At 32.6% G+C, this 72,089-nt stretch overlaps 4 protein-coding genes and 1 long non-coding RNA gene across 10 annotated transcripts; all 5 read right to left on the reverse strand.

Moving 5' to 3' along the window:
* Nucleotides 1-4,513: 4,513 nt before the first annotated feature.
* LOC120087810 (U-box domain-containing protein 4) lies at nucleotides 4,514-18,012 on the reverse strand. 4 transcript variants are annotated; one of them, XM_039044715.2, is made up of 8 exons: nucleotides 17,702-18,012; nucleotides 17,519-17,584; nucleotides 17,380-17,432; nucleotides 16,597-16,687; nucleotides 9,803-10,083; nucleotides 8,069-8,185; nucleotides 5,777-7,843; nucleotides 4,514-4,895 (listed from the first exon to the last, which is right to left on the reverse strand). In XM_039044715.2, exons 5-8 carry the CDS (start codon nucleotides 10,076-10,078, stop codon nucleotides 4,836-4,838), a joined length of 2,520 nt encoding a protein of 839 aa, XP_038900643.1. In that variant the 5' UTR covers nucleotides 10,079-10,083; nucleotides 16,597-16,687; nucleotides 17,380-17,432; nucleotides 17,519-17,584; nucleotides 17,702-18,012; the 3' UTR covers nucleotides 4,514-4,835. The 4 variants fall into 4 exon arrangements, with proteins under 4 accessions (XP_038900643.1, XP_038900645.1, XP_038900646.1 ...); XM_039044717.2 differs by having other exon boundaries at nucleotides 17,691-18,006; XM_039044718.2 differs by lacking the exon at nucleotides 17,380-17,432 and having other exon boundaries at nucleotides 17,702-17,988.
* Nucleotides 18,013-28,401: 10,389 nt separating this feature from the next.
* On the reverse strand, nucleotides 28,402-35,151 carry LOC120089457 (aspartic proteinase CDR1-like). Of its 3 annotated transcripts, none has more exons than XM_039046934.2 (12): nucleotides 34,716-35,151; nucleotides 34,494-34,614; nucleotides 33,294-33,721; nucleotides 33,031-33,187; nucleotides 32,272-32,354; nucleotides 32,103-32,199; nucleotides 31,737-31,809; nucleotides 31,450-31,653; nucleotides 30,484-30,608; nucleotides 29,878-29,979; nucleotides 29,678-29,775; nucleotides 28,402-28,804 (listed from the first exon to the last, which is right to left on the reverse strand). In XM_039046934.2, exons 1-12 carry the CDS (start codon nucleotides 34,955-34,957, stop codon nucleotides 28,633-28,635), a joined length of 1,902 nt encoding a protein of 633 aa, XP_038902862.1. In that variant the 5' UTR covers nucleotides 34,958-35,151; the 3' UTR covers nucleotides 28,402-28,632. The 3 variants fall into 3 exon arrangements, with proteins under 3 accessions (XP_038902862.1, XP_038902863.1, XP_038902864.1); XM_039046935.2 differs by having other exon boundaries at nucleotides 29,674-29,775; nucleotides 34,716-35,128; XM_039046936.2 differs by having other exon boundaries at nucleotides 33,294-33,770; nucleotides 34,716-35,126.
* Nucleotides 35,152-44,772: 9,621 nt separating this feature from the next.
* Nucleotides 44,773-45,595, reverse strand: LOC120089356 (agamous-like MADS-box protein AGL62). The gene has a single exon (XM_039046794.2). The coding sequence runs from the start codon at nucleotides 45,517-45,519 to the stop codon at nucleotides 44,896-44,898; it is 624 nt and encodes a 207-aa protein (XP_038902722.1). The 5' UTR covers nucleotides 45,520-45,595; the 3' UTR covers nucleotides 44,773-44,895.
* A 23,372-nt stretch (nucleotides 45,596-68,967) lies between these two features.
* Nucleotides 68,968-69,968, reverse strand: LOC150033471 (uncharacterized). The gene is made up of 4 exons (XM_090306418.1): nucleotides 69,711-69,968; nucleotides 69,332-69,557; nucleotides 69,155-69,214; nucleotides 68,968-69,113 (listed from the first exon to the last, which is right to left on the reverse strand). The coding sequence occupies exons 1-4, from the start codon at nucleotides 69,966-69,968 to the stop codon at nucleotides 68,968-68,970; spliced, it is 690 nt and encodes a 229-aa protein (XP_090162544.1).
* A 1,167-nt stretch (nucleotides 69,969-71,135) lies between these two features.
* On the reverse strand, nucleotides 71,136-72,037 carry LOC120089465 (uncharacterized). The gene is made up of 3 exons (XR_005485184.2): nucleotides 72,009-72,037; nucleotides 71,455-71,514; nucleotides 71,136-71,335 (listed from the first exon to the last, which is right to left on the reverse strand). It is a non-coding gene; the product is annotated as an uncharacterized LOC120089465 (long non-coding RNA).
* Nucleotides 72,038-72,089: the final 52 nt, after the last annotated feature.

Below are 72,089 nucleotides of genomic sequence, written 5' to 3' on the forward strand. Positions count from 1 at the left end.
TCGTGAGGATGTAATCAATCTCCAACTGCTCGAAGAAAGTCAATAATTTCTGAGACCAACGGCGATAATTTGTTCCATCAAGTGGTTCAAGCTTGGACAGATAAGGGAAAACCTTACTATTCTTGATCGACATCTATGATGTTTACTTTCAAATTGTTGAAATAGATGTCACGAATTTTGTTGCGCCGTGGAAGAACCACTGTCCTAAAAGCAAATACGGCACGACCTCGGTGCTAATCACTTATGTCGGTTGCTCCCCAAGGTTAACACAGCCTCCAAATTCAGGCGTGTAGTTGCCAGAAAAGGGACTAGAACTGATAAGAAGATTGCTCAGAACAATAGAAATCAAGTGGAGAGGAAGGAATGAAATTCAGTTCTGTGTCCTCCCTCATAGATCTGAACAAAATTATATAGTGTGTGAGAGGAGAACACCAACGAACGAAAAAGAAAGGTTCGTTAACGGACGAAAACCAACAGTTAGAAACTCAACGGAAAAAATCCAAAATCTCCAATGGACATAAATTCCAATGGTCAGAATACCAAATGGTTCGGACGATTAAGTAATAAAAATTTAATTTATAAATAAAATAAAAAAAATTTATAAATAAAAGGATAAGTAATAAAAATTTAATTCTTTTTCACGCAAGCACGGTTACCTGAACTCACTCGAACAAATGGCAATAACATCCACGTATGTGGTGAAATGGTTATACTTCCACCACCAACTCACTTTGGATTTTCATCCAGAATACCTTGGTATTCATACCCTCTAGGCAATTCTAAACCTATCCATGTGCGACAAAACTTCTCACTCTCTTAACTTTTCCTATAGGCCTAAACCCAAAAGTCATTTTCATTAGATGTAATGTGAAAGTTTCTAGAATCTCTCACGGGTGGGGTTTTCAAGATGGGAATTGACACAAACATCCAAAACCCATGTTTGTTTCATATTTTTCTACACTTTGCTTCAAAATAAGCTCAGACATCCTATTTTCCCCCACAAACAAGGGTTTTTGTTTCCCTTCCAAAATTGTAGGTTTTCTCTTTTCCCCCTTCTTCTATATTTAATATATATCAATTTCATTTTGAATATAGTTAGTTAGTTAGTTAATTAATTAATATTAATTTAACATCATCAATATAAATATTTTTTAATAAATCGATAATATTCTATTAAAATATTTATATAATTTATTTTTACAATAAAAATTTTATTAAATGAATATAATTACTTATTTACATAAATTATTAATTATTGATTAACAATATCTAGTAAACTAGGATTAGTTAAGTTTAGTTTCTACAAAAATTCATTTTAAAATAATAATGATTGATTACGCCTTGTTTTTTTTTAATAATCATACAATTATTTTATTGAGACTAATTTTAATTTAATCATTCATTGTGAACATATGACTAGTATCGATTATCGATTATGATTAATTTTTATTACTACATTTGTTATTAACCTATCATATTTGTAGAACTTTTTTTAATTATTTTTTTTTTTTTTACAAATACATGTCATTTTTTTTAGTATTCTCTAGTAATATTCTTCATCAACATATGATATTTTTATCTATTTTTTCACTTTTTATATAATATATTGTTTATTAAAATATATTTTCTTATATTATTCAATATGACATTTATTAAATATATGAATTCTTTAATTTTAATTATAAAGTACTAAATTTCCAAATATTTAAAATTAAGATTATTTTTAATTGGGCTGGTTTTAAATATAGAAAAATGAATCAAAATATTTACAAAAGATAGCAAAATTTTAGAACTATCAATAGTAGACGTTGATAGATACTGATAGACTTTTATCGGTGTCTATTAGTGACATTGATAGACACTGATAGAAGTCTATCAGCGTCTATTATTGATAGTTCTAAATTTTTGTTATATCATGTAAATATTTTCAACAGTCTTACCATTTGAAATAATTTCCCTTTTTAACTTATAGTTAAAATTATTATTAATTCTTAGTTAGTTCATTTTTATCAATATATTAAATTATATTTATTATTTAATTAATTAGTATGTTAAATATATTTAAGATTATCGTGCTTAATTTCATAAATTAAATACTAACATAATATTTCTTCATAAAATTCCGATAACATTTCCCATTCATAATCAAACACAGTTATTTTTTATTTTTAAATATTTTATTCTAGACATTTTATTCTTAAACATCTATAAAACCTTAAATTAAATGACCATCTATTCTTCCTTGTCTTACTTCTTATAATAGTTCTTCGGTAACATTCAATGAATCACTTTGATACGTTTATTATTTGATTTTAAAGCATCTATTTGATATTTTATTACTTCATTTTGATACCTTTATTGTTTGATTTCACTCTTATAATTGGTATCAAGCCTTTGTTAATTTCAAAATATCTGAGTTACTTTTTTAATGTTTATCGAGCTTGAATGATTTCATTTATTTACTTAGAGCATATATGTTTCGATGATATAGTTTTAAGAAGTTATTACGGAAATAGTCAAAAATAACACTCTCAACTTTTCATCTTTCAAAACTAGTACGTTTTCTAAAATGTTATTAAATTAGTTTTTCTTGATGGATCTCAGGCGAGATTGAGATCGAGATTTAGTTAAAAAGTTTACTTTTTTCTAACTTATCATTGTTTTGACCCTTTTGCACATCTAGAAAGATTAAATGCCGAGATTCTAGTAATTAATATATCCAAATCTATCTTATACCAAATCTTATATATTTTCAAATTATCTTCAAATTCGGTTATCTTTACCAAATATTAGATTAAGTTCTTATGTAATTTTAAGCCAATTTCAGTTTCCACAATTTCTAAATTTTCAAATGAATTTACCAATTAGATTTTTTCTAATGAATGATTCCGTTTTGATTTTTAAATTATGGGACAGATTAAATTTTGCAAAAAAAATAAAACATGAAAAATATATAAAATCTCAATATTAATCTACCTGAGAATTCACCTATCTCGATATTAATCTGCTCGAGATTCATACTAAATATTTTTATATTTTTCATATTTTATCTTTTTTATAAAAAATAATCTTTTCAAAAATTTATAAATCAAAATCAATCATCTAAGATCCATCTAAAAAAGATTCATTTGAATAATTGGTAAACTGATTTGGAAATTAAAAATTAGGCTAAGTATTTTAAAATTTACATAACATTTTGATATAGTGTTTAGTAAAAATAATTGAAATTAGAGAAAATTTGAAAATATCTCAGAATTAGTATAAGATTTAGGAAGCATAAAATATTTTAGAAAAATTACTAAAATCTCAATATAATCTCTTTTAGATGTGCCAAGAAAGACCCAAAAGGAATGCTAGTTTTGTAATATAAAAACTTAAAAGGTGTATTTCTAACAATTTCCCAAATTATTATGTGGTTTGTTATAGAATGGTTATATTACAATAAGTGCTTTCATATTATTATTATTATTATTATTATTATTATTATTATTTAAGAAAATGCCTATTTTGAGTCTAATTTTCATTTGATGTTTAAACCTGCAAGGACTAGTACATAACATTTTAAAACCACTAAAAATAGACATTAAAAGTTTATTACCTAATAAGTTCGAAATATAGATTTTAACCAAAATTTTAAATAACACATTTTAGGTTCATTAATCCTACTTTGGACCCATTTCATTTTAAATAACATATATTTTAGGTTGAACCATCTTGATCCTACTTTGGACTCCATTTCTACTCTGGATAAATCATAAATTTGGTCCTTTAAAGTTAATTTTTTTAAATCAAAATTATTAAACTAATAATAACAATTACATGCTATAAAATATAGTGTGAATATAATTTCACAATTATAAACAGAGTGACAATGAAAACCAATCTTTTTTCTAGAAACAATCAATGATAAACTAATTGCATAAACTAATTTTAAGATTTCGAGCCAATAGAACAAAACTCAAAATACATAGTATTTAAAACTAAATTGTACCTAAGTTAAAAATCAATACCTCAAAAACATGAAACATGAAATAGGATGCAATGACAACATTATGGTTCAAGTCTCATTAGACAATATCATTGGCAGACCTGAGAAAGGATAATAATTAATAAACATATGAAACTTTATAAATAGACTTCTTGAAGCAAGTTCATATAAATGAACATGAGAATAACATGCAACTCCTGCACGACAGACATTAAATGTTAAAAGTTCTAAACGTCATGTATGTAGTAAGAGATTTACACGTAACAATACTGATCACAACCTACAAGCAGATTACTTTTTCAAAAAAAATAAGAATAAGAATAAGAAACCGAACTTTATGGAGAGAAATGAAACAAAATATAAAGGCATACGAAAAACAAGGCCACAAAAGAAGCCCTCAAAATGCCCAACCTATAAGAAGATGTTCGAAGTGCATTGCTCGTAGATCCTAGTGTGTAGAGGGGGATTGATATGAAATATTTCCATTCGAAGAAGTAAGAAGAAAACAACCAAAAGAGGAGGTCAGACAAAATACAAAAGTATATACATCATATTAACTTTTTTTTTTCCAAGAAAGAAGTTAAAGATCAGACTTACAAATAATAATCGATTCACAAACTAGAATGGAATATTTTACAGAACCTAATCCAATCTTAAGTAAACTTTTTTTTCCTTTTTCAATGTTTCACTCTGCCTTCCAACTTTTGGGAAACGAACAGTGCAAAAAATCAAGGAACGAGAAAAACCTTCACATGCATTATTTGTTACATTAGATGTACATGAAATTCTCATACATCTCCTCTTCAAAGAACCTCAGATGGCATTTAAGATTTTCAGATAAAAGAATTTACCCTCTTCCTGAATTCCCATGTCTCTGGCTTCTGAAATGGCTTAGAAGTGCTTGGGCCTGTGATTAGCCATATAGTTAGGTCTGAAAAAGGTTTCTAATAATTCACTAATCATTTCTTATGTAATCCCTACCCTCTAAAAAGATTCTAATCCGCCCCTAAGCCTTTACTATTGTTTCAAGGATAATTCACTAATCATTTCTTATGTAATCCCTACCCTCTAAAAAGATTCTAATCCGCCCCTAAGCCTTTACTATTGTTTCAAGGAGGTCCTGCCATTTACTCTGTTAACAAGTTTAATGCTTGCGCTACAAAATGCTCGAATTGGTCCACAATGGCCCTACTAGATAATCCTTAAATAATACAGTCAACATGCCAGGTAAACGCTAAACTAATAGCATTGATAGCAAAGGATCTATAGAGCACATAATGAAATCTTCTTGAGAACTTCTTGAAAGTTCAGAAGTATAGGAAATAGCTAAATATAAAACAAAAATTTGAAAGTTTAGGTCCTATTTGGTAACCATTTGATTTTTGGTTTTTAGTTTCTGAAAATTAAGCCTAAACATCGATCCCACCTCTAAATTTCTTATTTTATTATTTACTTTTTACCAATGTTTTTAAAAACCAAGTCAAATTTTGAAAATTAAAAAAAGTTCTTAAGAACTTGTTTTTGCTTTTGGAATTTGACTAAGAATTTGACTTTTTTACTTGAGAAAGATGGAAACCATTGTAAGACACTAGAGAATAATTGAGAGTAAATAAACTTAGTTTTCAAAAACTAAAAATTAAAAAGTTACCAAATGGGCCCTTGTAAGTCCATGAGAATCTTTTTAAAATAACGTGATTAAATGTATATAGCCTTGAAAGTTCAAGACTAACTGATAATTTCATAGGATATCAAACAGAAGACTAAGCAATAAGGACAGATGTGATGTACCTTTTCTTTGGCTCTAGCGGTGCCAGATTGAGACAATGCCACTAATGGTGGCACGGCTCCTTCTTGGAGCACCATACTGCAATGTCTATTGCTTGTTGTGCAAAGCTGCAACAATGCTGCTGCCGCATTTTCCTTTCCTCTCGCAGAACCCAACTCGACGACCTCAACCAGAACGGGAATTCCACCTTCCTGGCCAATTGCAGACCTACCCTCGGGAATAGTGGCAAGATTTGCCAACACAGCAACAGCCTTGTCAACCATTCCTGCTGCTGGGTCCATCAACTCCACAAGATGCCTCACAGCTCCAGCTTGTACAATTCTAGCTTTGTTCTCATGGAATATTGACAAATTAAACAGAGCTGTAGCTGCATCCTTTTTCCCCCTCGGAGTTCCGTTGCCCAATAATTCAACCAGAGGTCCTATTGCTCCAGACCTTCCAATTTTGACCTTGTTCTCTTCAATCACTGAGAGGCTAAAAAGAGTTGCTGCTGAGTTCTCCTTTGCTTCTGGGCTCCCAGTTTTAAGAACATGAATCAAAGGTTCAATGGAATTAGCCTGGGCTATGGCGGTTTTGTTATTATCATTGATGGATAAGTTTAGAAGTGCTGTCACAGCATTCTCCTGAATCTTCGAGTCTGCAGAGAGGAGCAAATCAACCAAATATTCAATGGCCCCACATTGAGCAATCACTATCCGGTTATCCATATTATGTTTGGCCAGCAGCCGCAATTCAGCTGTAGCACCTCTTAAAGTGTCAAGTGAACTGCTTTTTAATTCCTCTACCACCTTCTGAACTTGTGCTTCAATAGCAGAAAGATCCGGCCTTGTCTCATTAGCAGATGATGTAATTATTCTAGAGGCAAACCTCTCTGATGGCCGGAGCCACATCGTATTACCTCGAGACCTTGGGTCAGATAGTCTGGGTGGATGCTCTCGCTCTGGTTCTCTGTGGTTGGTAGTCAAGGTAGCAGAAGCCGAGGGCTCTGATTTACTCTCACCAGCAGCATCACTGCCATAACCTGTCAGATTCGTTGACAAATGTGTAGCTTCGTTGGCCTCCCCTGAAGTTCCTCGAGAGTGATTAGCATTTGAGACAGCACTAGAGGTGGAGGAAGTCCTGTTATGACTATGAGGTGCTTCGTCCTCACCACTGGTATTTGGAACATTGGTTCCAGATGGTGACGTAGATGGTTTAGCAACTGAATCGCAACCATTTTCTTCCAATTTGGCCATTTGATCTTCTGAACTTGAAAGCAATAGTCTACTAACATCAATCCCTCGTTCATCTCCAGCATTATTTGACAAGGAATCGTCAGAGAGAGAGTGGGAGAGCAAAGAACTTCCATCTCGATGGGTTCCAACAAGTGAGTTCAAGTTCTTTCCTGAACCTGCAGACCTGGTTGACTGAGGAGACATCGGTTGGTAGCCAGGAGAATGAGGAAAAAGGGGTTCTCGGTGGGTATCAGACTCAAAGCTCCCAACCAGGAGGGGCGAAAGTTGGTTTAAGTTCACTGACTTTGAGGGATCAGACAATTTCACGTTGTTTGTGTCACACCAGTTTGCAATCAGAGCCTTAACAGTGTAATTAGGTATAAGATTCGTGTGAACCAATGTCTGTCTAGTCTTCGGGCAAACATTGAGCCCTTGATCAATCCAATTTTTAATAAATACACGCTCATAGGTCTGCCCTGATGCTACAATAACTGGATCTGTCATTAATTCGAGAGAAAGAGGACAGCAGAAATCAGCAGGTATTGGTACAGGACTAGAACTTTGGGACTGCTTTATCATAATAAGTCGTTCATGCATACGGGTTACTAGAGCAATCATTTGATCAATGTCCTCGGCTTCTCCAGTATTTTCAGCTTGTTCTGCACTCTCTTTCAACTTTTCAAGGGCCACAGCCTCAATTAAGATCTCCTGATTTGATCTCAAGCTTAGGGAATCCGCAAGTTTCACCAAAACATCTGAGCTGGGAGCAATACCATCTACTTGATTCCTTATGGCATCTTTAATAACGGAAGATATTTCCTCCTTTCCAATATGCTTAATTTTTTGGACACAGTGCTGTAATAATTAGTCATGCAAATTATTTGTCATTGATGCTCAGTATTACACCTAAAACATAAATCCAACAGAAAAGAGGAAAAATAGAGGTTGTCCGTTTGTTGATTTTCACCTTCACAACATTTATACTCCATTGTAAAACGCAAGGGGAAAATGGTGAATGAAAAAGCTCTATCAATATCATGGAAAAAAAGTTGAAACCATAAATCTTAAATCAGTTGTTACCTCGAGAGATGTTGAACTCAATTCCTCCAGAAGATTTTCATTTGAAGACTGAAGAAGCTGGACTATATCCAAGCTAAATTTCCCAATCTTCAATATCAATGCTTCACTTTGCAATACCTTGGATCATACACCGAAAAGGGAAGGAGAAAGGGAGACAGACAGATTAGTGAAAAGATGCCAACGAATAATTATTTTTTTTTAAAGAATAGCCATACTACTATTGAGGAAAAAATTGAAAAATACAAAAAAAAGCCTACAAAAGGGAGTTGAACTACAAAAAAAAAAAGGGCTCGGAATCAGCAACCCATGTTCCTATTTGTGAGCATGATGTCAAACCATATAATAGTCCAAGGAGGTGCAAAACTGACAAAGCCATGGTAATGCTTCAAAATGTACCGTCAAGAATAAAAATCTTTTGGATTAATATGAATAAGTGTACTTGATAACCATTTTGCTTTCAATTTTTTAAATTGGTAAAAAAGGTGATTTGCACTACTTTTGTTTGTAGTAACAAAAAAAAACTACTATTTTTGTTTGTCTTTTAGTTTTAGAAATTGATATTAAATGTCAAAACCAAATAACAAGTTTATGACAAAAGTATGGGCCATCTCACCCATTCGCCTGGTTGAGTTGACCAAACAACACACATAAAAGAACTGTTTGATCTCCGTGTGATGGTTCAAGCCAAGTTTTCATCCAATCCTATCGAGGAAATCTTTGCTCTCATCATACCTAAGTTGACCATTCTTAAAGGAATGAATACGACAACGCACTTCACTCATTATTTAGACAGCCTACAACAACCTGACAGCGCAAATCTACTCAGTCAAACGGATGAATCCTTCAATGAATCACTTACAAGCAAGGAACTCTCTCTCACAAGTCCCAGCCCACTTCAAAATCTTCTTCAAGAGTTCTATCCAATTTGCAAAATACTACTCTATTAAGGATATTTCCACAGCAACCAAACTCTTATCTCTGAAACTAGAAGCCCACAAGCCATTTAAGGTGTGCATTTCTAGACTAGTAACACGAGTATGATATCAAAACTCTACAATTTTCTCTCTCCTTTACCAATATCTTCGGGCTTAGATCGTTAAAGTCACATGAAAACATCATATTGCTAGCTGCTACTATTTGACTCTAGAAGCGTTTTGGTATTTTGAAAGCTGCTGGATTCAATGATATTTGGCCTCAATAAAACCTTATTGTTAAAGCCCCGCTCGATAACTATTTACTTTTTTAAAAAAAAAATTGAACTTATAAACACTACTTTCACCTATTGATTTCTTTCTTTTGTTATGTACTTTTTAGGAGTTTTATATAAAAGTCAAGCCAAATTTTGAAAACTAAAAAAAAAAGAGTAGGTTTTGAAAACATATTTTTGTTTTATGAATTTGGATAAGAAATCAAATGTTTAAATAGGAAAGATGAAAATCATAGTAAAGAATTTGTAAGAAAACAAGCAAAATTTTCAATAATTAAAAAAAAATGGTTAATCATGGGAAAAAGAATACAAGTTACAAGACAAGACTGCTTTTTCAAAAATAGGTACTCAAAATAAAATCAATAGGGCCTAAACCTTAGAATTTCCATTTTTAAATGCTCCCAGTCAGTAGAGTGGCTTAGTTGATGAGAGAGATAAACTTACTCTTTAGGAAAATAATAATAATAATAATAATAAAGTTGAGGTATTCATCAAAAAAAGAAAAATAAGGATAATGTATAACTTACAAAGTAGGCTTTACTCGACAACGGTTGCCAATTTTCAAAGAGCACCCTTAGTTCATCCACTGAGTGATCAAGTTCTTCAAATGCCTGAGTAAGCTCTTTATCAGAAGCTATATCTGAATCAACAACAGCATTCAGTATTGGTCTCAATAGTTTCAAGACCCCTTCTATTTTCTGGTAGTACTTCAGAGTTGGTTGTAAATTTATGTAGTCAGATGATGAAAGTTGAAGAAATGATGATATATGTCTAAGAAGCAGTTTAAGTAACGATACCCCCATTGCACCTGCGTCAATATCATACTCAATCAAGATGAAAGAGAGGGAATGCATATATAAAGGGAGGGGGGGAAAGGATGGCAAATAATAGCCAAATCACAAAAATACTAAATAGAAACGAAGCATATATTAGAAATCTACAGAAAATAATAATAATAAATAAATAAAGATGAACTGCTTCCAAAAGAAAATTCATTTCTAGGGTTTAAAAGTTGAGAGTCCTTTAAAAGAGAGCTATAATGAAATCAAATCAAAGAACCAAACCTATGTGTAGAGAGCTTCTCTAGTAAATAAACATATAGCAGCTATTGCTCTTCTATATTACTAAACACACTCGGGTTCCATTGCAAGACAATCTTTTATTCCCAACTGGGTAAAAGTTATTCTTCATAATTCACCATCTAATAATGATTAAAAGTATGCAATAAAAAAAATTAAAGAAATAAATATAGAAGTTCAATAGAAAGATATGGATTTGAAAACTGCAAGAAAAAGGAAGGCAAAACTAAGCAAATAATTACAAAAGAGCTTCAAAACCGAAGTCCATAAAGAAACATTGAACTTAGCAAGGACCAAACATCATAATGTATTTGCTCTCAAGCCCTCTAAAGGCTTTATTGTTCCTCTCACCCCAAAAGACAAGACCCCACAAAATAGCACACACTTCCGCTTGCCACAAGAACTTTCCTTTCTCACTCTTCAAGGAACTGCTCGATCATCTCTCTAAAGTCACATTGTCTAGCTAAAAAATCCGAACCCATCAAAGAAACAAGTCCACATAGTATATGCAAAATCACAACTCCCAAGAAAATGATCACTCTGCAGCTTTCCTAGAACGGATACAGCACCACGTCCCAATCAAGAAAGCCATCCTCCTTGACACCTCCTTGACACCCTGTCTAAGCAGGGAAAACTTGCCAAATAAAGAACTTAACTTTCTTAGGGATTTTCATCCTCCACATTGAAGCATGAATTGAACCTCTTAAGGGAGAAGGGTCGACTAGACAAAGAAAAAAGAAATAACAAAAAAAGACTCCAAATTATTAGGGAACTACACACAGAAGTCCCTTCTCCCATCAGAATATTGAAATCCCCCAATAAAGAGAAAAGGGTAACAATATCCCTTGTTTCCCTATCAGATGACAATCGAAAAAACCCCAAAGTGGGGGCAAAATGAGCGGAAACATTAGTCACCAAAACATTCTTGATTGAAGACAAGCTAAAAAGATGGCAAGTTATCTATCAGAATAACAAAGCTAACCCTAATCTAAGCTAAAAATGAATGTGCAAGGAGGGAGGGGTACAAAATTTTTCATTAATTGAATGGAAAGAGAGTAGTGCTCCGAGATACAAAGATCAATTTGTATTCTACCGCATTTGTTTTCAAGATAACTTAAATCAATGATTTACAGAGACGAAGTCATCTATGATTTATGTCTATTGTTGATTTTCCCTAATTGTAAAATCGTAGTCAAATAATGATTGATGCTTACACTGGTAAATGCCAATCATTGGTGGATGTACACATCAAGATACGTTGAAACTTTTCAACATTTTTATTTGGGTTGAGTTTAAATTTGTCATATTTGTAAGTTTTAATTTTTTTTATATTTAAGCTCGTGCTAGATTTATTATTATTTTGGACTAAATTTCCATATAAGCAACTGTCCAATATTTTTATTAAGTACCCTAAAGCAATATAGATAAGAACAGACCCCTCCCTCTACCAAAAGACTCCCAAAATTCCCCATCCTCATGTGTGCATACTCATTCAACCTACACTTAGGGATTATCTGACGCGTTGAGTTGAGTTCATATATCTAGAGTTCATGTCTGTGGAGTTTATATGTCAGTGGAGTTCATATGTCTGTGTTTTTAGTATTTAGGTTGCTGAGTTCATATGTCAAGGGTATCTGGTGTAGTTTTTTTTAACATAAATAATCTATTTTTATGATTACTTTTGTTTGGAAACTTTTTTATCCAAATTCTACATATTTTTTTAATAACCTATAGATTGCACTTTATTTTATTGCTTTTAAGCACACAAGTATTGTTGGAAGTTTTGAGAAATGGGGTTTAGGGTTTACTTTTGGATCATGCATTTCAATTTTTTTTTTTAATTTAAACAATCATTTTACAAATTTGTACATGTGACGTTTCTAGGTAAGTCATTTTTATTTTAACACTTTTGATAACAACTTTTTAAAATAAAAACACTCAAGTGTCTTACAATGTTTTCTCAACGTGTTTTTACATACAAGTTTGTTTGATGATATCAGTGATTTTATTAATGTTAAATTACTATAAAGAACAACTATAAAAATACTATGAACTAAAATAAAAATAAAAACTGGAAATTCAACATTTTGACAAACGTACTTTTGTGTCAACAAATGTGTTTTTATTGACAATTTTGTGCATCAACTTAAATATAAACATTTCTTGTTGTTTAATATGTATTTTAAATTAATTGTTACTTTTAAGCTTTAAATTAAGGTTTTATTGATTGTTTTATTTCACGAACGTTAACAAACCAAAAAACTCGTGACAAAGCCCAATTTGTAGTAGTCATAATTTTAAATAATGGTCGTCAGGGTTGGTGGAGTGGCCACCAAAGTTGGCTGTCAACAATGGTGTGGATGTTATTGGAGTTGGCTGCAGGCGATGATAACCGGAGTTGGCTGTCGGAGTTGGCCATTGAAGGTGGCCGCCAAAGTTGGTCGTTGGAGGTGGTTGCCGGAGTTGAGCAACGAGGCATCAATGATGATGAGAGCTATATGCACTGTTGGTGGACATAGTATAAAATGTCGATGACATACGAAGTTGGCCTCCCAAACAATGAGTTGAGTTCATATCACAACTCATCTCATCTCATCTCCTCACCCCAGACACCCCTTTAATTACATTGGTCCAACCCGTATATTCCAAGCTAACAACCTTCTCATTGAACTAACCAGGTTTTCCCTTTCGTCAACCATCATAGCATGCTTGCTCATATTTGATAGGAGGCCAACCATCCGATATGAACAAAGGGCTTGTTGGTAGTTGTTTTCAATCTAGTTTCTAATTCTTCCTCTTCAAACTAAAAAATAAAATAAAATTCCAATCTATATTGACAAGGGTTATGAGAAAACAAACATAAATGTGGATACATATATGATACGATATAGCATAGTGATGCATCAATATTAAAAATCAAGACATGGACAGGCTGGAGACAACTTTTTTTAAAAAAAGGAATACAAGATGCTAAGTCAAAAGTTCATACTGTTTGGTCACTTAATTTTTTATGTTTGATCACGTAACTCCAAAGTGGCTTTGATGCATCTTCACAATTCCAGTCATCCGATGTAACCAATATAAATATCAAATAAGAACATCCTACTATTCATAGTTGTGGAGTCCATAAAGCTTTAAAAGCCAAAACAGCCTAACTAAGAAGACAAGCACCTAGAAATGTATAAACGTGCTAGAAAAAGCCACCAACTGATTTTCTCTCTCCCTCCCTCAGGACAAGATGGTCATTCTCCTACCCCACAACACACACATACACACACATTCACTTATCAACTTTTCCGCCCCAAAGTGCATCTCTAAAAATGTGGACAGTCTATGACATCCTCAGGAGTGATGCATGAAGCTTGGCGTAGGAAAAGGTTTTTGGTAGGAACTTAAGCACCTTGGAGAACCACACCCCAAAAGCTAGTTATTGGGATGGGAGAGCCAAGCCACTTAAGTACCACATTAGTCATCCCATTCTAACCAATGTGGGACAAAGGCATCCCATACTACCTTGGTTCCTAACAGTTTTTTCAATTGATACAGTGGTGAGGAATCCTCAAATGTATATAAAAGGTTTCTTAATCAAAGTCGCTAGAATTAAGCAATCAATCTAAAGATTCTAAACCTACATGGAAAGGTAATATTATAAAATATACCACTAAATAATCTTGGCAAGCTTGATTTTCTACACTCCTCCGAAAGTTGGATGGTATATGCTAAATCATTCCAAGCTTGGAAATTAATCCACCAAGATTGGTCCCATGCAAAGCCTTAGTCAATATGTTAACAACTTGCTGTTAAGGAGGCACATATCTCAAATCAATAGTATTTGTCTCAATCTTTTCACTGATGAGGTGACGATCTATCTCAACATGTTTCATTCGATCAGACATATCAGATTTCTGGCAATTCAAAGATAGATACGGGAGTTGGCTCAAAAAGGAGTAAATAAGAACTTCGGAGAATGGCCTTAAATGAGAGTAAGGAATGTAGTTCCAATTATGTGGTTCTAGGTCATAATGTACCCCTTGAATCATAGAGTTGAGGAAATACAGTTGACTTTCACAAAAGGTGACATGACATCCATGGTAAGAAAGATTTGGTAAGTTGGAGGATGATAACATTTGTATCCTTTCTTGTTTGGTGAGTATCCAAGAAATATGAATTTAATGGATCAAGCATTAAGTTTATTACAGTGCCGAGGATATATATGAACAAATGAAGTACATCCAAATAATTTTAACAGGAGTGCTTGCTTCACCTTGTTTGAGTTAAAAATCAATGATTTATATCTTCCTCCTCTTTCAAGCAAAGATCACGAACATACTGGGTCCACAACACCAGGAAGGTCACCGCCAACACCAGGAAGGTCACCTCCTTTGGAGCTTCTCCACAGGTGTTTACAAGCCCCCTCAAAACTGGAACCATACTTCAGAATATTAACAAGGAGGAGGCCACCATCTAGTTAATTGGAATTTTGATCCTCCTCTTGAAGATCAAGGACATCTTAGTACTGGGTGCAGTAGAGAGAGGACTGAGGAGTATGGCTCTTCTTTCCAAGTAGCTTTAGCGATGTTTTGAGGACTTCTAATTTAACTCCTCAAATTATTTCTGTAAGGAAATAATCTCCAGAAAATATAAGCCCCTATCTCAGAAGGAATATTTGGTAGCTATGACTGGTTCCCCAAGTATCCTCTTGCAACCAAAAAAAAAATCCACAGCCACAAACCTTTGTTCCTGTTCCTGAGGTCCTCACATTCCCAATACTCAACCCACTATTATCAATAGGCCAGACAGTATTCCCTTCTAACCAAGTGACTTGTGACCATCTAAAGTTGGCATCTCCCAAAACCCTTTATGTTCTTTCCCGTCTCCCTACCTTCCTCACAATAATCATAATGATGAGAAACATAGAAGAAAGTGGAAGATCAGAAAGGATAGCTTAAGGTAGAAAGAGCCTCTCTCCTAGAAAAGGGTGTGTCGCCAGTTGGAAAAGCTCAATTGAATCACTCACAAAATTGCAGCCCTTTCTTTTCAGCTTGGTCCTTTTTTTCTTTGTTACATTTTGGTAGGCTCCTTAATCTTGTTGGTCCGTCTTTTCTGGCTCGTTCTTGGCCTTTCAATATTCTTCCACTTCTTCTCAAAGAAACGACAGTTTGTTGGGAAACAAAATCACTCAGAAAATTCAAGTGGAAAAAGGAGATCAAGAAGGGGGTTACCACCAAAAGCATTCAACCCTTCATTAAGAATAGTATCCAATATGAGCTTCGAAATGAAGGAAGATTAAATTTTGGGATGATACTTGGATCTCCACTTAAGCCCACAGTATGTCCTTCTCTTCCCTTTATTCTATTGGACTATTGCTAATTTGAAGTCTTCATTGGACACCAAAAGATTGGATTCTTCAGCTGAAGAATACAACTTCTGCTTCACAAGACTCCAAGCTTATTAAACCCTTTACAGTTGAAGAAATTTGGATAGGAGAAAAGTTACTTGGCAAAAACAAAGCCCCAGGCCAGACAGTTTCACCACGGGATCCATTTTCCCCTTTCTTATTTTTGTTGATCAGTGGATGCTTCACGGTCTTGATAAAAAATGCTCGTTCTCAAGGACTTTATGGAGGCTTTGTGGTTGGCAGAAACAAAGTCCATGTGCCCCTATCACAATTTGTTGACAATACATTGGCATTCTGTAAGTATGATGATCAAACGTTTGAAGCTCTTTTGAAAACTATTGATTATTTAGTGGTGCTCAGGGAAAAAGATAAAATGGGAAAAATCAGTATTATTCGGCTCAATGTGGATGAATCTAAGCTTCAACATATTCTGCAACACTTAATTGTTAGGTGGAGGTCTTGCCTTTTCATTACCTCAGGCTTCTCCTTGGGGGTTATCCTAAAAGAACCACCTTCTAGGCTTCTAGCAGCCTATTATTGATAAGTTCCAGAAGCAAATCAATAGATGGAAAAGGTTCGCACTCTCAAGGGGAGGTCACCTTGCATTATGTAAGCCGGTGTTGGCCAATCTCCCAAATCTATTATGTCTATTTTCCCCATGTCTTCTTTGGTCGGCTTGGAATTTGTAATAACCCAACTTTCCATAGAACAAACCTTGGGTGTTACTATGCATCCAAGGTTTCGGAAAACATAAAATTTAACAATGTTTGATAAATAATCACAGAAATTCACTAATGCCTAATTAACCAAAAAAAAAAAAAAAAAAAAAAAAAAAAAAACACACCACAATGATGCAGAAGCTCATGACTAATCTGTTCCCATGGCTATGGCAATATCCTGTCAACCACCTCGAACGCCCTTGCCCTTGCCTTTGCCTGGGTGACAAACAAAGTGAAAATTTTGAGTATTACAAAAATATCGTAAGTAACCCCTAGTGAGGTCACCATGCACACATTCGAATGCATATGGCGTGGATACAAGAATACGTTATAACACCCGCATCACATAGACACATCACATAGATACGGTGCACATAACCGTTAGCATATAATATTTCATAAGACATGACACTTGTGTCACTCAAACATATCACACAGATACAGTGTACATAACTCATAGCAGTTAATATTTCATGAGATATGATGCCCGCATCACTCAGACATATCACACAGATACGGTGTACATATCCCATAACCCACACAAAGCTTGTACACTCGTGTCACACAAACCCGTCACACAGATTGTCAGTTTTCATGACATGCTGACGAACAATTATCAAAGATACATACAGTATCGCAATAAGATAACATATCAACACAATTCGGCATACAATGTTATTATACGCATAATCAACGGTTCTAAATCGATCATCAATTGACCACTTAACTCAATTTGAAACCAAAAACCATCGAGGTAAATTCTCTTTGACTTGTGGAAACCAAACGTCGAAACCCTAACAAAACATTAAGATTAATCCCAACCTCCAACATAAATAAACAACTTAAATCCATGATTAAGACCCAAAATCCAACGGGTAAAGTCACTTTGAAAGTGTTTAAATACTTACCCAAAAAGTCTTCGATCCAAAACACCCAATCTCCACCGAAATAAGGTTCAAACCTAAGCCAAACGCGAAGATTAAAAGCCAATACCCCAGCTACAGCAACCAATAACACATCAAGGGACTATAAGGCCTTAACACTTACCGAAATGTCACTCAAACGTCTTTCAATCTGCTGTACAGCCGCTATAATCTCCACCAAACTCCGAATCTAACCTCGAAACATCATGGGTAAATTATTATAAGTCAAACCATACCACCAAAAATCAAGATCAGATCGAAAGTACTCATAGATCACCAAAGTACTCGTAGATCACCAGAAACTTACTCCAACTGAACGCTGACCGACAGCTCGGTGACACCCAATGGCGGCGGGGTACCACGAGCGGCGGCGCTGATCTTGAAAGAGAGAGCACAGATTAAAAGAGAGAGAGAAAACCAAACTCCCAACCCTCCCACCGGCCGCGATCGGCGCCAAGCTGAGGAAGACGGCGGCGTTAAGGCGGACGAAGTGAGCGGCGGCGGAGTGGAGCTCGGAGGTGGGTCTTGGCCGGCTTGGCGTGAAGAAGAAAACGAAAACGAGGGGGGTTCAGCGCGTGAAGTAGAGAGAGAAAGAAGATAGATGGGAAGGCTGCGGCGCTTTTAAAATAAAATTATTAAAAAAAAAAAAAAAAAAAAAAAAAAAAAAAAACCTGCAGCTGACTTTTTTAATAAAAATCATCTCGGTCAAACTCTACCTTTGACCAGTTAAAAGTCATTCTTTGCCACTCCTCTTCAGCTCACACTTACCCAAATTAAACCTATCGACACAAATTAAACCATTTAACTTCTCAAAATAGCCCCAAAAATGATTTAATCCAAATTACACGATCAAGATTAAATTTAAATAAAACTTCAAATTATGAAAATTAACCACACAAAACAACACAGAGCATTATAAAATTAAAATATTTTGAACGTAATTTCTTTTGAGGAACAACAACTAGCAAAAAAACAAATCGTTTCACAGTTCATGGAGGTATTGATATTAGTATTTTTAATCACATAAATGTGATCTTGCTTGTCACATGTGGATGGAAATTTCTACATGAGTTTTCACTCTTTATGGACAAAGGTCATTGTAAGTATTCATGGTTCGAATAAATTCACTTGGCCATGGCACACTAGTGGAAATGGTCACTCTAGTCTTCGTATTCCTCGGGTTAGCATCTCAAAATCTTGGAAAAAATGTGGAAACTCTTGCGCAATTCAAAATTGAAAATGAAAACTGAGTTTCTTTTTTGTTGGATCTGTGGTTTGATTATCTCATTTAAAATCCAAGTTTACAATGCTTTTTAATATCTCCACTATAACAAACGTGGTTATTATTTCTTTTTGGGATTCATCAACCTCTTCATGGACTCTCTATATGGTGTGATTTGAACGATGAAGTGGTAGTTGATTTTCAGTTGCTTTCTTCTTGCCTGTCGTTATTTTCACTATCTTTGTGTGAGGATGTTTGCATTTGGACACTTGAAGCTTCAGGTTCTTTCTCGATTAAATCTCTCTCAAATCACTTGGCTTCTTCTTCTTTGATGCCCAAGTCGAAAAGCCCCAAGAATATTAATATTATTGTTTGGATTTTGCTTAACAGAAGTATTAAATGTTATTTAGTTTTTTTGTAGCATTAGATGTAACTCACAAGCTTATTTTGTTGTAAACCAAAGTCTTGGAGAATTCTTAAAGTAAAAGTATCAATCTTGTTACGTGAATACAAACTAAATCACCCTTAGGGAAGTCGAAACGTTAACTAAAGCTAACAACTCAAACAACTAAACAATCAAATTAACTAACATGGCTTAAAAGCAAGTGAAAAAAAAAGGAATAAAACATACAAAAATCCCAAAAAAAACCTCTACATCAACTCATCCCCACCTAAAAATAAACTTGTCCTTGGAGTTATGTGGATAATTTGAAACCCTCAGGAGCAAAATATGGGAAAAGACCTACATCATTAAAGGTGGAGCTGATATTCAAATAAGCTAGGAAGTCTATCTTGTATGTGTTATCACCAAACTTCTCCAATACAGTAAAAGGACCAATCTTCTTGTTGCTCAGTTTATGGTAATATACTTTAGGTAAACGACTCTTTTAAAGGTAAACCATAACAAGATCATCTGGTTGAAAGGTGAAGAATCATTTATGAAAAATAGTATGGAAGTATCTATCGCACGTCAAACAATGTTATAAACGATATTACAGCATTCCACAGAACATTCAACAAATATAAATAACAAAAAAAGTGATTATCAAGTATTGCTAACCCAATTCGGTGAATAACAACCACGTCTAGAAGGCAGTATACCCGGGAAAGATAACTTCACTACTATAGATGATAAGCAATTACAACATGGTACTTATCTATAATGATAATACAATTACAGTGGCCTTTGTAGAGCTTAACCACTCAACTATGCATTCACCTAGGCTCCACCTAAATGTGAGTCTCCCTCTCTTAGATACTTAGGCTCTCTCTAAGTTGTGATATCAGTGAAGAACGTCTTAGGTTCCCTCTAAGACTGAGACTCCCACTCGGCTAGATTTAAACTCCCCTTAAGTCGTGAGACTTCCTCTCACTTGTACTTTAGCTTTCCCTTTCGAGCAAAGACCACTTCACACATGTAGCTTAGGCTCCTCCTAAGCTTAAAAACCCCTTCTCAAGAAGTATACTGTGAAGGATCTCGATTTAAAGAGATCCTTGAGCGGAAGCGGATCGTCCAAATTCCAATTTGATTAAAAAAAACAAATTTACGATAAACATATAGGATGCGCATTCTTAAATAGTAAATTTCAACATGCTTTTTATTAAGAAATAGAGTTAAGAGATACTATCTTTGAAGAACCCTTCTTCTTGTATATCCCTCGATCTGCTACTTGAAGGAAATCGATCATGAGGATTTTCATGAGCAGCAGAAAGATCATTCCAAATTATAATCATATATGAACTTTACAAATTACAGTCATAAATAGAAACATACGGTTATGCATTCATTACATAAATTACAACATGAAACTGTTAGGTTTTATGTCCTAAAAACTCACAGTTTGTAAAATGATAAAACATTTTCTATTATCAATATACTTGTTATTGATCTCATAAATTATATGAAAGTCTAAATCCAATAAACTAAGACCCATGACTATTGTATGAGTACTTTAACTTTATGTGGAGACATAAGAGTGGATCGGGTTCGAGTAAATAGTCAAAATGATCTATGGTACATGAATGAGGTTGGGTACCTTATTCTGGTAACATCATTGGATACGGCCTACTCTGTAGTTGTTACAAAGAGTTGTAAAGTACTACATACGGTGTGATCCTAATTCGTACATGTTATGACATGAAGAGTGAGGGCATCCTATGTAATGCGTTTGCATAAGATCAAGACCAAGAAATAAGTCACTCTTACTTTATAACGTTATTTACTGTTTAAGATTGGCTATTTCACCTAGATGACCTAGGTAACTCGATTTTAATCCTGAGCTAACTATGAACTCCCGTTTAATCGGGATTGTCCTTAGAGTTGCATAGTTGAGGGTTGGCTCAACAGCGCCAGCTCAATAAGACTCACATTTTAGGGATAAGATTGGATAGATAGCTGGGGACATAGGGTGCAAGACGGAATTCACGCCAACCCAATTTAGGGATAGGAAAAAGGTTGTTCTCTCAAGTACTGAATCAAAGTCTTGAACAAGAGCCCCCACCCTCTCACTGGGCTAAGATAGTTTAGTTTAGTAATTGGATCACAAACCAATTGTTCATTAGAGGATCAGTGGGGACTTGAGAAATAAAACGTAATCTCGGGGGTAAAACAGATATTTGATCCAGCCGTTATTATGAACAACTTGTGAAGGTCGACTTGCTGATTATGGTTAAATCATGTGGATATAATATATCTATAGTGAGGAGAGTGCAACTATGGGCTTTAGTGGAATGACCCATTAGTTAACGAATGGAGATTAATTTGGTCTAATGAGTTTAGCCAATTAATCTCGGATCGTTGGAGCCCATGATCTATAGGTCCGCGAGATCCCCCTATTAGCTCATAACGGACTAGCTATAGAATAGCGTGATAAGTTAATTTGAAAGATTCAAGTTATAATTAAGGGAATTAGTAATTATATGAGATATAATTATGTTTAATTTTAGAAATTAAACGGAATAGGAGAATTTATATATTTAAATATGATTTAAATATATAAAGATGGATATGTGTTAAAATTAATTTAATATTTGATATTAAATTAATTAAGTTTTATTTAATAATTAATTTATGAAATTAATTAGATTTTTATTTTTAAAATTGAAATAGATTTATAAAATCAAATTTTGATTTTTATATAAAATTGGAAAAATAAGAAAATAAAACACTTAAATGGAAAAAGAAGATTTTCCATTATCCATCTTTGAACTAGCTCACACATATAGCAATAGCTTAGCCTTGTCTTCTCCAAGTATGAGCTACAACTCATGCAGCTCTTCTCTTTGCATGTTGATCTGCAATATAATGAAGAGATTATAGTGAAAATTGGGCATGCAAGCTATAGTGAATTTTAGAGAAAATTCGGTTTGAAGAATGGTTTTTCAACAAGGTTGTTGCAGTGAGCTTTTCTCCTTCATCCCTTGATTCAAGCTTGTTTTAAGTCCCACAACTCAATCTAGAGCACCAAGAGAACAGTGGGGAAGATCTTGAGGTGGTCTACAATAAGATTTGGAGAAGATTGCAGCTGGAGAAGGAGCTTTGAAGAAGTTCTACAAGAGGTATGTCTTGAAACCCATTTTTCTGCAGAAACATGCTTTATATTATGCCAAAATTAGTGAATTTGAGTACTTAGATGATCCTTGTACTTCCGCTACTATTGATACAATCCTACAGAAACTACAAAAAATAAAGGAGAATTTACACACATTTGTAGACTTATTGCCAATGCTTCTTGATCACGACCGCTCAAACACAACAACCTTGAACGCTCGGCCAACACAACCGCGACACTGCACAAACACCACACACTCGAACTCAATGTCACCTAGGTCACGAACACCCCAACAACACGAACGACCTCAACAGAACCTCGACGGCGTCAAGTTGAGTATGACACCACCAAGAAGGCTACCTTGGTATTCTCGGTGTGAAAATCCAGAGGGTGGGCTCTGTATGGACTTGGTTTGAGGTAAAAGACGAAGAAAACAAAAATCGTGTAAACGATTGAGCAAGTGAAATAAGGTTGAACCTATCGTATAGATCGATGCCCAATCGTTTAGAAAAAGCTAAGTGATCGTCTAGCAAAAGCTAAGCGATCGTTTAGCTCATCGCTTAGCTGCGTGTCTCTCGCCTACAAACACTACATGATCATTTACCTTAGTTAAGTTGTCGCTTAGTAAATCCCATTTACTTGACAACTTCCGTGAGAGTTTTTCCGATAGAGAAAATCTCAAAATCACAAATTTTCATATTGCTAAAATTAGGAAAACAATTTTCTTTTTATCTCACGGTTACCATGAAACCACCAAACCTCCTACTCAGTTGGTTATTAGAGAAAAAGATTTAATTATCCAATAATTAATATTATTATAAATATAATTGATAACCAACTTATCATACTATATTCATAACCTATAGTTTTAATATTTCATCTCATGAAACATATAAACCATAGCTCTTTTTTATTCCATAGTACTTAATATAAATCTCATTTACATTAATCCTCCACTATAAGTATCTCATACATCATACTGATCATATCATATATAATCGAATTTACCTCTTGTCAATTTGAACATTTCAAATCAACATCAATAACTGATCCTCAGTTGAATCCATTGAGCTACCAAGGGGACCTTATGAACCTGTAGCTCGAAGCTCTAACAGTACATGAATAGCTGACTAAATTCTTTAGTTATGGGATCCACCATCCGTTAACTACCAAACACTTCACTAAAGACCGACAATTGAACTCTCCTTACCACAAATATATTACATGTCCATCTTAACCAATCAGCAGTGCTACAACCCTTCACAGATCGCTTGTAAGTACAGCTCGGCCAATAACCGTTATGCCCCTGTAGTCACATCTAACTTCGTAAGTATCACTGATTCTTCTAATGAACATAAGTCATAGTCCTACTATGACTGAGTCATCTCTTCCAAAGAGAATTTGTGGCCACTATGTTCAAGCTCCGGAATCAACCCTTAAGGGAGCAATCTCTCTACTTATTCCTGCTTCAAGAAATGAATGAATTCCATCTTGTGGATTGAGTTCTCAGCTCCCAGATCAGACAAGTCCCCAAAAAGGTAAGCATGTTAAGTTGTCAATCTGGCCATTTTCACCCATATTAATCAAAGGACCGCCTCAAAGGCAGAAGTTCCTAAAACACTCACGGTTGAGGTCGTGTCATCTATGGTCATTTAGGTGAGATGTAAGTCTCTAGTATCAACGGCGTTATATACAGAGTTTATTCATCTCGTGGTCCAGTCTTATACAAACTCTTTGTATAGGACACCCTCGCTCGCACATCTCCACATGAATGGTCAGGATCTACCATCTATAGTAGTTTACAACACTTGCAAACCTCTACAAAGCAGGCCATATCCGTAGTGTCACTAAGATCAGGTATCTAACCTTAATCCTTATACTATAGACCTATTTAAATTATCAGTTAAGGTATGATCCACTTGTACATCACATATACACGCTTAAGTTTACATAAGATAACCACGGAGCTTTGTTTATTGGATATGAGTAAATGCCAAAATGAAATAACATTTATTTTATTCATCAAACAATGTGTATTATTACAAACAACAAGACTTCGGAAGAATTAGGACACCAATCCCAACACACCAATCCCAAAAATCTCCTACTTGTCCTAATGACTTGGAAGACAATGAAAAACATATACAATATACAATAAACTAGGGCACACTTCAGTATCATCTCCTACTTACCCTAGACAAGATGTTGCATGTCCCGCAGACTCAGACTCTTCGGGTGACCCTCGAACACTTAAGTCGCGAAGGCTTTTGTAAAAGGATCAGTAACATTGTGCTCCGATGCGATCTTCGTGACTATCACATCACCGTGATGCACATCTCCCTGATTACGTGATATTTCCGTTCAATGTGCTTATCCCGATGATGACTCCGAGACTCTTTTGAATTTGCCACAGCCCCGCTGTTATCACAAGAAATAGCGATAGGCAAATCCATATTTTGAACAACTTCCAAACCTGAAATGAATTTCCTCAGCCAAACAGCCTCCTTAGCTACTTCACAAGCGGCGTATTCGGATTCCATAGTGGAGTCTGCGATGCATTCTTACTTGATGCTATGTCGTACTACATTCCATCCATTCAAAGTGAACATTGACCCCGATGTCAGTTTGTGAGAATCTCTATCGGTCTGAAAGTCACAATCTGTGTATTCTATAAGGATCAGATCCTTTTCTCCATACACTAGCATGTAATCCCTCGTTCTCCGAAGATACTTGAGGATCGTCTTGACCGCTGTCTAGTGATCAAATTCTGGACTGGACTGATACCAACTGATAATCCTACTGCATAGCAAATATCGGGTCCGGTACACAACATTGCATGCATCAAGCTTCCTACAACTGAAACATAGGGAATCCATCTCATTTCCTCAATCTCTTGAGGTGTCTTAGGACATTGATCATTAGATAAAACGATTCCATGCCTGAAGGGTAATAAACCTCTATTGGAATCTTGCATCTTGTACCTGATCAACATTTGATCAATATACGATACCTGAGACAGGGCTAATCGTTTGTTCTTACGATCCTGAATGATCTGGATCTCTAGAACATACTACGCCTCACCCAAACCTTTCATTAAGAACTGGGCAGTTAGCCAATTCTTAATGTCAGTCAAATACCCTACATCATTCACAATGAGGAGGATATCATCCACATACAATACTAGGAAAGCTACTAAGCTGTTGATGATCTTCTTGTAGACAAAAGGCTCATCAATGTTTTGATCAAAGCCAAACGACTTGAGAGTAGTGTCAAATCTGATGTTCCAAGATCTAGATGCTTGTTTCAGCCTATAAATGGATCTATTAAGCTTGCAAACTCTTTGCTCTTGATTTGAAACTATGAACCCCTCTGGTTGAGTCATATGAATGTCTTCAAATTCTTATCTTTTTAGAAGTTAGAATTTGTATGCAACATGAAGGTCAAATTCAATTCTCATCCAGAGTTAGAAGTATACAATATTTTGTCTTCTAGATAACTAGGAGGATAGTATTTTAAGTGCATTCTAAGGGACTATTTGAGAGGTTAGAATGTAATCAGGATTACTAGGAATCAAAGAAATGTTGGAATTTGTGAAGAACTGAGAACGGTACAGAAATGGGATCGTGAAACATGAAAATGGCAGAAAAGAGGGTTGGGTTGAAAATGTGGGAAAGGTATGAGTTTGATATTACAAATCAAGCTCAAAACACTCAATCTAAACATGGGCTTTAGATTACATTATATTACAAATCTATTTCATTACAGGTTTTCCAAACAACCTCTAATAGTCTCTTTCTAAATTGGACTAATGATGAGGAATTGTCCCTGCTACCATAACAAATTTTACACCTTAACAACTTTTACATCTTGTACACTAAAAGGGTATGAGAATGTTTATTTCATAAATTCAATTTAGATTGAACAAAATATTACAATTTTTAATTTTTTTTGCAAATATAGCATAAATAAGACTTTTCTTAATATGACTCTGCCTACATTACATTTGAGTTTGAGTTCGATTTGAATTACATTAGAACTTTAAACTTCTTGCTATATTTACTTTTTACTATTTATGTAAATACTTAAAATGACATAGTGAAACCATCTACAACTAAAGGCAAAGAGATTTATCTCATTTCTTAAAAACGTGTAAGAGTAACTATTTTCAATAAAAGAATATGAGCTCTCGTAATTAGTAATTTCAAAATAATAATAATTTTAACCATGTTGTTAAACCCCATTGTTTTAAAAATAAAGGTCATGTTTACTCCAAGAAAACTGTAATAAATCAATAGTAATTTGAAAAGTTGGTCTTATTTGATTATGTTTGGTATTGTTTATTTATGTTTCATATCCATACTGATATTGGGAACTTATTTTAAACCTGTAATAAAAAATGCAAACTAGTTGACGAACGTAGGATATTGAATCCAATTGAATTTGACAATTAAATCGGTATCATTATCGTTACTGCTACCGTTATTGTTACTGTTACAATATAAGAATTATAAATTTGTCACATTTCTTGTTATTGCTACCTTACTATTATTGTTTGACTCTAAACGGTAACTGTGACGATAACAGTAAATGTTATAAAATCATAATTCTAAGTAAATATGATTAAAAACAATCCAATCATGTTTGTGAATGTGGCTCATTAAGATTAATCTATCAATTAAATTTTATTACGATTATACCAATTTTCATTACAGATTAGTAAATGTAGAGAAAGATTTGAGAAGAAGATAGGTCCAGAATTTGGCTAGGATGTCTTAAACCAGCTGCAATTTTCAGTAATGCCTGCCAATTCAATCAAACGTCAACAAAGGTTACCTATCCTTTGACCTTTTCTTTGTTTTTTTTTTCCCCCTCACTGGGTTGACTTTGAAGAATAGATACAACATAGTTGAAAATTCGGATAGGTTTGAAATTTGGAGTCTTAAATTTCGGTAGATTTCTTTCGATTTCTTGAAATTTCAATATTTTCATCGAAATTTTGACCTATTGAAATTTCAAAGATTTTTTTTAGCTATCTTAGTTTAATGGAAATTTTTTCTCTTTCACCATTAAAAAAAATTATTTTCAAGAAACCATATATTTCACTCAAATATTTTATATTGAATTTTCATATATTTCATCTCAAATTTGAATTGAAGCGAGTTCTTTAATATTTCTCTCATTTTCTCTCAAGTTCTATCTACTTCTAGCTTTTTATTCTTTCTTTTCTATTATGTTGTGTTATAATGTTTTGCTTTTTACATCCCTCTTATGTTTAATGTTATGATTTTTCTATTCTTATTGTATTATGTTATGTTAGTTTAATGCTATGATTTTTTATTTTTGTATCCATTTCATTTTATAATAAACAATTTACAATTATTTTATATACAAATATTATGTTCTTTAATTTTGTAATTAATTTTCAAAATTTAATATTGTTTTGTAATTATTTTTCCATTTCTTTTTTAATTTTTACTCTCGCATCGACATTTACACAAATATTCTACAATATACATCTAAACATTGTCTTACTTTATAGATAGGATGATTAAAAATGGTCAATTATAATCTAATTTGGTCAAAATCAAAGTTTTATTTTCTAATTATAACCATTTTCATCGATTTCCATGAAGTTTTCCAAAATTTTCATTGATATTGATATTTCCATAAAATCGGAACCTCGATATTTCTATCAACAATATTTCGAATCTTGGATACAACTAATGAAATACAACCAACTCTTAAAATGAGAACATTGACCTTTATGCAATTGCTCCAAATATATCAATGAATTTATATATTAACATACAAGTGAAGAATTCTTCTAAGTTAAAAACATAGATTTTAGATTATAATCATTTTCAGCCCTATTGGACATTTTTAGTCTATATATTTTTAATAAATTTTAAAATTTTACCATGAAGTCATTTTCTTATTAATTCTTCCTAAAAAAAAATTAGTCTCTTTTGAGTCTCACTTTTATAAATTGTGAAAAATATATTTACCGTCTTTTTTGCATAAAAATTATCAAAAATATATGAAATAAAACTCAAAATACAAGAATCAAAATAGTATTTTAGTCTAGATTTTAATAGTCTACACAATTGACAACTAGGTGCGTTCGATATATCTATACATCGAAGACCTCTTCCATTTTTTTTATGGCTGTGATCAAAATAAGAATGAGCCATACCCTTGTTCAATGAAGAAAAAAAGAGGAAGAAAGAAAGAACATTTTCGTTTAAAATACTACCACCATCAAATTTAAATATTGCACCCAAGTGAAAAAGGGAACTTCCAATTTGTTTAAGGTTAGAATTTAGAACCTTTGAAGATAAAATGAATACAAAACCTGAAAAATAATAATTCCTCAAATATGTCCCCCAATGAACATTTGAACCTATAAAAAGAAAAAGAAAAAGAAGCAAACAGTGACAAGAATGCAAAAATGTGTCGGCAAAGATTTTACAGTGGCTGGAGTTCTTGCTCTGGAACTGCTGCATTGACAGGCATATATGAATTGAAGGCTGCTTGTCTCCTTCTCAAAATAAACCATGCTCCCAATGCTGACAGCCCAAGAATAAGTGTGACAATAATAGCTAAACCCACCATAATATAGAGTCGCTTCCACAATGATCTAAACCATATAAAAGAGACTGGATTATATTAGTGCCGTGCAACATTAGCAATCCATGAATACAAGACTCAACAAAGAATATAGTATGAAAAGTAACATATGTATGGCTACATTACCATTTTAGTCCCCATGGTTGTGTTTGTTTAATCCATGAATTTCTTAAAAAATTATTACCCTCCTGACTCCTGAGGTTAAGGTTAAGAGGATCCAACCATTGATATCGTCGTTTTTTTTTCAGGGGGAAGAAAACATAGCTTTTCATTGATACGATGAAAAGAGTCTAATCCTAAAAAATATAAGATACCGTAACACAACATAATGCTAAAAATCATTGTTTAAACAAACGGGCTAGTTGATAAAACAAAACCAAGTGTAAAAAAATTCAGTTTAAATTTTATTATGCTTGCACTCGTTGAGTATATTATAAACGATAATGAGCTCGCTATTTTAGCAAATGATGAAAAGAAGGTTAATGATACTTCATCCACAAGAAGCTCAACAAGCTTTTGAAATAGCAAAAGCTAAATAGAGGAAAGCTCGAAGGCAAGAGCCAAACAATCGGAGGAAATCTAGCCCACCCATCATTATTTTCTCTAGTTGGCTTAATTCCTTGTGTGATGTACTCAATCATCGTTAGGTAATGTCATGTCTATGAATCACAGACCTCTTGGTCATTAACACATCCATATGGCAGTTGAGATATGCCCACTTTGACAGCACTATTATCATGTTTATGATATTAATGACTAAAACCAAAATTTTAATAACATAATTCAAAAATTTTGAAGTTTAAAACTAAATAGGCAACTGACAACAATCAATATTTATTAACTAAATCTATAATTTAACATCTACATATATTTACATACCTACCTTTCCATTAGAGGTTCAATCTTCCATTGAAGGACCTGGTAACTTCCAAATGTAGGAGGTAGCTGCATGTGATGCTCGACAATCAGGGAAATTATTGTCTGCCAGAAAAAAAAAAAAATATATATATATATTAAAGGGATGCTTCATGCTTGTGAATTTTTGTTGTTATGTAGTTTACAGTTGCAGGCATGATCACTTACAATGGCAGTCGCATGTGAGAAAAATTCTGAAGGTTCATTAGGGAGTATGGCCAACTGAATAAGTGAATCATTTCCTCTCATGGTAAAATTCAATAAAAGAACCTGAAACAACGGTTAGAAATGTATGCATTAAGAAGTTAGATATGGTCACAAACTCAAACATTAAGAAAAGAATGAGAGAGATATCTGTCAGGGTAAATCATAAATTTAGCCTATTTCCTTAAACATCAATACATTTCAACTACATATTAAAACGTTGAATTGTAATTTTCAATAGTCACCTCCCACCGATGTTATAAACTAAATTAAACTATGACATGATATGTCCATTGAATTAATGTTGGTTCATTTGGCATGACATGGTGTGATAATAGTCAAGTCCATCAATGTTTATCCAATAGTTATATAACGTCAATAATTAGTTGAGTCAACTAACTATAGAAACTAGTTAGAACCATAATTCAAATTTTAATGACTTTTAAAGCTTAGGGATCAAATAGGCAGAACAATGGACTAAATTTATATTTATAACCTATTTGTTAATACCATGGTTATCGTTAAATAATTCAAAAGAATTTTCAATCCCCGATGGGTCATGTGACTAACCTGCGAATGACTGACATTTAACTCGTGAGCAATATGATCAGAAAGTTCTGTAATATGAGGCTCCAGATCTGTGTAGCTTATGTTCAACAATATCTCAAATGTGATACGTCCAATCTGGAGCTCTCCTGCACGTAATACAAAAGAAAACACTTAACGGACAGGCCTTTAATGAATCCTTGAATCACAGTTTTTTTCCATTGCCCTTGTGCACAAGCCATTTAGGCTGGATATCTTCAGCGTCTTCAATTGGGATTTGGTTACCCCTCTTATATCTTTGGACTGGATTGGATTGATTCTAATGGATCATCCCTTCAAAGAACACGAGTCAGTGATTTGGTCCAGCATCATTTGTGCGGTTTTATTTTAGAATTGGGAGGAAAGAAACTATCAGATCTTCAGCAACAGCTCAAAATCATCCGAAGACATCCTTGATTCATCTATTTTTAATGCGTTTTTTTGTTGTTGTAAACATTTACTGCCCCTAAAAAGATCATGGTCTCAGTTACCTTACCCTTTGATTGGGCTATTTTATAAATTTTTTGGATTATTTCATTCATCAATGAAATTGTTTATTATCCCCACAAAAAAAAAAAAAGACAAAAAAACAAACAAACAAACAAAACAAAGAAACAAATAGGCCTTCAAGGTAGAGATTGCCACATATAATACGTTTTTTGAAATAGTCATCAAATGAAAATTTAATTTCAAAACGGTCATATACTATTTCTAAAATGTTAAAAAACCAATACTCGTGTCACAAATTCCAGTAGAACCTCAATTGTCATCATGACATGAAGGATGGCATAATGCCATAGCTACTCTTTTTTAACTTTAGATAAATTAAGCTCAAATAAAGATATCCGACACATAATGAAAAGAAAATTATTAAAGAACCAACTGATATGGTGTCGAGCTTCTGTACTGGCATAAAAGGGGAGGGAAAAAAAACCTTGGAATTAACTATACCTGGAATCGTATAATGTGGTGACTCGTCCGGAGCAGATGCAGGTGCTATATCAGTATCGTGTGATGTATTTGAAACTGAAGGAGCATGGGCATGATCATCTGAAATGTGAAGCCTTTCCCATAACTCAGAACAGTTGGTTTTCCAAAATCCAATTTTTGAATGCGCTCTGTCATACATCACTAAAGTGTTGCGGACAACGATTCCTATAACAAAAAAACAGCCATGCTAAAATGTGATATGTTTTTAAATGAAAAATTAGGCTTGGGGAACTATGAAAAAACCATACCTCCAAGAAGAGTAGTTTGATCATTTCCATTCTCAAAAATTCCCAGACAATATGCACCATGCACCTTCGAGTGCTGAATTAATGATTTAGAAAATTCAAAGTAAAGTAGAAGCCGTTAACTTATTATGCTTAGCAATTCCACAAACTTTTATAACCATTATATCAATTGAAAAAAAATAATAATAAACGGAGGTTTATAACTAAACAAATAAATAAATAATAATAAAATCAACCGGAGGCTCTCATTTTGTTAAGGAGGCATATATTACCCCTACCCCACACATAATCCCATGTAAACACACATGGATTCACAAAGTAACAGACAAGTCCAAAACTCATAAGTAATCAAGAGTAATTATTCCTTACCCGGAACAAGTAATTTTCTGGAGCTAGAGACAACTTTTGTCCATTATCAAATACCATGTCAACTGTCGGAAATATGTTTGATAATTCAGCAGCATCACTAACACAAAGTAACAAATTAATTACTCGTTGTAAATCACGTTAAAACGGACAACTTAGTAGCTAGGCATACCTTCCAGCACCAGAAAAGCATATATCTTTAAAATTTGGGTCAGGACCATCAATCTTCTTCAAAGAATGAAGCTCATCCATAATCTGAAGGATTTTTTTAAAAATAATAATAGTAAAATTATAAATAAATAAATAAATAATTGTCCATTATAAAACAAAAATGTCAAAAACAGGATCCAAACAGTTAACAACTCATGATCACATGCGTAACATTGAAATCAAGCCTCTTGCAAAAGAAGAAAGTCTATTACGCTCGATCTATAGACTATTTGCACAGCACGGCAAAGAAGACATACAAGGCAACAACATTCGAGGGAGCACAAAAAGAGAGGCAGGTTATAGGCCTGGTGGGATATATTTACTAATGGGATCAATCATTCCTTTTCATAAAAATAAACCAAAACTTTCTTCATTTCATTCTGTTCCTTTCTCCATTTCATTGTATAGATAAAGTTCTTCAGATCACACAAGAACTTGGCATTCCACTTTACCACAGTGAATTGAAATCATCCGCAAATATATAAAATGTTCCCGTTTGTCAAGGTTGTCAAGGAAACAATGTAAATTGGGTAGAGCAACTAGAACAAAGTAAAGATACCCCGACTGAGAATGTTAAATTCAGAGATATAAGTAAAGATGGTCCTGGAAAAGTAGGCCTTAGACCATCTTGTCCTTGCGAAACATGTAACAATCTTCAAATTCAGACATAAGTAAAGAAACTCTGACTGAGAATGTTAAATTCAAAGATATAGAAGCTTACAGCATCCTTAAAAGCTCCAAACGCTTCCACTGGTAGGTAAGCATAAGTTGTACCACTATCCAAGACAGTTCCATATCTTCCATCAAAAATGCTTGGAGTCAGAAGCAACCGTTTACCCGCAACATGTATCTCCTTCAAATCAACATTGTAATATGGACTGTTGTCATCCCGAAACTAAAGTAAATGTGTGAGATGTATCAATTGTAATTGTTATGAATCAGAATGAAGGACATTTTTTAAGGTTAAATGACTTTGGTACACACCTTCTGACAGGGTCTGAGTAGCTAAAAATCATATCTGATGGAGGAGAGATTCCACCAAGAACCATAGCACCACCACCAATATCCATACCACCATAGCATAATGAGAAAGAATCATTGATCACACCTTTTTCAACTAGTTGATCGACAATACTAAGATCACCAGTGCCCAAACCCATAATTCCATCAGCACGTTGACTAAAGAGATCACCAGTTTCCACATTCTCACAACCAAACACAGCCCGCTGTGGTATGAGTTCACTCTGATTGCCAAAAGATATAACATCCTCACCAAGGACACCACTGCTAGTACTCATTTCAGCATATTGCCTCTCATAGACACACTGCAATCCGTCATTGTCACAAGTGCAATCAATATTGCATTTAACGGGTTCATAAGTGCTTGATGATTCTGGCTCAAACTTTGGGTCCTGATAGAAATAAAAGTTTAAGTAGCAACTACAGCACATTGCAAGGTACCTATGAAGAAAAAACTAGAAATGATTTAATATAAATGTAATAAATGACTAGAGAAATTTTATCCACAAAACTAACATATGGACAAGCTTCAAGACCCATATAGAATACCGACAATACAATTCTGTCACATTCATTAAATAGCTAATGCCTTCTAGTTATCCACATTTCTCTAAATAGGAGGGAAACAATATTCCGATCTTCAGAGTCAGATACCATTTCAAGATCACTTGTTCCTAAAAACAATTTACCCATCGAAGGAGATTTTTTTAAATTATCGATTGACCCAAATACTTAAGCTGATGGGTGAAGGTAAATTTAATATTATATTATCAACACTCTCCTCACTTGTGGGCTTGGAATATATAGAAGACCCAACACGTGGAAATCAATATTAATTGGGGAGGAAATACATTGTAGTGCAAGAGTTTGAAACACAAGACCTCCTCACCTCCTCAACCACTTACTTTGATACCGTCTTCAATCGTCAATTGACCCAAAAACTTATGAGTGAAGGTAAATTTACTATTATATCATCTAACAATTTTTGTCATTTACAGATCCATCATTTTATCTATTTCCTTACCAGATTGTGACAAATTACCAATTCCCAAATCAATATTCATAGAAAGCAATCAAAAGAAAAAGAGCAGATGATTGAATATGAATATGAATATGAAAGTCTTATAAATGATCTGACAAGGATCGATCTCTAAACATTTTAACCTGATGCCTCCCACACTCTTCGCAAGTTGAGCAAGGAACATAAGTAACCGTACTCCCCGTATCAACAATAAGCGCAAATTGCTGCGGCGGAGTTCCGATCCAAAGCCGCGTGGTATAATACCTAAACAGAAAAACCACATTTCATTTAAAAAAAAAAAAAAAAAAAAAAAAAAAAAAAAAAAAGAACACAACCATCCAAAATTTGAAGGAAATGGAACATACCCATTGAGAAGGAGGTCGTCGTAGAGGCGCATTCGAGCGTTGGAGCGATTATTCGAACTGGGGAATTGGCGGAGATGGCGGTGAGGGTTGGAGATCAATTTGGAGGAATTAGGGGAAGAGAGGTAAAGAGGCAACACCATGGCGCGATGTGAAGGTGTAAGGAGAGGATTGGAGGAGATGGGATCGGCGAAGAGCAAGAAATGGAGGAGTATTGCAGCGAGTAGATACGGTGATTGTGCCATGGAAAGAATGGAAAGGATTGGAAATGGCGGAGGTCAACGAAAGGATGAAGATCAAAGGAGAACGGATTGAAGGAAGGCGAAATCGAAGGTGAGAGCTGATGGATTTAACATAAACTATTGGAGTCGGAGTTTGGTGAATGATGATGATTCATTTTTGGGAGGGAAAGTCAGACTTCATTGAGAACGATCGAATTGTTTTTATAATGTTTCTTTTTTTGGAAACAAATACGGTTTTTTTAAATAAAAAATAAATATAAATTCAAGAGAACGTTATAGACATTGCATCCAAAATATTAGCATATATAATATGATTTTAAAAAAATTGTAAATATGTCCAAACTTAAATAGTCTAATATGTCATATTATTGGTAGGAGTTAGTGATATACTGGTAAGAGTCTATCAACGATAGAAATCTATCGCTGATAGACTTATTTATATTTGCAATTTTCTTTAAATGATGTTATACACTTAGTTATTATTCCTAAAAATGCTACCAATTGCAATTATCCTAAATTTAAGGTTGTTTTCAAATAAACGAAAATGAGTCAACTTATTTGTAAATATGGTAACATGTCAATATTTATCTAGGGCAGATAGTGACATTTTGTTGTACTTAAATTATTTTCAGCAGTTTTACCATTTATTCCTAAATTTAATCCTTGGATTTTATCTAATAAAAATTTTAACAACGGGGTTTGTTTAGAACAAGTAGTTGGTTATAATAGATTGTTTTAGTTTGGATTATAATAGTATGTGTTTGAGGTATCAACTATTTTAGTTTGATAAGGAAGTAGTTAACACTATAACAAACAATAAAAAAAATGATGAGGGTAAAATAGTAAAAACTATAACAAATAGTAAATATCATAGCAAATAGTAGTTTTGAAATAGAGTTTATTGTAACTAATTAGAGGTTTTGAAATAATATCTACGGTAATAAGAGGTGATTATTATAGTCTTAGAATAGCATTTGCCCAAATGTCTCCTAAGTATCGATTATAGTCCAATTGACATGAACGTGTGCTATTAACTTCAAGGTCTGAGATTTGATTCTTTCACCCTACAACAGTTAGTATAGAAAAATTTTATTTAATTTTTTATATATTAAATTAAGATTAAGGAATTCATTCTGATTTATAAGTATAAAATTGTTCTTTTGATGGTGTTAAAATAAGTCTTTTTTAAGTGGGAAAAAAAATATATATTCAATAGTGTTGGAGAATATACAATCTAAACAAATCATGAAATTAAGTAAAATTGAAATAAATATATGTACATATAATTCTATTGATTTTTTTTTTTTTTTTTTTTTAAAAACATGCTTTTAGAATTAATAATAAGTTTGAGTTGTCTAAAAAAACTATAAGTTTGAGTTTGTTCAAATTATTTTAGGTGAATGCGTGAACCATACACAATCTAAATTGTACTAATTGTTTTGGGTCATTACTTGAACGCCTTTAAAAAAGAGTTTAGTTCGACTAACATAAAATTTGACTATCGATCTTAAAGTTTGATTCTTTCCCCACCTTACATGTTCTAAAAAAGTCAAAATAATATACCGAATAATATTATACACATATATATGTATATAGTAAAGTTCATAATTTATAACTCAAATAATATAAAACTATACATATTAAATTTTAAATTCTAAAATTGAAATAATTTATAGATGTATCCCTTTAAAATTTAAGAAATAAAATAAAATATATAAATCTACGTATTGAAAACAAATGTAAATATATATATTGTAAAGTAAAGAAATAAAATAAAGGTACACTGTGTGTGTTAGGATTCAAATTGAGGACCAGCATCGCTAAAACAAGCCTAGCTTAACTGACATGATACTTATTAAATTATCAATATCGAAGTCAGAAGTTCGATTCACTAACTTCATGCATCATTTTTTAAACGAAAAAATGTCATCCAACAAACCCTTAATTAAAAGATTGAAAGAAAAATGAGGGCCTACCTGAGATTTCAAGGCTACACAATTATAAGGTGGGAAAAAGTTGAGTCATGTTATGAATTTGAGGAGCACAACGGCGCACAATAAGAACACGAATATATAAAAAAAATATAATATATAATACAATAAATATAATATAATATATAAAATAAATAGATAACAAAAAGTATATAAAATAACAAATAATGGATTTCTCAACTTTCTCCAATCTTTTTTTATTGATCACCAATATTTACGTCTTTTAAAACTCACTAAATGTCACTATTTAGATATGAAATATGTCTTGTTAAAACCGTACTAGGAAAAAATCATAGTGAATGAAAAAGAGTACATATTTCATATAATTTGATACTATTAAAAAGAATATAGTATATTCACTTCCCCTCATGGAAACGTCACTTGAGATTTTTGAGTCGCCAGTGCTTTTGTAAATAAGTTTGTTGTACAGTGATGTAACCAATTTCTTCAAGATCATGAGTGTAGAAAAGCTTTGGTGAAATATATTTTATTCTATCTCCTATAATATATCCTCATTTGATTTGGGATATGCACGCTATGTTGTCTTTGTATAATATAGTAGGAAGATTTTTACTAGAAGACGAACCACATGTTCCACAAATGTGTCGAGTCATTGACCTTAGACATACACATTCTCAACTAGCCTCATGAATTGCCAGAATTTCAGCATGATTTGAGTAAGTGGCCGTTACGATCCGTTTCACTGATCGTCATGATATAACGGTTCCTCCATATATGGACAAATAACCTGTTTGAGATCTAACTTTGTGTGAATTAGATAAATATTCGGAACTTGTATAACCAACTAGATCAACATTTGATTTATTTGAATAAAACAAATGATCGTTCCTTGGAGATACAGAGTATATGCTTAATTTCGTTCCAATGTCTTTTTGTTGGAAAAAAAAAAACTATATTTGGCTAATAAATTTATTGAAAATGCAATATCTAGTCTTGTATTATTAGCAAGATAAATAAGTATACCAATTGCACTGAGATATGGTACTTCAGGACCAATAAATTCTTCATTATCATATCGAGGTCGAAATATATATTTCTTCACATCTAATGAACGAACTTCTATTGAAATGTTCAATGGATATGTTTTGTCCACATAAAATCTTTTTAAAAAATTCATTGTATAAGTTGACTAATAAATAAATATCTCATCTGCTAAATGCTCAATTTGCAAGCTAAGGAAAAAAATTATTTTTCCGAGATCTTTCATCTCAAATTATTTCTTAAGATATTCTATTGCCTTTGAAAGCTCTTCAGGAGTCCCAACTATATTTAAGTAATCAACATGTACGATTATAATAACAAATCTTGACTGTGATTTTTATAAAAATACATGGACATATTGGTCTGTTTTGTTATCGTTCTTTCAACAAATATCCACTCAGGCAATCGTACTACATTCATCCTGATTGTTTCAATCCACATAATGATCTTTGTGACTTTATTAAATACAATTCTCAAGAATTTGATTTATATGTTTCAGGTACTTTAAATCCTTACAGGATTCTCATATAAATATCATTATTTAGAGATCTATATAAATATGTTGTGACTATATCCATAAGATGCATATTCAGACTTTCATACACAGTCAGACCAATTAAATATCTTAGTGTAATTGCATCCACCACCGAAAAATACGTCTCATCATAATCAATACCAGGTATTTCTAAGAAAATTGTGCAACTAGTCTTGCTTTATATCTTGCACCTCATTATTTTCATTTATTTTCCTCATAAATGCCCATTTATATCTCATATGTTTGACACCTTATGGTATTCGAACTACTAGTCTAAAAACTTGATTTTTTTAAAGTGAGTTTAATTCTAACTCGATTGCTTCTTTCCATTGAAGCTAATCTTTTCTATGTCGACATTCTTCAATAGATTTTGGTTCAAAATCCTTATTTTCAGATATAATATCAAGAGCAACATTATATAAAAAAATGTTGTCAATAACTACATGAGTTCGTTCCATCTTTTTCCTGTCATGACATAGTTTATTGAAATTTCATTATAATCTTTAGATATTTTATTTTCCTCACTAGTCATGCCATGAATTTTTTCATGGGTATTTACGTCATCGACCAAGTCTTTTTTACTATTAATTATTTTTATTTTTCGAGGATTTTTATTTTTGGAACCCACTGGTCTACCACGTTTCTGATATGTTTCAAACTCATTAATGAAACTTGCTGTGTTGGGATATCAATTTTTTATCGAGCATCGACAATTGATATATGTGACTTAGTTACTTTCTTTACATCTGGTAACTGATTTGCTATATTTTGCAAATGAATTTGTCTTCTAAACTTCAAGTTCACATCGATCTGGACGGAGATCTAAATGAGACAATAAAAATGCATTCCATGTAATTTCTTTTTCCAACTTCTTAATTCCTTCCTCACTAATATTGGAAAATTTGTCTCATTCAAATGACAATCAGCAAATTGTGCAATAAATATATCACCCGTCAGGGGTTCAAGATATTTGACAATTGATCGGGAATCATATCCAATATATATTCCTAACCTCCTTTAAGAACCCATCTTAGTACGTTGTGGTGGAGCAATTGGAACATATATTGCACATCCAAAAATTCTCAGATGGGAAATATTTGACTAGTGGCCATAAACTAATTGTAATGACAAGTATTTATGATAAGATACTGGCCTAATGCATAGAAGTGACGTTGCATGCAAAATAACATGTCCCCATACATATGTAGGGAGCTTAACTCTTGTAAGCAATGGTCTGACAATTAACTGCAAACGTTTTATGAATGATTTTATTAAACCATTTTATATATGAACATGGGCTACAACATGTTCAACACTTATCCTAATTGACATACAATAATCATCAAAAGCTTGAAATGTAAATTCACCAACATTATCAAGACAAATGATCTTAATTATATAATTAGAAAATTGTGCTCTTAACTTAATTATTTGAGCAAGTAATATTGCAAATGCAAGATTTCGACTTGATAATAAACACACTGTTGGGTTTTATGTCATAAAACTCGTGGTTTGTAAACAATAGAACTTATTCTGAAAATTCAATAAAGTGTTATTGAATAGATGTTTTGCTTAATAGAAATCCAATAAACCCGAAAGTCCCTTGATTATTGGATGAGTACTGGAGACATAAAGGTGGATCAGGTCCAAGTAAATAATCAAAATGATCTATAGTATATGAATACGGTTGGATACCTTATTCTGGTAACACTATTGGATGTGGCATGCTTTGTAGCTATTACAAAGAGTTGTAAAGTGCTACAAACGAAGTGGTCCTAATTCGTTCATGTTGGGACACGAGAAGTAGGGGTGTCCTTGTGCAAAAGGGTTTGTACAAGATCGAACCACGAAATTAGTCACTCTTACTTTATAACGTTGTTTACCGTTTATGATTGACTATTTCAAAGCAATGACCTAGGTAACTTGACCTTAATCCTGAGCTAACTATGAACTCCTGTCTATTTGGAATTATCCTTAGATTTGCGGCTCAATAAATCTCCCATTTCAGGGGTAAGACTGGATAGATAATTGGGGACATAGGGTACAAGACGAAATTCACTCACACCCGCTTTTAGGGATAGTAGAGAGGTTGTTCCCTTAATGCTGATTCTGGGTCTTGAACAAGGGGTCGCGCCCTCTCGTTGGCCTGAGAGGGACTCAGTTTTGTTGATTGGATCATAAAACAATTGATCATTAAGGGATCATGGTTATATCAAGTAGACATAATATATCTACAGTGAGGGGTGATCCATTAGTTGATGAATGAAGGTTAGATCGGTCTAATGAGCTTAGTCGATTAATCTCGGATTGTTGGAGCTCATGATCTGTAGGTCCACGAGGTCTTCCTAAATGGATTGACTTTAGAGTAGCATGATAAGTTAATTTGAAATGTTCAAATTAGAATAAATCGGAATTGGAGAATATATATGTAAATATGATTTAAATATATAAAGATGAATTTATGTAAAATTAATTTAATATTGGATATTAAATTAATTAGAATTATTTAAATTGTTTAAATAATTATTTATTGATTTTATTAGAAAATTAAATTTTTAAAATTAATAAATTTTGATTTTAGAATTAAAATATGTTTTTAAAATCAAAAATAGATTTTGGAAATAGAAAAACACAAAAAAGGAAAAATTGGATTTTTCCATCTTCATCTTCAAATTAGCTCACAAAGAACCCATTATCTTCAACCTTCAATTACTTCAAGCATGAGCTGCATCCTATATAACAAATCTGAAGTGATGCAACTAAAAGAATTTTAGCTAAAATTCATGAGAAGAAAGTGTTCTTCATTTGGGTTGTTGCAATGAGCTTTCTCCAAAATCCTTTGATTCCAGCTTATTTTGAGTCCTACAACTCAATTTAAAGCACCAAGAGAATAGTAGGGAAAATCTTATGGTAGTATGCACAGAGATTTGGAAGAATTAGGAGCTGAAAATCAAGATTTCAACGGTTCTTCAAAGGCATGTCTTGAAACCCTTTAAATTCTGTTTGAGCATGTTTTCTTTTCTGCCAAAATTAATGAATTAGAGTGCTTATCGATCCTCGTTGCTTTCGCTGCGTGCTAGTACCTGTCCAACACACACGTGTGACCATCTGCTAGATGTGTCTATTAATATCATAAAATATCTAAACGCTCCACTTCCACATATATCACCAAGAATTCGTTCTAAAAATGCAGATGATTTGGTCCCCACTTTAACGGGTGATGGTCTAATGATTAATTTGCCTTGAGAGCAAGTATCACATGATAATTTATTAGATTGAAGAATCTTCTAGCTCTTCAATGATTGCCAATTTGAATTATAAATAAATCTTCTCATCATTATAGATCCTGGATGACCCAATTAGTCATGCCAAATTGTAAATATGTCTGGATTCATGAACTTTAGATTTATTGTTGGATATGTCTTCCGGTATACGTTTTTCATATAAGACAATAAATGTGATATATAGATACTCCATATTATTCTTTCTATTAGTCTTACCATTGCAACGTATATCTTTAAAACTAAGTAGATTTCTCTTTTGATAACAATGCATTGTCAATTGCAAATTTTGTTCCTCTGGGTAAAATAATGTTTGTTTTTCCAAACTCTTCAATTAGGTTTGTATAACTTGATATTGTACTAACTTTTGCTTCCAACATAGTTAGTTTGGAAAAATATTTTATAATTGTAAGTATTGTATGTATAGTTGCATTGTTTGCCAGACATAGATATTCTTTACTCATCTTTTAGTCACTCAACATATGAAAATGATCCAAGTTTCTTCACTAAAAGAAAATAATTACAATAAGAAAAACAATATTTGGAATATACAAGTTTAACATTATTGAGAAGGAAAAAAACATGGAGATGAATAAATTAAAAAATAACATTAACTCTAGATATTTTCAAAGTCAAAGGAAACATTTGATGTTCCATTAATTCTGCCGATTTTTCTCTTCAGGAGATTCAAAGAGGTCTGTCACATCCAAATTTGTCATATGGGATGGGTCAAATATGTCATTATCCTAGTATGCAAATTTTGCTTCTACATTTTTCTTTTTTTCTTCAGGGATGCTTGATAAAGATCAACTAAGTGTCTTGACGTACGACAGGTACGTGCCCAATACCAAGTCATTCCGCATCAGAAACATTTATTTTCAACACTTTTTGAACTCTTATCTTGTGGAGCTTTTCTTCTGCGATCATCATTTGTGTGGTTCTTTTGAAATTTGAATGATTAGAACAACCACCACGAAAATAATAATTCTTTCTTCATCTGTCACAGTCATGACCTCGACTAAGATTATTATTAAAATTCACATCATTCACTTCAGGGAATAGCGTCGTCCGGTTGGTCGAGATGTATGATTTTTCATTAATAACTCGTTATTTTGTTCAGCCATGAGAAGACATGAAATTAGTTAAGAATATTGTTTAAAACATTTTTTTCGATATTGGTGCTGTAGGAGCATATTCGAGACATGAAATGTAGAAAATGTCTTCTTTAACATATCAACATCAGTAAGTTTCTCTTCGCATAGCAAAAATTTCGAAGTGACTTTAAATAATGTGGAGTTGTAACCAATTTTTTATTTGAATTCTTGTAGCATCAAGTGCATCAACTCATAACGAGTTTTAGAAAGAATAACTGGTTTTTTGTGATCATACATCTATTTCAAATTTTTCTACAAGATACGAGATATTTTACTATAAGATACTCAATTTTCAATCCCTCATGGAGATGATGACGAAGGAAAATCATAGCTTTTGCTTTGTCCTGATTGGATATTGTATTTCATTCTTTAATAGTCTCTTCAAGATTTATAGCATCCAAGTGGATTTTGGCATAAAGTATCCATGACAAATAATTACTGCCGTTAATATTGAGGGCGGAAAATTCTAATTTTGTGAGATTTTTCATGACATCACTATCATAAACTATTGTATTAGAAATTTAATAAATATTAAATACGAAAAATAACGTTAAGTTTATTAATTATAACGAAGAGGGAAAAAACGGAATACATTTAGGACCTACCGAGAAAAACGATAGGAGCTCGTTGATAACGTGTTTTGAATTTGAAGAGCACAATAACGCACGACGACAACACGGATATAGATAAAATATAATATATAATAAAATAAATAAATATATTATAATATATAAATATATAAAATAAATAAATAATAAAATTTAAATAAAATAACAAAGAATGGATTTCTCCAATTTCTCCAATCTATTCAAATTGATTACCAATATGTGTGTATTTCAAAATCCACCAAATGCCACTATTTATGGGTAATTTAGCAAGTAGGAGGTAGATTATATGAACACGAATAGTGTGTAATCTTGAGACACATGAACGACACATGGGGTAATGGATAAGTGACATATGGTCAATTGACACTAATAATGAGCATCTGCATTACACCTAACTTAACATATTTACAATAAGTCCCACACAATGTTTGTTTGGTTGAAATGCTATTTTAGACCTTGAACTTTGAAGTTTGTTATACTTTGGTCTCTGGACTTTTAAAAACGTCTATTTTAGTCCCCAAACTTTTAAAAGTGCTTACTTTGATATCTGTTATTAAAAACCTGTTAATTGTTAAACAAAATGATGAGATAACTTGTATTTTTTTATGGCCAGACTATCAAATAAGTTAGTCGCGCTAAAAAATGTGGGTTTGAATTTTTAATTAGGTGGTAAAGTGATCTATAGAACTCAAAAGTCATTTTACATTTACGATTTTGGCGGTTCAGTACTTTATCTTGATTGTTAGCATTTTAATTCACCTTCTTTTTGCTCAACACATGCTAGACGCAATTTCATCAAAGAGTTAACAAAATCTTAATAGTACAGACTAGAATAAAGATTTTTTAAAAGTTTAGGGACTAAAACAGACGTTTTTAAAAGCTTAGAAACAAAAATAGAACAAGATTTAAAGTCTAGAGACCCAAATAGGATTAAAACTTTTTTTTTTTTTTTTTTTACTTTCAATAAATGAAGAATTTTCTCGTTACAAGACCTACACTGCTGCTTCCTGGTTTGATCCGACATGCATTATATGTTTACATGTTGTTTAGGGTTTAGGATTTAATATATTGATCTCATTATCAAATCCCATTGCAATAGTTCTTAAAGTTTAGCATCATTTATGCTCATTAATATTATGAACACCATAGTATGAAACTTGAGCCGACAACCTTGGAGTAACAAAACTGAATATTTGACTCCCATTTGACTTATGATTCACAACAAAAAATACATCAATAATCTGACAAATTTCCTTTTCTTTTTTTCTTTCTGAGAAAATAATGTGACAAATTTCCCAAAATCAATCACTCCGACCCATTTACATGTTAATTTTCATAAGACGTGAAAACTTTTTTTTTACACATATATATCAGAGAAACCCTAACCCCAAATCCTCAATCTCCGTCGCGACGGAGTGATTCCCAGCGAGATGAAACGGTGGCAGCGGCGCACATTGGAGGTTTCCAGTGAGGTGAAACGACGCCGCAGGCATCAGAAGCCCTCCATTTCTCACCGCCGCCAATTTCTCCACTCTCTCTGCAACTTTTCCCCTGAGTTCCACCAACGACGACCGGAATCGCTTCAAGTCCTCGATTCCCATACATTCCACAGGCTCATCCCACCAGAATCCCCCGCTACTCCTCATTCTCTCTACCTCCGCCGCGCGCCTCTTCTCGATTTCGAACTCGGCCATTGCATCATCGAAATCGCGATTCAACTCCGCCAGAGGGAGGTAGGATTCCGCCGGCTTCGGGGGAGCAAAATTCGCCGTTAGGGAACGATCCAGAAGCAAATCAACATTAGGATGGCCGAATGTATAGATTTTGCCGGTGGGAGAGAAGACGAGGATAGCAATCTCAGCGCCGCAGAGAATGGAGAGCTCCGCCGCCTTGTTGAAAAGTCCGGCACGGCGTTTGGAAAACGTTACTTGCTGTCTACTCTTCACTTCTAGCTTCTTGATTTCGATTTTTTGACGGCCTAATGATTTCTTCATTCTGAATTTGTTGTTACTTTTTTACTGTCCTCAATTTGTTTTGCAACGGAATAATATATACACATTTTCTTTTTGAAATTATATATGGTACAAATAATGACCAAATATGGTATATAATGATGACAAATATATGTTTATTAATTATTATTATTTTTTCACTTCAATTACGTATCTGTCCTCTCCAGCTTCGCTACTTATAAATATGGAATTATTTTGAATTGTTTATGGAAAAAAATGGAAAAAATGTAATTACTTTTGAAACTTCATAGTTGTTGTTGACTTTTAATATGCCAATAATAATAATAATAACAAAATATTTGTATTTTTTTTCAAATTAAATTTAAACGAGAATGTACGTTTTTTTTTTTTTTTTTAAAAAAAAGTCAAATATGAATGATATTATCACAATTTTAGTTTTTTTACTTTCAATTGTCTAATTTAATATGTATAGTTTTAATAAATCTTAAATTAATTTTTAGTGAACTAGGTTAAATAGTAATAATAATTTTCATTCAAATAAATACAATGTGTGAATATGTTTTCAAAATTTATAGTAAAAATGCTAATAAATACTATTTTTTAAAAAAAACAAAAACCAACAATAAACTACTAATGTGGACTAAATTTAAGATTTATTAAAGGTTTGGAGATTAAAATTAGAAAGTATATGGACTAAAATTGAACAAAAATTAAAGTATTGAGATCAAAACGATATTTTAACCATTTTTTTTACTCTATCAAATTGAATAAAAATTTGAAAAGAAAGTTATTACGTTCATAAGAAACACTAAATTTCATCAACTTGAATTTATGAAGTGAAATATCAAATTTAAATTTAATAGGGATGAGAAATGAGAAATTTTAATTGATTTTAGTTCTTTTAAATTAATTAGTAGACATTAACATCAATGACAAAAAATGAGTATTTAATGAAAAATTGAGGTCAAAACTATAAATCTTGAAACTTGGAGACCAAAATGAAACAAAAGTCAAATCTTAAGGATAAAATTGTAACCATCTCAAAATCTCAGGACTAAATTAAAACTAAACTCAAAATAAAGACTAAAATTGTAACATTTTGAAACTTAGGGACCAAATGATAACTATATCCAAAATTTAGTGACCAAAATTATATTTTTTCCCTGAATAATCTTTTTTATTTGAGACACCCAAAATATTATTTAAACTTAGTTTTTGTTATCATAAATTTTTAAAAATAGTAAAACAAACATTTTCAATTATATAGAAGGCAGACATAAACATATTTTTGTAGATAAAATATTTTAAAATATAATTGACTCTCTATGTGTATTCCTAATTATTTATTTATCTTAAAATTATATGTCTCATATCTCTAACTTTTCTCCACGTAAAATTTTCTCTAAAATTTTTTTGTTGTCACTCTGATTTTAATATTTTTCTGTAAAATTCATGTGAACTTGTTAACTTATTTTCTTTCAATCCTTTTCTCTTTCTCAAACTTTATTTATTTCTCTAGACACTTTCTCCAATTTCATACCAAACAGTTCTCTCTCTAGATGTATAAACTATCTTCTCCCGAACATGCACGTATAATCAGCGTAAATTGTATACTTAAAAGACACGCACATTCAAACAATCGTGTCCATTAACAAATAACAAATAGTTTGAAAGACACACATATTCAAAGAGTAGTGTCTCCTTGACAAAAGAGAAAAATATGTATTTATTAGAAATATAGGGATAAAATACGTACGTAAAGATTCTCTTTAATTTGATAGACCTCTTATATATATATAGTATAAATTATGGATAATTTTTTTTTTCTTTTTCTATTATTCTTTTCCATTCTTCTCCTCCTATAGAGATCTCTTCTCTTTTTCTGTGATAGAAATGCTAATGACCAAGTTCTTATTTGCAAGGATAATGATCTTTATGCAACAAACTTTTTCCAATATGAATCCAATTTAAACAGATTATTAGACTTTATTCAAATATACAATTTCAAGAATCATTGATATATGCAAACATGTTCATCTCTAAAATACATTAGAAAAAAAAATTACAATAACAATTGCAAACGACCGTATTTAAATATTGGTATAAATATGCAAATAGATTCAACCAACAAATATATACGAGACATTAATTTGAACACAAAATTTTAGTAAATTTAATTTTAAAAAATTAGTTGCTAAAATAGAAAAGATAGTGATGATTAATATTGAGAACAAACTATATGAACTAATTTATTGGAATCAGATATATCAACAAATAATGAAAATTATACCCGAAAATTTATAAAGGTACAACACAGTCCGACCTATACTACTCTCCAACGACACACCATTTAGGTATTTCACTGAAAATTTTGACCCTTTTCATAGAGTCGAATCGCTAGCACGTTCTTTTGTTGGGAGCAAGAACAAATTCGATTGTTTCTATGGTTTGAAGATCAAATCGTTAGCACGAGCTTTTTTAGGATAAAGAGCAATCCTTACATTTGATTGAAATAATGAAAATTGCACTTACTAAGTACTTAACCAATCAGTTCACACATAACAATATATATTGCTTAAGAATAAGATTAAAAACAAAATTCAATTCCATGATACTTTTCCAATGAAAACTGTTCGTTATCTAATTCTTTTGACATTTGAACCAACATAACATAAGCGATCGAGTTAGAATAACACTAAGATATAAACCTAATAAAGGCAACAAGTGATCATAAGCGTTGAACGAGACTATCAAGATAATTGTGGGGCTTTTCCTCTAATCTTAAGGCATCTATATATTTTTTATTCGATGACTCAAGGTTCATATTAGGGAAAGAAGAGTGAGGGGAAAAGGGGATTACCCTCGGCCCGATTATCCTATTTCCTCTAGATAACAACAAACACATCCATCGTCCAAGCATCAAAAGAGGAGACTTTAGATTCTAAGAAGACATTTAGTTTGGAGAAAGAAAAATATAAAAGGAAGAAATAAAGAAACATTTATACATTGAGGAGATAAAAGAAAAGGAAAACAAGTTTGTTTGGGAAGGTGAATTATTGGAATTGGTAAATGAAAGTAAAATATAAACCAAAGCAAAAAGTAACAAACATGAATACCGTAAAAAGAAACTTTACTGATGATTGGATGAAACTACAACTGAAAATTCAGATAATAACGTTAAAATTCTGCTAGGGAAAAAGAAAGAAAGAAAACTAACTTTTTTTATAAAAAAATTAGGTTTATAAATACTAATTTCAATTTTAATTTTCTTGTTTTTTCATATACACTTTGTCGGTGTTTTTAAAAATCAAACTGAATTTTGAAAACTCAAAAGGAGTAGTTTTTATTTTTTAAATTTGGTAAAAATTTAATTCATCTACTTAACAAATGGAGAGAAAAGGTATGTGGAAATACTTTCTTATTACTTTAACTTATTGTATTTACATACTTCAAGTTCCTTTTATGAAGAATTTGTTAGTTTGCTTGACTAACTAACAGCTGAAAAATACAAACAAAATCAAACAGAATCATAACTGTTGTACCAAATAAATTGTTATAACCGAATGTAACAAATAAACAGAATGTAACTGTTTTACTGTTGATACTCCTCCTCAAGTTGGACGATGAATGTCAATGATGCCCAACTTGGATATTAGTTTAGACAAAACAGATGTACGCAATGCTTTAGTGAACATGTTTGCGAGTTGTTGACTAGATTGGATAGGGAGAACCTTAAGGAACCCATCAGCTATCTTGTCCCGAACAAAATGACAATCAATTTCTATGTGTTTTGTCCTCTCATGAAACATTGGATTAGAGGCAATGGCAATAGCAACTTGATTGTCACAGAATACAGTAGTGGGTATTAGAATCTTAACCTGAAGATCTTTGAGGAGTTGAGAGATCCACATTAATTCACTAGTAACTTAGGCTAGTGCCCTATACTCCACTTTTGCAGAAGATCTAGAAACGGTGGCTTGTTTCTTTGATTTCCATGATATGATAGATGCCCCTAGGAATATGCAGAAATCAGTAATGGATCTTCTAGTATCAGGACATGATCCCCAATCAGCATCCACAAAGGCTTTTAAATGAAAGGAAGTGATAGGGTTAATTAAAATGCCTTGTCCAGGAGACCGTTTTAGGTACCTGAGTAAGTGATGAGCGGCATTTAAGTGAGCTTTAGTGGGGTTGTGGATGAATTGGCTTAGCCGATGAACAACAAAGCATATGTCTGGCCAAGATATTTGAAGATATATAAGCCTGCCAATCAGTCTCCTATAACATGTGATGTCATCTGCCTTTAGAAGCTCTTCTTCATTCTTTGATAGTTTCAAATTGGGATCCATAGGAGTTGTAACTGGTTTAGCTTCAAGAAATCCATTATTTGGAGGCAATATTTTCTTTGGGAAATCATGATCCCTTGTTAAGGTCTGGATAATTCTAATCCCAGAAAATATTTCGCATGGCCTAAATCTTTGAGTTTGAAATGTCCTTTGAGGACTTCTTTGACTGAGCTGATTATTTAAGGAGATAGTCCCGTTAGTAATATGTCATCTACATATACCAACAATGCTACAAAATCATGTCCATGTCCTCAGGTAAAAAGAGAATAATCAGACTTGGATTGATGAAAGCCATGTGAAGATAGAGCAGCTGTAAACTTGAGAAATCATTGTCTCGAGGCTTGTTTCAACCCATATATAGATTTGTTAAGTTTGCAGGCTAGTTTCTCACCTTTCCGTGGTACTTGTGAGGTTTGATAACCCAATGGCAAAAACATATGCACTTCTTCAAACAAATCACCATTTAGGAAGGCATTATTGATGTCCATTTGAGCGAGTAACCAATTGTAGGATGCAGCAAGGGCGAAGAAGACTTTAACAGTGACAATTTTGGCGACAGGTGAAAAGGTGTCTGAGAAATCTATTCCTTCTTGTTGATTGTAGCCTTTTGTTATAAGTCTCGCCTTATATCTGTCAACTGTTCCATCTTGTTTGTACTTGACTTTGTAAACCCATTTACTGCCTACGGTATGATGATTCTTTGGAAGAGAGACAATAGTCCATGTATTAGTTCGTTCCATGGCTTCTATTTCCTCTGCCATAGCCTTCTTCCAAATCTGGTGGTTCGCGGCTTGGTGGTAATAGGTGGGTTCATAGATGGAAGTGACATTTAGGATGTATGTCTTATGGTTTTGGTTATAAGTTTTATATGAGAGGTATTTGTGAAGAGGAAAGAGTGACTTTCTGTGGGATTTGAGGTTACAGTGAAAGGCTTTTAGGTAGGAGGGTGGGTAATGTGCTCTTGATGACCTTCTTGGGGCTATGGGAATGGTTGTTTGGGTGGTATGATTGGTTTCTTCTGAGGTTTCAATATGAGGTTGTGAATCATCAATACCGTGGTTATCCTCACATAAGCGTTCTAAGGTATTAACAACAAGATTTTCAATAATACCTTTGTTTTCAAAGTGATCAAATAGTGGGCTTGGTATGACGAACTAATCAATAAAATCATGTGAAATGGGTTTATTGTCTTCTTTGACAGACTGGAATGGGAACCTTTCTTCAAAGAATAAGACATCCCTGGAGATAAAAAAAAGTCATTTTAGTCATATCATATAGCTTATAGCCCTTTATACCTGATGGATATCCAATGAAGACACATGGTCTTGCTCTTGGATCGAATTTATACCTGTTGACTATTGGTGTAGAAGTATAGGCAAGGCATCCGAATGTCTTTATGAAGCCATAGTCAACAGTTTTGTTAAACAAAACAGCATAGGGAGTGCTGTTGGATAGTAAAACCATAGGTGTTTTGTTGATTAAGTATGTTACAGTGAGGACGCATTCTCCCCAAAAAGTGAGAGAAACATTGGACTGAAACATTAGGGCTCTTGCAACGTTGATGAGGTGTTGATGTTTCCTTTCAACCACTGAATTCTGTTGAGAAGTATATGCACAGGAGAACTGATGAGTAGTTCCTGTTTTGGCAAAAAATTCTCTGAAATTTAATTTATGAGCATCATCAAAACGAAAACTTTTGCTTTTTTTTTTTTAGAATTGAGTCTCAACAAGTTTGAAGAAACTGGGAATGACTTGTAGAATGTCACTTTTATTTTCCAAGAGATGTATCCATGTGTACCTTGATTTATCATCAACAATGGTGGCAAAGTAAGTGTGACCTGCATGTGTTCGGGTTTTAAAGGGACCCCATATATCACAGTGCACAAGGTCGAAAATATTCTCAGCAACATTATTTAAGGCAGGAAATGAAAGACGCTTCTATTTAGCTAAAGGACAAATGTGACAGAATTGTTTACAATTTGAGAAATTAGAAATCTCTATAATCTTTGAAAATTCTTTTATTCTATTAATAGAGGGGTTTCCCATACGATTATGCCAAGTAGTTGCAGAAGCTTTACACAAAAACACAGCAGATTCAATAGGCCAGTCAGCAGATTCAATAGATAAGTCTTTATTCTTTTCATCATTTACTTTGAGTAAGTACAGGTCACTGATTAGTTCAACCCTCCTAATCGTTCTCGAAACTGACTTGTCCTGAATGATACAATTGGTGTTAGTAAAGGATATAGAATATCTTCCATCCTTAAGTAAAGCACTCACTGATAGCAGGTTGTATTTGAAATCAGGAATGTATAGAACATCCTTCAATATCAATTGTTTTGCTATTAGAATGTCCCCTACATACTCAACCTTCAAACGAGCTTTAGTTGGTAGTATAACTGACATATTTTGAGTGTTGTGTAGTTCTTTAAACATAGATTTATCATGGCATATATGAGAAGAGGCTTCAGAATCAACGATCCAACAAGAACCGATGAGTGAAGTAGAAAGACATGTACCTGCTATGTGGGTAGTATCTGTCTTAGGGATCTCATCAATTTGTTGAGTATTCAAGTGTGTTTGTAGCATGTTCAAGAGCTGTGAGTATTGGTCATTATTTAGGCTGGCAAAGAAGGCAGACTGATTGCTCTTAGGAGCTTCTAATGATTTTTCATTACTAGTTTGCATAGAGTTCTGCGGCCTTTGTCGATGGACTGAATTGTTATTTGCTAGTCTATGCCCTGGTGGATAACCATGTAGTCTATAACATTTGTCATAAATATGACCTCTATATCCACAGTTAGTGCATACTGGCCGAGTATCTTTCTTCTTAGATTTCTCAGATGTAAACCTTTTCTCAGCATTAGCCATTAGAGTTATACTTTCAATTGTAGGTGTGGATCCAATGGTTCTTTGCCTTTCTTCTTGGATGATAAGAGAGAATACCTTGTTTATTGTTGGCAGAGGGTCGATCAATAGAATTTGTGCTCTGATTTGTGCATATGACTCGTTTAAACCCATAAGGAATGTCATTACAAATTCTGCATTCAAGAATTCTATCATCTTCTTTGACCCTTGACAAGTACATTCATCCGTTGGTCTGTATTCAACAAGTTCCTGCCATATCGTAGTGATTTTTGCATAATATACTTCCACTGAAAGGTTTCCTTGAGTAGTAGTTACAAGATCCTTTCTCAACTGGTATATATGTGGCCCATTGGACTGACAGTACCTTTCTTTTAATTCATCCCATATCTCTTTGACGCTTCCCCTGTAAACTAAGCCGGCAGCAATTTCTTTTGAGACTGAGTTGATAATCCATGAGGTTATCACATCATTATTACATCTTCATGCTGATTGTAAGCTTCCTTCTGATGGTTTTTCAATCGTTCCAGTAATAAAACCAATCTTGTTCTTCCCTGATAATGCAAGTTTCATTGCTCTGCTCCATGAAGAATAGTTGCTTGATCCTGCAAGTGGTGTAGATACCAGATTGGTGGTTGGGATGATTGAATGATGAAGGATGAAGGGATTCATTTGGGCGTCAAGTTCCGAAGAGTTGCCGAATGTTGAACTCTCTGATGTCGTCATGATAGGACTGCACGAGGGTAATGGCGTTCGGGTGGGTTTTTAATTTTCTCTCTTGCGGAAATGCTCTGATACCATAACAAATGGAGAGAAAAGGTATGTGGAAATACTTTTTTATTACTTTCACTTATTGTATTTACATACATCAAGTTCCTTTTATAGAAGAACTTATTAGTTTGCTCGACTAACTAACAGCTGGAAATTACAAACAAACTCAAACAGAATCATAACTGCTGTAACAAATAAATTGTTATAACAGAATGTAACAAATAAATTGTTGTAACTAATAAACAGAATGTAACTGTTTTACTGTTGATAATATGATAATACTTGAGAAAGATAAAGAATTTTTGTAAAGGAATGAAAAAAAGGTATAATTTTTTTTTAAAAAAAAACAATAAGCGAAATAATTACCGAAAAAACTTTCTAGAAATTCTTCTCTTTTAGTTTAAACACCATTTTTATCAATGGTAGAAAACACTTATACTTACTTCTTTCGTATAGTCTAGGAAGAATCTTGGAGTTACATTTTATAGGTTCATAGGGCTATGGTTGTTGAGATCAGCATGCACAAATGCCTCCATTGATAAGATGGATCGGTAAGAATAATTAGGATTTGATTGAAAAATCAAATGATTACGTTATTTTTATAATTACATGTCGATTTAAGGTGTATTTGGATTATATTTTCAAATGTATAATATAAAAATTAAGTTATTTTGGAAGGAATTAGAGTGTTTTGTAACTAATCAAAATAACTTTTTGAAGTATATTTTAATTAGTTTTTATAAAAAAATATTTAAATAAAAATGAAATTAAAAAAAAAAAATTCTTATGTTAATATAAATCGACCTTTAGTTTAGATTCGGCTGCATATTGCTTGAGGTGCATTCTTTTTGCCCGTACGCATAAATTTTTTCTTGTAACTAGGCACTGCATGAACAAAAATACAAATACATCAAAACTTACTCTTTTTACATAAAAAACACCTTTATTTGATAAAAGCAAGGTTAAAACATAGAATTCACTTGTCTTTATTTAAATTCGACCCAACTAGTATGATTGTTTGGTAGACAACTTGAATTTTGTTTCATATTTTTAGATTCATCGAGTCACCTAATATATTTATGGTTGGTAGTCTAGATTCTATTTCTGAAAATATCTTTGGACTCTACTGTGTAAATAGTGTAAAATATGAAAACAACTTTTTTATGATCTATATCCAAATTTTGAATTTAAAGTTTTAAAATGCATAATTATGTTAAAAATGTTAAATACAATAACAAATATAGTATTTCACATTAAACTCAATTATTTTTGTTAAATTAAAATATATAATATATATTATATATTATATGATGTTACAGAATAATAATTATACAAAAAAATTTAACATAAAGTAAGTTCATAAATTAATTATTAATAGTTTATATTCAACCTAGTATTTAGTAGGTATCGTTGATAAATATATTTTCAAACACATTTTGAAAATTTGTTTAAATAAAAATTTAATTTTTAAATCTGTTAACAAACATATATATGAGAACAAGAAATACAATTATGTTTTCTTTGAATACATTATTTTCAAAATTCTATTTTCAGATTGCCTACCAAATAGTTTAACTCACTTAAATCAAAATTATCAAATCTTGTCAAAACAATGTAGATAAAACTAGTCATCATTTGGATCAATTACATAAAAAAGGATATCAGAAACTATTTGGGGTGAGTATGATAGATCGAAAGGTTGAGCCACATGATCGAATCGAAGTTAGTCGGTTGGAGAAGGATAAGAATCAATTTGGTGGTAGTTTGATCGAAAAATCGACACCGACCGACCAATGTTCATCCCGTAAACTACAAACTAACTTTCCTATCTAACATGCTATATACACACATAAAATTAAAACTTCCCAAATTTTAGAGCTAAATAACTTAAATCAAAATTTTCACATCTCATCGAAACTATATAACCAAAACCCATCGTCGTTTGGATCAATTACCCATAAAAGAAAGAAAAAAAAACATAGAAAACTACAAACTCACTTTCCTATTAATTGGATAGAAAACTACAAACTCACTTCCGTTACAACTTCTCTCTATTTTTTAAAAAATAATTATTTATTTAATTTCTTTACTCATCACTTTTTTTGTCACATTTTTTCCTTCTCCCTTTAATCTTCTTTTTTATAGTAATGAAAAGTTGAAAGTTATTTTTTATGAAAAAAATATACATTTTTATATTTAGATTTTAGATTTAATTTCTATTTGGCCTCTATGTTTCAAAATGTTATATTTCCAATTGTTTAATTTTAAGTAAGTTTTATTTCAATCTAGTATCTAAGTTTCATAATCTTACAATTTTATCATTGAAATTTTGAATTTTGTTTCAATTTGATGTTCAGGTTTCAAGATTTACACTTAATTCTCAATTATTTCAAGATTTAATTTTAACAATGATAAAAAAATATAACTTAGTTAACTATATTTATTATAAAGTAATTAACAAACATATAGATGGAAAGTGAGTATTTAGTGCAAAAAATGAAGTTAAAAGTGTAAATCTTGAAACCTATGACCAAATTAAAACAAAATTTAAATTTCAATGGTATTTCTTGAAAAAAAATCTCAATGGTCAAATTGTATAATTTTGTGTTGAAATACATGGTATGTAACTCTTCATGAAGTGTTGCATCTTTTCAAATATCATAAATTGCGTTTCTTCATGAATGAGTGCATCATTTCATAAATAATCAAATTGAAGAAAGGACGAGACTAGTCGAGTAACCACAAATTCGTCTATAAATATGTCATTTCTTCAATTTGATTTCTCAATGTTTTTCATAGCATTTTTCTTCTATAAAAAAATTCTCTCAATTCGGTATATCCACAATGTTTAGTTTGTTGATCTTGTGGACGTAGAGTTACTTTCATAGGAAAGGTAACTTGGTCTGTCCTGAGAAACAATTACTTCCATTGAAAATGTTTGGCTCGGATAGTTCCATGTATATGAATTTTGTGGTTTTATGTGTTTTATTTTTATTCAATAACATTTTGAAACTTGAGAATAAGAAGAAAATGGTAATGGAAGTTAACAGAAGAAGAAAGAAGGAAAAAAACGGGTGCATCTCTTAAAAAAAAGTGCATTATCTTAGTATAATTAAAATTTTATTGTAATTACTTATTTATGTATATGACGATACATTGAGGTTAAAGTGTAAATCTTGAAACTTAGAAACCGAATTAAAACAAAATTTAAATTTTAAAGATAAAAATTGTAATATTATGGACCTTATAGACTAAGTTGAAACAAAACTTACACACAATTAAGGGGGTGCTTGGGGCCCAAAGTAGGTTATTATAGTCTATGGGTTATAATAAACTGTGTGTTATTATAATCTGTGTTTGGGGTGCTGTCTATTATAGTCTGGTTTATAATAGTTTGTGTTTGGGGTGCAAAGTATTGTAGTATGTATTATAATAGTCTGTGTTTGTGATAGAGATGTCCACGGGATGGGGATGACCTCCTTGTCCCCGTCCCCATGAATTTTCCCGCAGAGAACGGGGCGGGGATTCACCGCGGGGAAAATTTTTCCGCCATCATTTTTTTTCTTACAACTTTTTTTTTTAAATTTCAATTAAATATATATTTTTAGTAATTCCTTAAGCATATCCAATACAACTTTCATTTAAATCAAATAATATCAATTTTGGTAATAAAAACAATAATACACATTCAATTTAAAAAGATATAATTAAAATGTTAAATTCTCATCATTTTTATAAATTAAAATTCAACAATTAGAATATCCTATCTTAAATATTACAATATCTAAGAAATTAAGGTAATAAAGTATGAAACTTGAATAATTTAAACCTCCATAATTATCCCAACAAGGTTTACAATATATACATACATATATATACATACATATATATATATATATATATATATAGTCTATGGGTTATAATAAACTGTGTGTTATTATAATCTGTGTTTAGGGTGCTGTCTATTATAGTATGGTTTATAATAGTTTGTGTTTGGGGTGCAAAGTATTGTAGTATGTATTATAATAGTTTGTGTTTGTGATAGAGATGTTCACGGGACGGGGATGACCTCCCTGTCCCCGTCCCCATGAATTTTCCTGCAGAGAACGAGGCGGGGATTCACCACGGGAAAAATTTTTCCGCCATCATTTTTTTTCTAACAACTTTTTTTTTTTTTTTATTTCAATTAAATATATATTTTTAATAATTCCTTAAGCATATCCAATACAACTTTCATTTAAATCAAATATTATCAATTTTGATAATAAAAACAATAATACACATTCAATTTTAAAAAGATATAATTAAAATGTTAAATTCTCATAATTTTTATAAATTAAAATTCAACAATTAGAACATTCTATCTTAAATATTACAATATCTAAGGAATTAAGGTAATAAAGTCTGAAACTTGAATAATTTAAACCTCCATAATTATCCTAACAAGGTTTACAATATATATATATATATATTATAAGTTTATAATCTATATACAAAAGTCAGGGTGGGGCGGGGATACGAGGAAGGGTCGAGATCGAGGAATATATTCCCCGTCCCTGACCCCAAATTGTAAATGGGAAAAAAAATCCTCACTCCCTCTCCCATTCCCCGCCTTGTTCGGGGCGGGTCCCTGCGGGCCCCAATCCCATGAGTTTTTTGGACATCTCTAGTTTGGGTGCAGAGTATTGTAATTTGTATTATAATAATCTGTGTTTGGAGTGCATGATATTTTAGTATGAATTAAAATTGTATGTAATTTGAGTGTAGATTATTTTAGACCGTGTGTAACTTTTTCTTCTACCATATTTTATAATACTAATAATTATGCATATGAAATATCATATTTTAAAAATATAATTAAAACTATATGTTCTACCAATTTATACAAAAAAATTTTTATTTTATTTTATGTTAAAATCTAACCACCATTTTTTCCTGTCATTTTGGGAGGTACTTTGGTTAACATGGCCAGAAAAAGAAAAAGTACATTACTTTCGGATGCAATTCATGTGTTTTATATATAAAGCTCTCTTTTTTAAAGGTACAAAAAAAATGTAAGACAAAATAACTAACTCATGATTGCATGATTAAAATACGACAAGGAAGATTTCATACCAAATCTACTACAAACTTAAATGCACAATTGAAATGAAGTAATCATTGTTCATTATCGAAAAGCAGTGCAAAACACGGATTGATCAGACATTCTCTTGAAGGAGGAGGTTGCAATAGTCCAACTTTAAGGTTGCAGGAACAGATAAGAAGCTTTTTGTATCTTGCACACTGTGGAATATGATTTGCATAAGTTTCATCCTCTGTCGGTTATGCAATTCGGGAATATCTTGGAGTTGGTTTACGACTCCTGCACGCAGTTCGACCTCGATTGCAGCTTCTCTTTTGGTCATTTTGCAGTTGCCCTCAATTGGTCATTTGCAAACTCCATCACATTCCTAACAATCTCTGCCATTTCAGATTGATTCCCACTTCGATTCCTCTTACTTCCTTTTGAAGCATTTCCTCTTTCAGTGCTTCGATTAGTACGTGTTTCATGCATGTCATCCAATGACATGTCCATTCCCTAACTAGACATCGTGGGGATGTTTGGATCCTGTGCTTCATGAACAGAAACACCATCATTCATATGATTTGACATGATAGGCCTTGAAGGAGCTATAAAGTTTCGTAGTGGAAGCGGGGATCGACCCAAATTTTATTTTCACAAAACAAAATTATGCAAAAAAAAAAATCAGAAATTACATAACATACAATTGAAGAAGGAGAAAAAGTAATTAGGGTTTGGAAATAAACATACCACTGAAGTCATGAAATCTTCATGAATTTCCTCTACACGAACGATCACAAATAAAAAATCAAAATGGCCACCACCACAAGATTTTCATATGTATTCTCTTTAGGGTGAGAATAAGAGCAAAAGTTGTGAACTTTGCTCTTACCTTTGGTAAAAGTGGGGGAGAAGAATTCTTGAGAGGATTTTAACAGAGATCTTCACATATACATACAGAGCATCTGCGTGAACCACCAAAGAGAAGCAAGAAGAAGATCGTATAACTCCATCGGCCCCATCCCATGATTCATGGGAGAAAATAGGGGAAGGAAGTTATTTTTAATAATCCCCTCCTTTTTTAGTTTTAATTTAAATTTAAACAAATTTTAATTTAAATAATAAAATATGTTGTGTTATATCAAGCATACACGTAACTTATTGTTTATATCATATCAAATATAATATAACCTATCGTTTGTAATACTCTCAATAATCTATGGTATTTGATACATAACATATTGTTTATATCATATCAAATATAATATAACCTATAGTTTGTACAACTCTCAATAATCTATGGTATTTGATATAAATCAAATTTATATTAAATACATTCATATGAATCCAATTCATATAATTAATATTTGAATCATATTCAAATATTTATATCCTCTCAATAATCTTTATATTATAATGTATCACATACATTATGTTAATTATATCACACATAATTAATCTCTCAATTAATTTGAACAATTCAAATTAATCCAAAATTAATTTAATTCTCAATAATCCTAGTTGAGCTACAAAAGGGACTTTATGGACATGTAGATTGAAGTTTCAATGGTACTTGAATAAACAATTAAATCCATTTAATTAAATTACTCAACATCCATTTGTTGGGATTGATGCCCTGAATCTCGTATGGTCAAATAGTTTGTAATTGTATTGTACAAATATTTTATTTATCGAATAAAATATGCGATGTTTTATTTGATATTTAGCTACATTAATCCACAAACCAATAAACTAACATCCAAGGTTATCTTGTAGCTTAAACCTGTGTGTAGAGACATACACGTGGATCATGTTTAAGTGATAACCTAAATGGTCTATAGTAGACGGATAAGGCTAGATACCTTATTCTAGTGACATTAGGAGTATGGCCCGCTTTGTAGATGTTACAATTGTCGTAAAGTGCTACAAATGATTTGATCTTGATCATTCATGTGGAGACATATGAACGAGGATATTCTATACAAATGAACTTGTATAAGACCAGACCATGAAATGACTAGTCTCGTTATATAACGTTGTTCGTAATATAGACTTATATTTCATCAAATTACACAAAGTAGATAAAAGTAATCCTGAGTGAGCTATGAACTTTTGCCTATGAAGGCAATCTTTTGATTTGTATGGGCGAGAGTGGTTAGATCGTCGACTCAACAAGCCTACCATTTTGGGGATTCATCTAATTGGGGAGTTGTGAACACAACTACACAAGACATAATTCACTCATTCCCTAAGGCAGAAGAAAGTAGATAAATTGCTCCCTTACGAGTCATTCCGGGGTTTGAACAATGTGGTGCCACACCCTCTCCTAGCCCGAAAGGGGTTTGGTCATAGTTTGACTATGATTTATTGTTCATTAGAGAGATTAGCAGTACTTAAGGAGTTAGATGTAACTACAGGAGCAAAACGGTAATTTTGGCCTAACTGTACTTACAAGCAATTTGTGAAGGGTCATCACACTGTTGATTGGTTATATCCAATGGATGTAGAAATATATTTATAGTGTGAAGAGGGCAGAGGTCGACCTTTAGTAGAGTGTCTGACAGTTAATGGACGGTGAATAGTTTAATTAAAGAGTTTAATTAATTATTCACGTACCGTTAAAGCTTCAAGCTACATGTCCAAAAGGTCTCTTCTGTAGCTCAATGGGGTATTTATGAGAATCAATTTTGGATTAATTTGAATTGTTCAAATTATTTAAGGGAATTAATTATATATGATATAATTATTTTAATTTAATTATATATGATATAATTACTATAATGTATTCGATACATTATAATATAAAGTTTATTTGAGAGAAATTGAATATTTGAATATGATTCAAAATTAATTATGTGAATTTTATTTATATAATTAAATGTAATATAAATAGGATCTATATTAAATATCGTTGTTGAGAGAATTAAACTATAGGTTATATTGTATTGGATACAATATTAAATTATAAGTTATATGTTATATTTGATATAACATATAGTTTAATATATATTATATGATAAAGTGGTTATCATATAAATATATATATAATTTTTATTAAAATTAATTTGATTTATTAATTTTAATTATTTGAAAAATATCTTTAGGGAGGGAGTCAACTCCCTCCTTTTTTTCTCTCTACTACATTAGTGGAAGGTAGAGGTGTGGGGTTGAACTGTTCATCTTCTTCATCCTAAAGTGGGGTTACACAAAAGTTATGTGATATTCTCAAGATTCCCCAATCTATTTTCCTCTCTCAATTAATTTTCTCCTTCACCAAATAAGCGAAAGCCCACACACTCCTAGATTTTCATCCCAGAGAATATAGGGAAACTATTTTGGTGGTGGTCATTTGGAAAATTAAGTTTTTTTCAAGTTCATGATTTTACAAAGAAGAGAATACGTGAAGAAAACGTTCTTCAAGGGTAAGTCTCCTCTTCCCCATTCTCTTATTATTTTAAACATGTTGTATTTTTATCTTAAATGCATAATTTTTTCTGTTTGTTTCTCTGTAAAATTAAATGTTCTGTAAATTTGGGTTTTTGGATTCAATCCCATTTCTGCTCAAAGACCTTCACCATTAACTGCTAGTCACTCCACTAAAGACTGGTAAATGTACTCTTCCACTACAAATATATTTCTGTGTTCATTGGATATAAATAATCAATAACGCGATGACCCTTCACAAATTGCTCGTAAGTACAGTTGGCCAAAATGACTGGTCTGCCCATGTAGTTTCATCTAACTTCTTAAGTACCACTGATCCATCTAATGGACAATAAGTCATAGTTTAACTATGACCAAACCCCTCTCGGGCCAAGAGAGGATGTGACGCTACATTGTTCAAACCCCGAAATTAGCCCTTAAGGAAGCAATTTATCTACTTACCCAGATGCTAGGGAAGAGTGAATTTCATCTTGTGTAATTGTGTTTCCAACTCTCCAATAAGACGAATCCCCAAAATGGTAGGCTTATTGAATTGGCGACCTAACAACTCTCACCCATACAAATCAAAGGATCGCCTTCATATGCAGGAGTTCACAACGCACTCAGTATTCAGGTCATGTCACCTATGGTCATCTTGGTGAAATGTGAGTCTCTATTATTAACGGTGTTATATAATGAGATTAATCATTTCGTGGTCCGATCTTATACAAACTCATTTGTATGGAATATCCCAGCTAACATGTCTCCACATGAATGATCAAGATCAAATCATTTGTAGCACTTTACAACAATTGTAACATCTACAAAGTGGGTCGTATTCATAATATCACCAGGATAAGGTACCCAGCTTTATCCATCTACTGCAGACCATTTAAGTTATCACTTAAACATGATCCACCTGTATGTCTCTACATACATGTTTAAGCTATAGAAGATAACCTTGGATGTTAGTGGTTGGAGCTAAGTAGGTGTCGTTAGTTCTACCTAACCTGAAACAAACAATATTTATAAAGCTCTAACATCAACCTAAACTAACTCGTAGTTAAAGTGGAAGTAAGAGGTCAATCCATAGGGAAATGGTATTTAATATTTTCCTTAACTAAGCTTAACTATGAAAGCTATAAAATGGGGGGTTTTTTTTTTTTTATTAGGACAAGAAACATGCTAAAAATCAAAAGACAATGGATAATTGTAACCAAATTTAAAACAATCTTGCTTCTAATCCAAGCTAGGCATTCAATGCAATTTTTATCATTGAATTCTACAAATTTAATTCACAATCGAATTAAGCTCGTAACTACCCACTTAACTAGATTAAACTAGTCTTTACAAAGGCAGACAACTAGCAATAACCTAGTTAAGAAAGCGTCCTAATCAACAATTAAGATAGGATAACCCTAACCCTAATCAATCTACATGTTTCTACCTCTATTGGGTTCGATAGCGGCCATATAGAAGAGAAAACATATGCATTAAGTTCTAGGATTCAATTGCGTTGATTAAGTGTTAAGATAACTTACTCAATTAATCGATTTTTCTTTAAATATAGTAATTAGTGTTTCCTAGGATAGCCATTCAACACACAATTACTATTGCCTTGTAGATCTTGGCTAGACATTCTATCAAACACATTAAAAGCAATGCATTCAATCATGAATGTGACAAAACCAAGCATCTAGGCTAAACATATTCAAGATACAGATCATTCAACATGTTTCAAGAATTAAAAATAGATTCAAGAATGCTCAATTCAGATTGCAAATGATAAAGACAATTAGAAAACTCAAAAGAATTTGCAAAAACTCTTAAAATAGAAACAAGATTCAATTACTTCACAAATCCACAGACAAATTCATGAAGAATTACAAGTTACTGATTATAATCCAAAAAGAAATCAAAATCTAAACTAAGTAAGAAAGAAAATTACCATAGAGACTAATTGATATAAAGAGAAATTCCAGCTTCCATCAAAATCGTGCTTCCTCCTCTAGCAAAAATGAAAGAAAAACTATTTATACTTGCAGGGTAGCGTCTAGGGATGTTCAAAAAAATCAAAGTCCCGAAAAAAAAGGTTTGGTTTGAGTTTTTTTTTTTTTTAATAAACCCGAGTAAGTCGGTTCACTTCGCAGGTTTATAGGGTACGAATTCGGGTCGAACTGACCCAAAAACCCTAAGGCTTAGCCCAAATACGAATAGTAAATAATACTTTATCTTCAGTCTTCATTCACCTTACATTCTAGGCTTTCAGCATCGACGTTGTTTCCTTTTCGACACGTAGCCCTTGGAAACTGGAAGTCGTGAAGAAAGTTCGGCCTAGTCGTTTCCTTTCGACGTTTCATTTCAACTTTTCAAATCTCAATAGGTCAGACGCTTTGTTTCCTTTTCGACATGTTTTGTTTCATTTTCGTGCTTCAATCAAAGTTTAGTCGTCCCTAATCTCGAATCCATTGGCATTGTCTCACTCTCCGACTCTCCTCTCCGTTTCATATTCCCGAATCCCAATCCCACACGTTGCCATTGCTCCATCTACTCTTTAGTGTCTTCTTCACGTCTTCTTCTTTTTAGTCATTACCTTATTGGTTACTTCTCTGTCAATTGATTGTTTCTTCACCATCTATTCTTTCTCCTCCGTCAGTCATCGTCATTTTCACGTTGAAACTCACATCGTCACTGTCACAGTCATTGCCTCATTGGTTACTGGTTAGCCATTAAACTCTATTTTATATATTTATATATTTATTGTTGGTTCATGATTCACCTATGCTCACAATTTTTTTCTTTATTTGTTAATATTGTAAATAGAAAACAGTGAGTTGATCGACAATGAATCACCACCTATAAATCTTCTCGATGCATGTTCTAAACCATTGGAAATGATAGTCATTGGCAAGAGAAAACCAACTAGGCCATTATCTTCAGTGTGGGATCACTTTACAAAGATGGAAAGATCTAACACCGAAGGTATAAGATACAAATGTAACTATTGTGATAAAGATTATGTTTGTGACACTTCTTCATGTGGAACTAGTACCTTATGGAAGCATTTGCGAAAACAATGCAAAAGTTATCCATTTAGAGAGCAACCTAAAGGGCAAACCATACTAGAATTTCAACCGAATGAAATTGACACTAAAGGTGCTGTCAATATGAATTTTTTGTCTACTGCCTTTAGTCAACAAATAGTTAGAAATGCATGTGCTAATATGCTAGTATTGTCTGTGATACCATTTAGATTTATAGAGACAGAGGGGTTTAAAGAATTTTGTAATATTGCATGTCCTAAGTTTGACATTCCTTCAAGAATCACAACTGCTAAGGATATTTATCAGATGTATGTGGATTTTTTTTTTTTTTTTTTTTTTTTTTTTTGTTGAAATCAACTTTAATCAAAAGTGGTCAAAGAGTGAGCCTAACAATAGATACTTGGACTTCCTTACAAAACATCAATTACATGGTTCTTACAGCACATTTTGTTAATTCTGAATGGAATTTACAGAAAAGAATATTGAATTTTTGTCAAGTGCCTAATCATAAGATAGAGAATTGGTAAAGTAATTGGATGTTGTTTATTGGATTGGAGTATTGATAAAGTTTTTTCAATTACTGTTGATAATCCAACTTTAAATGATTCGGCAGTCTCATGTATGAAGAGAAAACTAAACATTTGGAAGTCTCTTATTTTGGATGGTGAATTATTACATATGAGATCTGATGCTCATATTATGAACTTGATTGTCAATGATGGATTGAAAGAATTGCAGGATTCGATAACCAGTGTATGAAATGTTGTAAGATATGTTTGATCTTCTCCCAAGCGATTGAAAAAAGTTTTAGATTGTGTTGGACATGAAAAGATTGAATCCAAAGCCTTGTTTGTCTGGATGTGTCTACAAGATGGAATTCAACATATTTGATACTTGATCATGCTTTAAAATTTGAAAAGGCTTTTCAATGCTTAGAAGAAAAGGATGAAGATTTTGTACATCACTTTACTGAAGATGAGAATGGAAAGAAAAGAAAGGGACCACTGATCTTAGCCGATTGGAACTATGTTCAAACATTTGTCAAATTTTTGAAGATGTTTTATGATTTTACATTGAAGGTTAGTGGCTCAACTTATGTCACTTCTAATACATTTTTTCATGAATTTTGTGGGATTCAACGACGTAGGTTGGAGCCAAAATGTAAATAATGTGATATATACTATGGCTTCTAATATGAGAATGAAATTTGATAAGTATTGGGGATCTTTTGACAATATGAACAAAATGTTGTTTCTAGCTATTGTGCTTGATCCATGATATAAGTTGGATTATGTGTCCTTTTGTTTCATAAGTATCTATGGGGAAGTAATTGCTAGAATAATGACTGATAAGGTGAAAGTAAGTTTGATGCAATTGTATGAGTTTTATAAGACAAGTGATCAAATAGTCATGCTTTTGAACAACCATGTCATATAGTTGAAATAAGTGAGGATTGTGATGACATGGAAATGGATTTACAGTTGGAATAAAAATGAAGAAGAAAAGATAAAATTTTGAATGAAATAAGAAATGATGTGGAGAGATATTTGTCAAAACCAAATGAAGATCTGACCGAAAACTTTGATATTTTCAATTAGTGGAAATTAAATGATCCTAAATACAAAGTTTTATCACGAGTTGCTCGAGATGTCTTAGTCGTACCAATGTCAACAGTTGCTTCTGAATCTGCATTTAGTACATGAGGTAGAATACTTGACTCTTTTAGAAGTTCTTTAAGTCCTAAGATGGTGGAGGCTTTAATATGTACACAAAATTGGCTACGTGCGAAGCCGATGTTATTAGATCTTACTTTACAAACTGAAGAATTGGAAACTTGTGATCAAGTTTTATCAGGTAGTGTTATCTTTTATATATTTCTATAATCTATATTATTATATTGAAATTGTGATAATATTCTTATATAATTTTATTGTTTAAATCTTGTTTAAGGTTCAAGGAGCAAGTTTTGTCAGAATCATGAATGGATCATTTAAGTCTATTAGATTTTGAAGACTTTTGTAGACATTATAGTCTTACTTATGGGTTTTGTAGACATTTGAAAACATTGTTGCCTTTATTTTGAATTTTGTAGACATTATAGTCTTTCTTGTGAATTTTGGAGACTTGTTTTGTTATAATAGATTTTGGATATTGTTATTGTAGATTGTGGAATCTTATGTGTTAGTATTTTTATTGGTGATTCCATATATGTTTCTTTTATTTCAATGAATATTATATAGTTGATTCTTATCTTTGAACATTATTATGGTATATGAGATCATGAGTAAAGAACTAGGATCCTCTCAAGCTTTTTTTTAAGAGAACTGATGGAACCGAACCAACCCATTTTTTATGGGTTGGTTTGGTTTGAGTTCATATTTAACAAGGGTTAGCACGGGTTAGAAAAATACACAAACCGAAGTATAGGGTTGGGCCTAAAATATCCCTGAACCCAACCCAACGCAACCGATGAACACCTCTAGTAGCGTCGCGACCCTGAGGTTAGCGTTGCAACGCTAAATCGTAAAAAGCCAAGAAGCGGTATGCTTGAGATGTGATGCTGGAGGTTGACATTGCGTTGCGTGAGGCGCACGCGCGAGATGAATCACGCCAAATTCTGTAGCGTTGCAACGCTGCCCTGTTTTCAGCAGAAGTGAGCGTTCTGTCTTCAAGCATTGCTCGACGCTTCTCCTAGGGTCGTGACACTGAAACTCGATGGCATTACTCGATACTCGATGACATTTTGGTAAATTTATGATTCTTTTAAACTTGGTTGATTTTCTTATTCATTTTTTATCCTTTTGGCCCAATTTTCTCGGAATGACTCCTAAACGCCTCTGGGACCGTTTTACCTACAAAATTAACATGAAATGAAAATAGTCAACATGATTTTTGGAGAATTAACATGGAAAATATGCATCTTTTAAAGACCTAACAGTTAGTTTATTGGTTTGTGGGTTAATGCTACTAAATGTCAAGTAAAACATCTCATATTTTATTAAATAAACAAAAATTTTGTATATTACAATTACAAACTACAAGACTCAGGAGACTTAGGGCATCAACCCCAACAGACCCGACGTCCGCAAAGGTCTTTGACCGTCTTTCTGTAGCCTAATCCTTGTCGAAGATGTAAGCTAGATCATCATAGTATAGGAACGACTTCTATAGAAGCCCCTTTGCTGCAGGATGACTCTACATGAAGGGTAAAGTGGATGTTATGATTAGGTTATCAATATTCATAAATCAATTTAGATAGAATTGCACCTTCACCCATCCATCGAATAACTCTTGCTCAGTGATGCAATGGAATTCCTCATTCCAGCTAAATCCACTACAAGCTGGTCCTCTCATTTCTGCGATCATTTGGTAAGTTTTTTTTTCCAGGGATTTGACTTGACAATCTATAATCGGTGATCCTTGGATATTATAGTCGGCAATTTGTCGGCCATCATACGTTGTAGTTGTGTCGAGTACCCAGGTCGAAACACTCCATTGTCTGATCTCCATCTACCAGATGCGTCCAACGACACCAAGCTTTCGACCAGCTTCGCTTATTCCTCTTTAGTCCAAGTATGCTTTATGGCTCTTAAGGAACTTGACATTCTAGTGTATACTCGTACACATTTTAATACAATTAAATAATGAACAAAAATATGGAATATAATTAACGGGTAAAGTGAAGTACAAAATATAGTAAACATAATAATATCAAGAAAGTTTTGAGTGAAGTCATTTCACAACACACGACAAAGAAAATAAGTGTTCTAATCGATTAAAGAAGCACAAAGCACTATACGTTACGCAACTCCCATTCAGTAACATCTGTTGCGTCAATTCATCCCTTCATTGGGTTCATTCATTTGAAATCTCAATATAATTGATCTCATTCCTCCCAGTTGTAGCAAAGTTTGAATCCACCTCATTTAAATCGATTAGTTCATTGTTAGTCATCTCTCTATTGACAAGATTGTGCAGAAGGCAACACACCATGATGGTTCGACATTGGATTTGCACTGGGTAATATGATTTTCCTTGCAAGATTGCCCATATACCCTTCAACAACCTGAATATTCTCTTGATGACATTTCATGTAGAAGAATGCTTCATGTTAAAGAATTCTCATGGATTTATTAGTGCATTACCTTCTTCACGCCATTCTGAAAGATGATATCTTTCGCCTTTATATGGAGCCAAAAAACCCTCTGCATTTGGGTACTCGATATCACATAGTTAATAATACCCTATTGAACGTCCAATCGTTTCAAACCTTATATTAGAAATATAATGAGTAGGGAGAGATAGTATGTGTAACTAGTTACCCTTCAGAACCTTCAATCCGTTAGATCGTGATATTGCATCTCTGAGAACTCGAGAATCAACTGCGGTTCCTTCCCACCCTGATAAGATGGATACGAAGTCGCCATTTGTATCGCAAACACCAAGTACATTTGTTGCAATTTCATCCTTCCCCGTCCTATACCTTGGGCGATCAGTTGCACTGACATTTACCTCGATGTACGTGCCATCTAACGCACCCAGACAATTCTACGGTGGAACAAAATAAAAAATATTCATGCACATATGCACCTAACAATTAAGTCACGTCGAACTATTGTTGGTGTAGTTGAATTGTTATTCAAACTATTTCCATCTCTGATATGTACACAAGTTTGTGATCGACAAAGGTTTTTCTAACACCACGTCATGTAACTGTAACACCGCTAATAAAACGATGTTGTAATGCCTAGAAACAGTCTCACCAAGTCGTACAAATTCTCTTTGAACTATCTGGTTCTTTACTTCGTGGGCTAAGATATGTAAGAACATGACAACCATTTCCTCTACATCTATAACTTCAACTTCGACTAATCCGCCAGTTGTCTTAAGTAAATAACATAGAATGGCAACATCTTCTATCCATTCTTGTACTTTAACAACAACATAGGTCGGACTCATAAATGAGTCGAAAGTATGCTAATTCTAATGCGATGTTACTATCGTGTGATGTATTTTCTATCCTCCTATGGTCATTCAATAATAACTCTCGTGTTAAAAGTAACTGACGTGTGGAGTTTTGAATACTACTAGTATCGTATCTAGTTCTGTTGGGTCCATTATGTACTTAAAAAATTGAAACTGGTCCTGAAAGAAAAATTTTAAATCATAAAATAATTACAATACCAATTTTTTATGTTTTTTTAACGTTATTTTAAAAACAAATACACTATCAATTGGTACTATATTTTTGAAAACAAATCCAGCAAATTGACTCATTTGTGTTTTTTTTTAAATACCATATTAAACAATATTGTTTTTTTAAGTTTCCGTTTTTATGTTCTAATTTAAGTCCATCAAACTGATTTTTTTTAATTATTTTTTTTCCATAGTAAATAAGTGAGTCTTACGAAATTGATTTTTTAAGTTTTTTTTTTTAGTTCCATATCAAACTATTATTTTATTATGCCATCGATTGAGACTCTTTTCTTAAAAAACTTATTTTTTATGTTCTTTTTTAATGCCATATGAAACATTGTTTTTCAAGTCTCTGTTTTATGTTCTTTTGAGTCCAACAAACTATTTTTTAAATTTTTTTTGGAGACTTAAAAAATTGATTTTTAACGTTGGTTTTTGTCCATAGCAAACTATTTTTTTTACACTATTATCTTTTTTCTTTCTTTTTTCATATTAATCCTTTTTTTTTTGTTAACAACTCTGTTTTTTTTAGACTTAAAAAACTGACTTTTGTCCATGGCAAATATATATATATATTTTTTTAACACTATTGATCGAGACTCTTTTCTTAAAAAACTGTTTTTTTATTTCATTTTTTCATGTTATTCTAGAAGCGAATTAAACAACACTAGTTATCCTTTTTTTCTTTTTCTTTTTTTATGTTGACAACACTGTTTTTTTTAGACTTAAAAAACTGATTTTTGTCCATGGCAAACTTTTTTTTTTTCTTTTTTTCATGTTAATCTTTTTTATCTTCTTTTTTTCATGTTATCATTTTTTAGTAAATAATACAACAATCTGATTTTTTTATATTACCTTTTTAGAAAATATTATTATTGTCAATCATCCAAGCATAACAACAAATATAAAGTAATGTTATTCAACCAAACATAAACAAAATTTATAAAATAATCATCCAACTATAAATTCATCCAAACAGCTATAAATTCTTCCAAACAGCTATAAATACAAAATAAACATATATTACTATTTTCATCATACAAACAGCTATAATTAAGAATAAATGAATATTCGTCCAAATTACTATATTCATGTTAACGAACCTCACGCAAGTATGCTGATAGTTCAACCTGACAAGAGCACACAAAAAGTAATGATTAGCAACAAATATAAGTAAGATAAAGAAAAATGTGTAACATAAACCACGAAAAGAATTACATAAACCATAATAATGATAGATAGTTGTCACCTTATAAAGAGAAAGTTGGTAAATAGTGTTTGATGCAGTTGATTCGTAATAAAACCAACCCTAAAAGAAAACAAATTAGAATAAAGAACATTAGTACTATACGAAAGAAGTTATAATAGGGAGGTACTAGTCAACACCTGTGATAAAGAAAATGTTGGATGATGAGGGAGAAGACATCATTTGCATTTATGAAATAGATGGAATGTGTTTGTCTTTATAGTCGAAGGGAAGTGAGACCATAATTATAAAGTGAAAAAAAAAAAAAAAAGTGGAACAGAGTACAATCTCAGAGTTATGAAATTCATTCATGGAAACTTAAATTTTATATAATATCATGAATAATGGTAAATGAGAAATCGATAATGTAGATAGAACGATCAACAATTGATTTTAAATCAAAGACAAACAATGGTAAATTATTTCATTCAAGGAAGAAGAATTGAAAATTAGAGATGAACAATAGAGACAATAGAAACCAAAAGTTGCAAAGAAGTTTGTGGTATTTTGAAATAAAACACATGATAAGAAAAGATTGGAGACGAGAAATGACATACCAGTTACGTTAAACAAATAGATGGAGTCGGTAGGGCTTAAAGTTGAAGTGAAGTGAGACACATATATATAGTTGTGTGAAC

Source organism: Benincasa hispida, chromosome 10 (genome assembly GCF_027475165.1).
Source record: "Benincasa hispida cultivar pf3 chromosome 10, pf3_genome.v1.1, whole genome shotgun sequence".
NCBI lineage: Eukaryota > Viridiplantae > Streptophyta > Magnoliopsida > Cucurbitales > Cucurbitaceae > Benincasa > Benincasa hispida.

What these genes read in the sequence shown, in the direction of transcription:
- LOC120089457 (XM_039046934.2), bottom strand. Translation starts at nt 34,957, where the DNA reads ATGGCACAATCACCGTATCTACTCGCTGCAATACTCCTCCATTTCTTG. An exon ending in TTGGAGCTTTTAAGGATGCT is followed by an intron (nt 32,355 to 33,030) that starts GTAAGCTTCTAT and finishes AAAATCCTTCAG; the next exon opens with ATTATGGATGAGCTTCATTC. An exon ending in TCAAACTACTCTTCTTGGAG is followed by an intron (nt 31,654 to 31,736) that starts GTATGGTTTTTT and finishes TTTTTGTTATAG; the next exon opens with GAATCGTTGTCCGCAACACT.
- LOC120089356 (XM_039046794.2), bottom strand. Translation starts at nt 45,519, where the DNA reads ATGAAGAAATCATTAGGCCGTCAAAAAATCGAAATCAAGAAGCTAGAA.
- LOC150033471 (XM_090306418.1), bottom strand. Translation starts at nt 69,968, where the DNA reads ATGAGTCCGACCTATGTTGTTGTTAAAGTACAAGAATGGATAGAAGAT. An exon ending in TGTTACAGTTACATGACGTG is followed by an intron (nt 69,558 to 69,710) that starts GTGTTAGAAAAA and finishes GTTCCACCGTAG; the next exon opens with AATTGTCTGGGTGCGTTAGA. An exon ending in TTCAGAATGGCGTGAAGAAG is followed by an intron (nt 69,114 to 69,154) that starts GTAATGCACTAA and finishes TTTAACATGAAG; the next exon opens with CATTCTTCTACATGAAATGT.
- LOC120087810 (XM_039044715.2), bottom strand. Translation starts at nt 10,078, where the DNA reads ATGGGGGTATCGTTACTTAAACTGCTTCTTAGACATATATCATCATTT. An exon ending in TGTCGAGTAAAGCCTACTTT is followed by an intron (nt 8,186 to 9,802) that starts GTAAGTTATACA and finishes GTATGATCCAAG; the next exon opens with GTATTGCAAAGTGAAGCATT. An exon ending in CCGCTAGAGCCAAAGAAAAG is followed by an intron (nt 4,896 to 5,776) that starts GTACATCACATC and finishes GGCTAATCACAG; the next exon opens with GCCCAAGCACTTCTAAGCCA.